This window comes from Gavia stellata, chromosome 42, assembly GCF_030936135.1.
Source record: "Gavia stellata isolate bGavSte3 chromosome 42, bGavSte3.hap2, whole genome shotgun sequence".
NCBI lineage: Eukaryota > Metazoa > Chordata > Aves > Gaviiformes > Gaviidae > Gavia > Gavia stellata.
In genome coordinates, this window is record NC_082635.1 from 320,433 (window position 1) to 382,337 (window position 61,905).

At 52.2% G+C, this 61,905-nt stretch overlaps 2 protein-coding genes across 2 annotated transcripts; one reads left to right on the forward strand and one right to left on the reverse strand.

Moving 5' to 3' along the window:
* Positions 1 to 21,333: 21,333 nt before the first annotated feature.
* Positions 21,334 to 33,699, forward strand: LOC104260568 (leucine-rich repeat and fibronectin type III domain-containing protein 1-like protein). The gene is made up of 2 exons (XM_059833208.1): positions 21,334 to 22,709; positions 33,189 to 33,699. The coding sequence occupies exons 1-2, from the start codon at positions 21,334 to 21,336 to the stop codon at positions 33,697 to 33,699; spliced, it is 1,887 nt and encodes a 628-aa protein (XP_059689191.1).
* A 14,010-nt stretch (positions 33,700 to 47,709) lies between these two features.
* Positions 47,710 to 60,628, reverse strand: PPP1R13L (protein phosphatase 1 regulatory subunit 13 like). The gene is made up of 13 exons (XM_059833201.1): positions 60,560 to 60,628; positions 60,350 to 60,468; positions 60,036 to 60,246; positions 59,849 to 59,944; positions 58,488 to 58,586; positions 56,302 to 56,399; positions 56,014 to 56,185; positions 54,738 to 55,168; positions 53,613 to 53,750; positions 52,616 to 52,782; positions 51,452 to 51,618; positions 48,837 to 49,036; positions 47,710 to 47,824 (listed from the first exon to the last, which is right to left on the reverse strand). The coding sequence occupies exons 1-13, from the start codon at positions 60,612 to 60,614 to the stop codon at positions 47,786 to 47,788; spliced, it is 1,992 nt and encodes a 663-aa protein (XP_059689184.1). The 5' UTR covers positions 60,615 to 60,628; the 3' UTR covers positions 47,710 to 47,785.
* Between the last annotated feature and the right edge of the window lie 1,277 nt (positions 60,629 to 61,905).

Here is a 61,905-nt window from a genome sequence, read left to right on the forward strand (position 1 = left end):
AACCTTGCAGTGAACGCACATTACCGGTAAAACTCTAAACCAAAGCAAGAGATGAAGGGCACAAAATCCTCGATGCTAAGCTGTTGCAGGAGGCTGTCTGCAGCATTTTTAGGGTGGAAATTCCCTCTTTTCTTCTCAGGACTGGTTTGGTTGTCTGGACACCTCCTCCCCAAGAAAACAGAAAGGACCAATGCAATCACGTATTTCACCGAACCCTGGAATTGCTGCAGGACCTGACCCCGCAGCCCACAGGGGTTGGGTTGGGTTGGCAATTGCTTCCTGCTTTTGGACAACCTCACCTTACAGTTTTTGGCTTATTAATAGACTGTAGATGTCTAGAACCAAGATTTCCACCAGCCCTGTCCCATAACGATGAAGTAGTGGAGTTTTTCTTAATGTTTCTGGCACATCTGTGTTCTCCTGGAGAAGACTTTATTTCTCTAGTAGCATAAAACTAACAAAATCACTTACTGAATTGCTAGAGTTATATGCAAAACAAGATGAGGCAGCAGGAAAACCACTTCCAGGGTCCGTAAATAAAGTGAATCTCTCTTGCTGTGTTGTAATATGGTAAATGGCTCTGTCTGCCGGTGGCAAGCTGGAGGTTTTGTTGCCTGCAACACGCACTAAAATCTCATTGCTTGGGGTATCTCTTAGTACTGATTTTAGAAGCAGCACTCAGCAAGCATCGAATTATTAATCCAACTAGTAAGTTCAGAGTTTATAACTCTTAGGGCATTTTTTTATGTCACCCTACCAAGACACATGATGTGCAAATAAATAAAGCAGAGGGATGAGCTCTGGTTTTTTTGGATAACTTCAAGGGGAGCAGGAAGGAAGAAAAACTGGAAAGGTGGGAAAGAAACAGGGAAACTGTTGCATGCTGTGAATAGTCCCCAAATCCGAGTCACCGTTCACACCATCAGGTCCAGGTGTGACTACAGCCGCTCACCTGTGCTGAGCGCTTGACACGCAAGGGGAAGGAGAAGGGACAGGCTCGTTTGCACAGAATTGCAGCTAAATGAGGAAATTCCCATCTTGAGGGCCATTGCTTCATGAGAAACCAACTCTGCAGAAATAGCGAGTACGATTTAATTCCTGTTAAATAGGTGTGGCATTTTAACTAGGCCAGTACTCCTGAATTTTAGGGATTTTTCGTCCAGTTTTGCTGCTGAACAGAATGTACTGCTTCCGCATGGTACCTGGCGGGATGCTGAATCTCGGACCAGAGAGACTCCAACGTTTCTCAGGTGCTCAATTTGATGGATTCTTGAGGGAAATGTCCATGTACTGCTTAGATTGAAATATAGTCAATATAATGTGGTTTTGTACAGGCAGGATAAATAATATAATTCCTGCTAATGGGAATGGGACCTGTTAATAGCCTGGCATTTGGAGCTGGTTTATGAGCACTGAGGTGCCTGGTGTGGTAGATCTATATTAATTTTATTTCCTTAGCTTTCTCCTTGGGCACCTGGGGTACGTTACCTTGTTTTATGCAGTGAATCATAGAATAATTTGGGTTGGAGGGGACTTTTCAAGGTCATCTAGTCCAACCCCCCTGCCATAAGCAAGGACATCTTCAACTAGATGAGGTTGCTCAGAGCCCCGTCCAGCCTGACCTTGAATGTTTCCAGGGATGTGGGGCATCTACCACCGCTCTGGGCAACCTCTTCCAGTGTTTCACCATCCTTATAGTAAAAGAACTTCTTCCTTATATCTAGTCTGGATGTTTCAGCCTGTGTTGCTCTGTCTGCAACTTTTAATTCCTGGAGAAAACTGGTCTCTTAACGACTTTTGGCTGATTTAGAAAAGCTTCTGTGAAGATTGTGTTGAGATTGGCTGCCCTTTCTAGTTTGCCATACCACTCAGTATTCAATCCTTGCAGCTGCTGCCTCTGCTGCGATATTGTCACTCCTAATGCTTCTGATAAAGTGCAATTCTGGAAGAGAACATAACCTCTTAATTTCAGGATGGATGGCCACTTCGGGATGTCCACAACGCTGCGCTGTGAATCTGAATGGAGAATCCGTTACCTCGAGGACTCCGTACTGAAATGAACTGCTAACGAAAGTGCAGGAGATTCCCAAAAAGCAGCACAGAGTGGTACAGGTTTGACGCTCAAAGGTCACTTTGAAGGAAGAACAGCTTGAGCCTTCCCCTTTTCCACCTGGGTAGGGGCCCTTTTGTATTTCATTAAGGCATCAGATACTATGTTCTTGTATTCGGTCACCCACACAAGTTAAAATAACAGTCAAATCCCCCTTAAAAAAACGGTGGCCAAGCTTCCATTGGTTTTAAACTACCATCTCTTCAGTTTCCAGAGATGGGCTTTTCAGAATTAAGCTCATGTGAAAGAAAACAATCATCTTTTAGAGCAAGAAAGCGATTTTTGGATAACAGGGCATTGACCCAAACAGCAACTGGAACACACGAAGTGCTGCAATTAGAAAAGGCAATAGTCACTACAGCCAGGATGAATAGTCCCCTAAACTAATACTGTGTTAAGGTCATCTACACCTATTTTGTTTGCCATCGGGTAATTAGATTTGATATTTTGTGTTTTAGTATTTGTTTTCTGTGCTCACAGCATGGCTTAGTTTGGCACTGCAGGTTTTCGGGAAGTTATCCGTAGGTTTTATGATTCAGAAAATGACTTTAAAAACCCTTCTGTGTTCTCTGCCAGACTTGTTGGGCAAATCTCGTCCAGCGTATGCAGGTCTCCATGGGAAATGCCACTTAGCAGTGAGCAAACGGGCATAGTTGCAAGGGCACTTTGTCAGCAGCGACATAAAGCTGTGTTATATATAGTCCTGTGTGCCTCATCTTGGATATGGATATTGTAATTCCTCAGGGAAGATGCTCCAGGATGCTGGAGGTGGATAGAAAAAAGGCTGAGGTCAACTACCGCAACCTGTGGCTGAACTACCAGGAGAAGTTCATGCATCCAGTAACTGAAAGGTGGGGTTGATATTGGGACTTTTTCCCACCTTCTATTTTTACTTGCGTTTCTGGGGGCTTTGTATGCAAAGGATTTACATGCTTCTCTCACCAAAACCTGGGAGGAGGGTGTACGTGTTAGATACCACAAAGGAATCGAATCATGAATAATTCAGTTTATTAATAGCTTACTCCAGTTTGGGATAATTAATTCACCAGAATGGGCTTAATTGTATAGATGGTTTCAACGAACCACCAGAAAAATTACTATCTCAGTACTGTTTCTGAACCATCCTGTTAAAAATCTGCCTTCCTACAGAATTTGGAGTGTCCTACAGAGCGTTAATGAAAGAGGAAAAGTTTATGCATGCTTCGTGATTCTGGTCAGATATGGTACCTGCAGGTCACATATTCCATCGGTGAGTAAAATATATCTACGAGTTTCAGACTGGCAGTTGTTGCAGAAGTACTGTGTAGATCTTCAGACTCTCATTTCGAAGCAAGATGGATCAAGGAGAAATGAATTAAATGAGAGAAAAAGATAGCAAAGGGTTCATTAGGCTTATTCCCAAATGAGTGCCCTGCAATTCACTGCACTTGGCTTTTTTTAACTTGCTGCCCTTGCTACTCTTCTGACCCTTTGGGACCGTGTGTTGCTTCAATTCCTGGTTCTTTCTCCAGTTAAATCTCAGCAATTGTGCATTTGTTCATCACTTCTAATGCATTTCATATTTCTGCTCTGCAGAGAGGGTTAGGAGTGGTTTTAGGGAAGGAACGTGGCCTCCAAGACCACAGAGCATTGAAGATTAATTCATCAGTTGCTTTTTTGTTAGCCAAAACTCTTGAGAACATTTAGGCAATTTAGTTACAGATGTGTGAAAAAGCTTAAAGTTTTGAGGTCACCAAGGTAAGTACGGTGTTGGACGTGCTTTAATTTCTAATATCTGCTAAACTAGAGTCATCTGGAAGAGCATAACAAAATTTTACATTAATACAGTAAAAAGGGGCTGGAGTTTTCCGATTGTTATCTCACAGCAGTGAGCAGCTTGGATTTCCATAATGCTTTTCATAAAGTGGAACATCTTGTAGCGTTTTGCGAAGCATTTAATTACCGGTAATGCTGACGCTGCACTTCTCTGGCCATACCATTTAAAGGCAGTATCAGAAACAACGATATTCTCTATGTTTTAAGTAGTAACATTTGGAAAACTTTCAGCTTTCAAGAGCAAACCTAAGCTCTGGGAAGGTCAAAAAATCCCAGAGACATCTGCGGTTGAGTTCAACCATACCCTTGTGTTCCTCAGCCTGCAGAAGCTCTTTTAATTAGGGGAGGAAGGTTATGACGAAGTATGCTTTTAACAGCCAGTCTCTGAAGTGCTAAAACACTTCCACAGGAAAGGGGTTTGTTGTGTGGGTTTTTTCCTTTTATGCTTTCCAGTGTTATGATTAAGAAAGTGGTAGAGTAAATATGGCAGTTAGTTCGCGCTCCAAAAAACACAAAGCGTTGTGCTTTAAAGCCTGCTTCCATGGAAAGGAGAAACCTTTAATTCCGCATTGAGATTATAGAATCGTCAGAGAATCATAGAATAGTTTGGGTTGGAAGGGACCTTTAAAGGTCATCTAGTCCAACACCCCTCAGCAGGGAAATCTTCAACTAGACCAGGTTGCTCGGAGCCCCGTCCAACCTGACCTGGAATATTTCCAGGGATGGGGCATCGACCACCTCTCTGGGCAACCTGTGCCAGGGTTTCACCACCCTCATCATAAAAATTTTATTCCTTATATCTAGCCTGAATCTCATCTTTTTTAGCTTAAAACCATCACACCTTGTCCTATCGCAACAGGTCCTGCTAAAAAGTCTCTCCCCATCTTTTTCATAAGCCCCCTTTATTGAAAGGACGCAATAAGGTCTCCCCGGATCATTCTCTTCTCCAGGCTGAACAACCCCGACTCTCTCAGCCTGTCCTCACAGGGCAGATGTTCCATCCCTCAGGTCATTTTTGTAGCCCTCCTCTGGACCTGCTCCAACAGGTCCATGTCTTTCCTGTGCTGAGATCTTGCTCATCTCTGTACAAAATATAGTCAAGAGAGGTTGACCATCTCCCTGAAGAAGGCAGAGGGACTGAGCAGAGGGTCCTGCTTGTCTTAATTCAGTGGGTGGTAAGATGTGGTGTGCTGCCATCGGGTACGTGACGGTGCCAAAAGCAGTGCGGAGAGGTTTCCTACAATGGATGAGGGCTTGAAGATGAAAACCAACACCTGTCAGGAATGGTTCAGGCGTAGTTCATCCTTCCCATGCATAAAATGAGACCTTGTCAGTGAAATAAAATATTTATGGGGAAAGGGAGAGAATTTATGCTGCTATACGGCTCTCACGGTATTTGTACTTAAGGGCTGAGAGGTATGACATACCCGCTGTGTGTTATAGTGGGGGGGCAAAAAAGTGTTTCCCAACGAATGCCCGTTCTGTGAGTGTGGGAATTGTGCTAAATAATGATGCCTGTGGAGCTGGACTCCCTTTTGCTTGCCCGATGCTGGAGAGAAAATACAGCTTTCTGGTGCTTGTGTAGTCTTTGTGTGCTGGGCAGTTCCAAATAGTCTTCCCTTTTTAATATTAATTCACGTACTGTAGAATGTTTTGGGAGAATGAGGGTGGTGAGACCCTTATTCAGTATTTATAGCGGTGCTTGCTCTTGCCCTGAAACACCAGCTCTTTTCCTCTTGGATTAGTTAAGTTCTTAGTGTTGGAAATAATTTTGTAATTTTTTTTTTCATGTTGTGGATTTTTTTGGTGGTGTTGACTGTCTGTTCCAATTTGACTGGAATAAGGTGTTTAAAGGAGATGACTTAGATGTACTTATTTATGCACAACATAAACAGCTTGAAGGTGTACCTGCAGCTAATTTCTAGAAGACACAGGTGGGGCATGATTATAATGTGGTGATGTTAAGTTAGAGTCACTCTCCACCTCTTTTTCTAGTCACAGGCTTGACCCCAGAAAAAGCGAAGAAATACGATGTGTTAAAAAAAATAAAAAATAAAAAAAAAACCCCATATTTGGATACAAACATTTGTAAACCGCATTCAGCCCAGCTCACTGAGCACTGATTAAACATTCACTGGAGATGCTCAGCAGTGCACTTCTCATTTCTAAAAATACTTTGTCTCCAAGCGCTGTCATTTAAGGAATTTCTCCGGTGGAAAAAAGAAATTCCTTTTAGCTACACGAGAGCTCTGCAGAAACAGCCTCTGTAGACGGTGGGTGATTAATTAACTGCTGGAAACCACCCTGTGCTTCTGCTAAGGGTCGAGATCTCTGTGTTAGAGCAAGCGTGTTTCAGTTGGTATTTCTTAGCCCTGTTCTGAAATGGAAGTCTTTTTATTTGTTTATTATTGCTCGGGTTGTAAAGACACGCTACCTCATCGTGAAGAGACTGCCATTCTCTGCTGCAGAAATCAAGATAAGCTACAAAACCGGAGTTAATTGGCCCTCGTAAATAGTCTGCCTTCGCTGATAGCTCATGCGGTGCATATTATGCATACCAGCAGCAAGAAGACATTATGCAGTTTTAAAAACCAATTCAAAATAGTTTAAGAAAAACAACAAAAAAAACCAACAAAAAAAACCCAACAAAAAGCCTAGACCGCAGACTTTGTTTTGTGCTTTTTTTTCTTAAATCCTCTCCCCCTCCCCTTGTCATTTTTAATTCTAGTAGTAAGCAAAGCTCTAGAGGCTTAGAGGCTCTTGTGGTTGGTTTGCCTCCTTAGACAACCTTTATGTTCTGCAAGATAAAGTCAGATTTAAGGCAAATACTTTCTCAGTCCTTTTTGGCTGCTCTGGAGTAAATTTTGCATTTCAGCAATTTTTTTAAAAAGTATTTATTATTACCCCCACCCCCCCCCGGTTTTTGGTGCTGTTGTAGGACTCCATCCTCGTCTTGTCGTATTTGCAGGATACAAACAAACTTACCATCTGGCAATCTCAACTCTTCTGTACATCACTCTCCACTTCAGTCCTTTTTGGAGGATTGTAAGCATTTCACAAATGAGGTGCTCTCTAGAGGCCAAGAGAAAATTGCTTTTCTAGCCAGGATTGGGTTTTGTCTCCTGTATAGCAGATGCTTGTATGATTATAGAGACTCGTCCCCTTTCTGTTGAAGGCTGCAGATCTTGCCAAATGTCTGTCCATCTGTCTTGCCAGAGCACTCGAGTCTTCATGTGTAGGAAGGCTGCAAAAAAGAAAAAAAAAAAAAAAAATCTCTCTTAATTCTGCTCTTCAACTGCAAATCCAAAATCAGTGTTGTATCTGAGGGATGCTTAGTGGTCAGGAATTAATTGTGATACAGAAGTATCGTCTCTTTTGTGGTAGAGGGGTCACTTGCACAGGACTCATATTTCAGAAAGGAAAAGAGTAGCCTTTAAGCATTGTTCGACAGATTATTGTCTAATTAAATATTGAACATTTATTTCCAAAGGGAATGGTGATAACTTTTGATGCTCAGTTTGCTACAACCTTTGAGGAGCTTGATTATTTTTTTCTTCCTCCCCCAAAAGCTTCTGAATCCTTTATCTACAAAGGTCAAAGCGACACTTAACATGCCAGTTTCTTTTATTTCCCCAGTCTGCTCTATCTTTTGTGTTCTGAATAAAAATGTCAGTCTAGATTAACTTTTGGCATCCTTTTTGTCCTTCAAAGGCGGCATATCAGCTTTTCAACATGCTTTGGCCAGTCACAAACGCAGTGTAAGCTGGAATAAAACTCATGCACACCACCACGTGGTGGTACATTAACTACCTTCTTGAAGATTTTTAGTTTGTATGGATGTCTGAAGCGTGTGTTAATTGTCTCGGTAAATTTTTCAAAGTAGTATGTCATCTCAGAATACATATCCAGCAAGCTCCATTTGGATCAAATTGCTTCTCCGCACATCTTCGCCTTCTGTAGCAGCCTTGCTACAAGAATTTTGTATCTGCAGTACAAATATGCTTCTTGAACACCATCCCAGTGATTAAGGCAAATTAGGAATGATGGTAGAGCCTGCGGAACAAGTTCCACATGTAGCATGGGCTGATTAAGAAGCAGCATACTGGATTATGAACGATCTCTACAGCTTTATGTTAATAAAGGGAAATACTCCATCGCTTCCTTGCCCAGTGCAGTTATCCAGTGAGATGCACTTAAACACAACGATCTTAAAGGGCTGGTTGATGTCAGGCTGGTTTGAGGCGAAGGGAAGAGCGGGACTGCTGGCTTGTAGGAGAACCAAAGAAGTTGCATTGTGGCAATGCCAGGACAATTGCTAGGAGCTATTTGCCGACCCTCTGCATTTTTGGGCCGTGAAGCTAAACCGTTGGGCAATCAAGGGGAAAATAAATGAGTTAGCAATTATCACATAGGCTCAGGAACACCTTCCACTTCATAAAGAGCAATTTTGGACCTTTGGGTAGGGCACAGTGAAGTGCCAGTCTTTATATCTGCCGTATATTCGTGTTTACAATGGGCTTGTTTCTTATTGCCGTGCTGATTGATCTGGCATCCCCTGACAAGTGTGCTCAGCAAGGGGTTTTTTTTCCTATAAACTTCGGATTTTGTGGCACCTGTGGCTTCCTGATTTTCTGCATTAATCGGGGAAGGCAGTAGAGAGAGATCCTGCCTCAAGCTAATAGAAGAAATTGTGAGCCAGGAGGAAAGGAACACACAGTAAGCTTTGCACAATTGTTCTGAACAATTCCAATTATAAGTCTCTCTGGAAAGTGCTTCATGCTGGGCAAGAATACATGGCTTTGTGATATGGTTCCATTACTTTGCGCAACACACGACAGAGACTGGCTTTTCTTTTTTTCTCCCAGCTCTGCTGTGGATTTCAGTCGCGGCAGAAGGTAGAGGTGATGGGGAAACACTGAATAAATCCTGAATGTTGTGCTTCAATTGCAAAAGCAGAGCCCTACCATGCGTTGCTTGCATTTTGTAGGTTGTTCTCCGTCCTGCCTTACTTGCCGTGCTATCTGTAGACAGTGGATTTTTTCTTTGTGACGGCAGTAGAGCTTGTGGGCCTCCCAAAATAAGTTTGAATTTGGGATACTGCTTTGATAAAGAAATTATTACGTGGTTTTCCTTAAACAGAAAAGGAAGGTGTTGAGTGGGACAAACTCAAGCGGCCATCTGGCTTATAGTCAAAATCTTCACTTGCCTCTGGGCTGGTCATGCCTAAGCCCCGTCCCAAAAGCGAGGTGTGCATCTGATGTTCAGAGGAACATGCTCAGCTGTTACCCGATACCCTTTGCAGCCCAGAATAGTTGTTCTCTCTAGGTCCTGCTGCCTTAGAAAAGCTCAGAGCTGTCAGAGATAAAGGCAGCTGCATGCTCTCGAGAGGTGAAACAGCAATTGAGAGGGAGAGCATGAAAGTATCGCTGCCAGTTTTCAGCAAGAGAGACTTCCCGGTGGCTAACAAAATGGCTTTCAGTGATGCATTGCAGAGATCAGCTGATAAAGCACGCTTTATTGGATTACAGAAGAGTCTTTCCATCCCAGTAGACTGATTTTTCTCAAGTATACCTCTGTCAGTGCCAGCAACGAATGAGTTCGTTCAGTATTAATGCATTTGAACAATCTGAATGTTCCCGTTAATTCCTCAAGCGCAGATGAGCAGGACTGCGGTTTAAGTGTAAAGAGTACTTTCTTTCCTTTTAAGTAAAGACATTTATTTAAAATCTTGCTAAAACAGTTTAAAGCAGCCTCCTTAATTCTTAAGCATTAAATTTTGGGCACCCACAGTGTTTTAGTGGAGGGGTAACTTGCACTGTGTAAAGATGAAAGGAATTGCATAAAGAAAAAAAAAAAAGAAATTAAAAATATATCTTGATGTTATGTTGATCTCAGCTCCCTAGTACAGAATGGGAAAGGAGGAGAGCCATTAGCTTTACGGCAATCGCACTGGCATCCATTGGTCAATGACTAATCTCCAACCGACGACTGGGAAGAAGGGAAGTTTGGGAAGAATGAAATATTTCTGTAGAAAGAGAGACATATTTTTCTGTACAACCCACTTTCTTCATATTGAACCAAAGGCGATTTTCATCTGAATATTATTCTTTTGTTAACGCACTGTCTACAAATACTATCATTTCTTTGTCAGAGTAATGACATACCTGCCTGCATACATACTGAGCATGCAATTTTATGCTTGTTAGACTTTGAATGGTGGGAACGGTGGTGGCATGGGATTTGTAATGAAATTATTGTCTGCCAGCCTTGTTATAAGTGTCATTAGCTGTCATCAATTGTAAAACATTTGGGGCTGGTTAAAGAGTGGAAACAGTAGAGTTGGTAACAGTGTTGAACATCTTCTCGTCGCAAATGCCTAATAGTAGTAGGTGGACACTTCATTACTTGGTGTTTCGCTTCATAAAAATCCCACTTTTCCCGCTTTCAGTAATGTGAGAGAGAAGAGATGATGCATAATGATTTCTTTGTAAGAAGGCAGCACCGTGACACCTAGTATCACAATCCGACGTTGATTCAACAGTGACTCAAAGCAAAGAGCGCTCCAACCTGAGTCATCCGCAGCATCTCCTACAGCCGGTCCTTCTGTTCATCTCGGTGGGTTCCCGTGCAGGCTTGGCCTGCAGACAGCGCTGTTTGGTTTGAGGTCGTAACTCACATGGGACGGACGCCGTGATGACGTTTTAAGAGGACGCTGGGAATTGCTGAGAAATGCTTTCTAAGTAGAGGCAGCGGATGGCACTGGGAGAAGTAGATGTTCTTCTCTTGACAGCAGCAATAGCAGTTTATAGTGTATGTGATGCAAAACGTGACTCTCCAGGATTTTTAATGCCACTGAAGGAGCTTGCAAGTAAGGTCAACATTTTTTTGCTCCCTGCTCAGTTCATCATAGTACGGTTTAGGGTGTCAACCTTCAACAGATTGTTCCATGCAGTTCATTGAACGTTGCAGCTGAATACATTTCCAAATAATACCAAGGCACATAACGACTGTGGTCTGGTTAGTGTGAATTAATGGTCCGTAATGATCGCAAGAATGGGAAAACCTGCAGAAGTGGTTTCAGAAAGTAGTATTGTGTGGGAAGAAATTGCTGTAGTGTGTGTGGTGGGTTTTGGTGTTTTTTGTTTAGTTTGCATTTCAACCGTGCGATGTTATCTGCAATATGAATGTTTATACGAGTAGTAAGCAAGTAAAGCCCAACTGCTGGTGTTCCTTCTGCTTTATCCCGGAGCAGCTTCCTACTGGGGACCGTGCATGTGTTGTTGTTGTACAACCGTAGCCGCACACCCGAGATTTCATTTTTCAGCCTTGTAACAGAGACGCAGTGCACAGGCACAGTGCTGCCACTTCCAATTGCGATGCTAAAGCTCTTTCCTGTGCAGGAAGTTTTATTAATTCATAAAGTTAGTAGATAATTGTGCAGAACTCTGGATTCTTCTCCACAGAGAAAACTCTGCAGTTTTCTGAGTACTTCCCAAACATTTGCCTTCCAGCTTTAAACTCAGAAGGATTTTCACAGCCCTGTTAAGAAAGCTCACGTAGCAGCTGTGCAATTGAGAGGCTGCCATTGCAGGTGGATGCCCAGCTAATGGCAACTGGGATTCTGCTCCTTGAGGCATTGGGAAAGGGCTGTGCTGTCCCTTTCCACCATCCCTTGCCAAGAGCAAACTCCTCACTCGAAGGTTTACGAATACACCTCAAACATGCGAGAGTTCGTGAATCATCACTGGAAGGGAATAACTGATAGAGGACTTAGTGCGATGAAATTGGTGCTTTTGAATGGCTTGCAGAAGGCCTAAGCGCTATCAAAATCCCACAATTAATAAGTCAGTCATTTGAGTGTGGTTTGGTGAAGGGTAAACGCATTTCTCCATTCGTTTTGTAGAGAAAGTGGGTGAGTTCTTGTGGTTTGAAGAATCGTCTCATAGTCAAAGACTGAGTAATAAATTTCTAATAGGGTTTTTTTCCCTTCCTCACATCTGACATTCTCTTGACCTCCTGCCACTGATTGTTTCCACTCTTTCATTAAGACTACTTTAAGAGAATCTGTGAGTCTTTTTAACAGCATAATAGAGCTGTCTCAACATATTTCCTCGTGCAGCATATTTTAGAAGAGTGTGTAGTGTTTTACTGGCAATACTGTGATAATTAACGTGTAGCAACCCCAAAGGAAAATGCTGCTCCAGCAGTCTTGACCGATAAGGCAAGATCATCCAAGAGGTGCCACAAAACTTAACTGCTGGGACAATTTCTTCTTGCAACCAAGACTGGAGTCGGATAAGCTTTTGCAGTGAGCTGTAGAGTACTTGGTTTTAACTCTTTGTACAAAGTTCTCCCTAGGTTTGTTTGGCTTGGAGTGCTGCATGGGGTTGTGCCTCCCCACATGCAGGACTTTGCACTTCTTCCCCTTGGTGAACTTCATGAGAACTGTCAGCCTATTTCTGCAGCCTGTTGAGATAAACAGCTAGTTGCACTGAATTCATCAACAGAAATGCCAGAATTTGCTTGAGTTCGGTAATCATCTTTCGAAATAGAGCAGATAATCTCATAAAGGGAAAAGACATAAATAAGTTTGTTAATTATTTTTTGAAAGACTACAATAGCTAATATATAAGTGCCCAGCAAATTGTCCTTGCTGATACTTTTGTGAGCGCTTTCACTGAAAAATGCACTAATATCAGACTTTGGAGCTCTGTAGACATCCCTCTGTGTCAGATCCTAGCGCGCAGAGCAATTTGCATTGCGTGCGTGGTTTGTAAACCTAAATGTGGAAGGTAATGGAAATGATCTCGGGGACGTTTCGTGCAGGTTTGGCTGAAGTGGTCATGAGGCCGTTATAATCCCTTGCAACGGTTGCACACCCCTTTTGAAAGCTGCCTTGTGATGGAAGAAAGTGGCTATCACCTCTACCTGATGCCAGCGTAAGTAGGAAATGCAAATGCAGTGCTAAGAGGTTTGTCGCAAAGTTCTTTGTCTGAGGGCTGCCACAAAGTTGAGTTGGTTGTATTTCATCCAGCTGCTTCGCGAGCATCGCTTCAGTGGAAGTCAGAAAACCCTGTCGCTTGTCTTTTTATGCAAAGCAGCAGTAATCTGGCTCTGAAGCCTGCAGGGAGATGTGCCGTCTCTCGCAGGTACGCTTATCGGGATGCCGCAGCTCCCGGCACTGCGGCACTTCGGCAGCGTGCCATTCGTAATTGGCCCCTTTTTGCTATTTTTAGCACCGGTGCCTTAGATCGCTGGCTTCTATGCAGAGTCTCGTGGTGCTTTGGGCAGTCCCTTCTCCCTCTGTGTTAACAGCAAGTGCATTATCAAAGCTTCATTTCAGGGGTTTTGCATAGGCATGCAAGTCTGCACTCCTTTTTTTTTTTTCTTTTTCTTTTTTCTCTCCAGCAGAACTGTTAACGGCTGGCTGTAGCAAGTTGTCCTTTAGCGAGGGAGCGAGCAGCAGGGAATGTGATACCTGCTTTGGCTGAATTTTGTTCTATATGGCGCAGATCTCTTTGTATCCGTTTTGCAAAGCCTTTATGAAATCCCCAGCCTAAGCCAGGGCATCCACTTCACAGACTTCCACCCGTAATGATTTAAATCATTGCAGACCCAAGGGCAGACGAGCGCAGGGGCAAAGTGCTTCTTTGTGCTTCTTTGCTAATTTTTGTGATCCCAGAAGCTTCCCCTTGGAATATGCATCCCTGTGGCTGATATTTATTTGCATGGGCTTTTCTACTTGGGAGACTGGGATGCAGCGAGGCATGAAACCCGTGGAATTGAAGGGCTGACAGTAGGCTATGGGATGGTAAGAAGCTGGCAGAGGTGGGTCAGCTCAACAGCTGAACGCGAGCGGTGGTACAGCACAGGCTGCGACAGCATCTGCCGAGCATGGTCCGCAGACAGGAATCCTGAATTCCATTAACAACGCTACCCAATGTCTCCCAGAGCATCTTCTGCAGCTAAATAGCTCTCAAATGAATTTGTCACTTTTCACAAAGGGCAGGATGCTGGAATTGGGTTTAGAAGGAGGAAAGGTCATAATTGGACCTCTTCTGCATTTTTATATCAGGCCAAACAATGAAAGGCTTAGGCGAGATGTGAAGTGGCAGACTACAGGTTGTCAGGTTGTTTGGAAAAATGTTTTAGAAGGCATCACAGTTTGTTGTGATGATAGCAAACTACATTAACTTTAGAAATTAGGACCATGCTCGCGTGACCAGATTAGGCAAGACCGCAGAGCATGCAGGGATGGTTCACTGTGTAGCCAAACACTTGATGTTAAACAACTGAGGGGCAATTAACCGTAGTGCAAATATTAACTGTCCATATCAGAATGAAGTCATGCGCGATGGAGACTTAAGACCCTTGACTCATCCTCCCACCCTCTTTACCTGGAGATGGATGTTTCATGGTACGGGGGTTAAAGTATGCCTAGAAACTATCCACAAAAGGTCTACCCAGGCCTTTCTAATAAGATGATTTCAGTTTAAGCAGCAAAAGTTCCCCTTTTCAGTGTCGTAAAGAGCCATTTGTGTTTTTTATAGTCTTGTAAAATATGTCGTCAAATTGCTTCAAGACTATCCTAAAATAAAAACTCCGACAACCTCTTTGAGGAGTTGAGAGAGTCTTAAACCTGGAGCTACAATTTTCTTCAATGGTTGGTGCGCGGTGTTTTACACAGAATACTCCTCTGCTTCCATCATGCCTCTCTTCCTAGATTTCCAGGCACTTAAAGAGCAGTATTTTTGCTTTGCTAAAAGGCCTCAACTTTTCCATCTCCTGGTAGGAATTTCTGACCAGGAGCCGTTCTCCAATACGGAGCTACAAACTTGCAGGGATTTTGCTGGCATTAATCCACCAGACCCAATGGGGCCAAGGACCTGTTCCGTCAGGGATCTTATTTGCCTTTCCTGAGTAAGACGGTGTGATCTAAACTATACAGCACTTTTCCACTGTGATCATTATGTCTTTCCCTCGAAGGAACATTTTTGAACAGTGCTGTCCTGGTCTTAATTGCGCTTGTCTGTGCATCTTAAGAAATCAAAGAATCAATGTCCAAAAAAAATGCACGTTCACCTTAAATTCACTGCCCCATCAGAATGACATGCTTTATGTATTTCCAAGAGCTTCGTTGTCAAATAGGGGATGTTAAGAGTCAGACACTCTCAGACAGTCCTTGCCCAAGTGAGAATTATAGGAAAATTCTCTGCGATTCTCACAGATTTTCAGAGGTGCCCCGGGAGGCTCTGCTCTTGTTAGCAGAGCACCGCCTGCAGCGTGAGGTTCAGATCAGCCGAAGGTGGAACTGTTTGTGCACCAAATTCCCCAGTACAAGAAGCAGCAGCCGGTGAAGCCAGCGAGATAAAACCGATATGATTTTACATGTAATAAAACACTTCACTGGGTATAACGTGCTAGGACTTGGTGGTGGGACGTGCTGCAATTCATAACAGATCTTCCAATAAAGAATGAATGCTCCTAATTGCTAATAATGGCTGTGTTTGAGTAGCCTCTGTGTAAGATATACAGCATGACTCAGAATAGCTCGTTTATCAGTGTGGTAACTCTGAAATAGCATTACCTCCAGGCTCCCTGCACCAGAAGCTGCTCCGTCCTTAAACGAAGCATCAATACATAATTCGCTCTCTGCTTTTCATCAAGTACATCTTCAGGAGACCTTGGACCATTCATCAAAACCCGCAGGAACTATTTCTGTTTCCTAATTTACATTGGTGCCCTGGTTACTGCAACCATAGATTAAATGGCTGCAGTTCAGGATTTTCTGTGAGGGGGGAAAAAAGATCAGCACGGCTTGTCATGAGCTCTTTGGCCCTTAGAGAAAGGAAAGAGATAGAGGGAGATATTCAGAGATATTCACACAATGAATCCATAGAGCATTTAACCTTTCCGTGGTAATTCCTTCTATACCTTCCTCAGTATCTGCATTGCACTAAAGTTTAGGAAATGGGACAGAAACCAGTTTTTTTGTGGGTTTTTGGTGGTTTTTTTAGGGGAGAACAAACCGAACAACAATCAAAAAAAAAAACCCAACAACAAAACAAACAAAAAAAAGGATTTTCAGGTCTGCTAATACACGTGACAGATGACCGAGTTAGGTGAGGCAAAAATGAACATGGAGATGAAAGTTATTGCTGTGCTTTTACTTCTGGTTTTCTTATCCTGCACCTCTATATTGGGGGTTGGATATGTGATTTTTGGGCATTATAAATGCACTTCCCCAGTGCCATCCACTTGAGGAGTGGCAGGCAATGACCATGCACAGGTGGATATTATTTGTGCCACCTTCCAGTGATGAAGGAAAAGGTAAATGAGTTCACTTGCGTAGTTGACATGTCAGAAAAATAATGCCAGGAAAAAGAATAAATATTCTATATTTTGTTATTTTTAATATGAAATGGTTTGGGTTTCCTATTATGCTGTGAACTAGATTTAAAAAAACCCCAAACCTACAAAAAATCCTAGCGTTAATATTAATTATGGTAATTTGGGTTCAGAGAAATGGTGGCTACCAGATTTACAGCTGATCTGCTCTGTGCCTGAGTGTGTCTAGAGGTGTACTCCCAGTGGCCTTGGAAAAGAGGAAAAAAAGGAAGGAAAATGAGCAAGATACTTATGAAACACTTATTGGAAGTATTTCTTGCTGTTACAGGTGGTGCAAGCGACACTAAATTAAGCACATTATTTATTGTTGGTAAATTAAAGACACTTTTTTCCAATATGGTGGTTAATTCTGGATCAGAAAAGGGTAATAATAAAGCCTCCCTCAAGAAAAAGCTTTTTTTTTTTTTTTTCTTCTACGGATGCAGATGGCCAGCACCTGTCTTGTGCAACGAACAGGTTGTCACGGCAGTACGACAATCAAAAAAGCTGCGTTTGGAATATGTGGGAGCACAGTCTGTTCATCTCGGCCGGACTCAGCAGTGGATAGTCTCTGCAGGAGTATCTTGTGGACCAGATTTAATTTTGTTTGTTGGAAAAGCGACGCTTGGGTGGATGAAATATCTCAGGCTGTGTTTCTGTGGGATGAGGGTGCAAGAAATAGCATATGAAATAGCTGTTTCTAATACCTAGTATCTATTTGCCACCCTCCGCGTATCAATATTTCTGTGCCGTAGGGAGCGAAGGTCTCTTTCAGAGAGACTTGAGTACGAGCAGAAGCTGATGCTGCTGCAGCTTCTGTATTTAGGGTACTGCATGAGGCCAGCACCGGGCAATTAAATGGTGTGGTTAAGAGAATAACAGATTTAGCAAGCCTTTAACAGACAGAAAGACGTGTCTATGAACAGGTAAAGATGGAGGTGATGACAGTATTAGACGTGGCATAGGTCTGGGTGTAGAATGGCTGGAGATGATGTTCTACACATGAGTCAGTAACACAATTCAGCGGAGAATGAACCAAAAACCTGGACGCAGCTACATCCCTTAACCCCCACTGCAAGATGCAGGTGAGTGCTGAATAAATGCAGGGTAAACAAGTATAGAATAGAGACCATGTACTTGAATATATTTTGCTAATAATTCCCATAAAACGAATAGCTAGGTGCATGAGGAGGAAACAGATTACGCTGAAATAAATGTGTGTTGTATTGGAGAAGGGTGCTGTTCCCTAGGCAAAGGACCATTTTTTGGAGGGTTGAATTTCATCCTTAAAGCTGATATAATATTATCTTTAGAATCATTGAATCGCTTAAGTTGGAAAAGACCTTTAAGATCATCAAGTCCAACCATCTGCATCATTATTCACACTGAAGCGTGTGCATGTTTTGCAGACTGTAAGAAATCTCAATACTGTAGTACTAATTCAAAGCTCTTGAAAATCTGTTGTATTTACAGCAAAGGCAACCTGAACTCTTTCCAACAGAACAAAGTTAACAGGCCAATAGCTGCGAATTGTTGGAATTAAATATCCCTTCCTTTAAATATCATTAAGACTACAAATGATAGCCCATGGTAACCTAGTAATGTTTTGCTGTAGGAGAAGAGCAAAAAAACCTGTCTCTCTGCACAGATCTTGAACATGACCCCCCTGTTGTAGGTCCCTTCCAACTGGAACTATTCTATTCTGTAAGTCTTTATTACTTTGGAATTAAATTACTACCTCAACCAATTTTTTTTGCGTGAAATTTAAGCTGCAGCCATGCAGATGGTAACTGAGGAAACGAGTCAATAAGCAACAGTTCAGAGAAGTTTTTTTCCCCGTGTCCTAGATCTGTGGGTAGTCTTATAAGCATGAAATATATTTCTTCTACTGCCTTCTGTTGAGGTGGTGTGGATTAAACTGTCTTTAAAAATACTACTGTATTATCACGCAATCAGGTATGTTCCTGATGCAGTTTTTAGGCGATAGTGCCAAATCTGCTTTTAACAAGAATCCACGGCAATAGCGGTAATTCACTTACAAGCAGCTTTTCTTTACGAGTCACAATTTCCCTGTGACTGTTATATAGTTTGTAAGAGTAATTGCACTATGTTCATTGTTCGCTGTAAAATCATTAATTTTAGTGCCGTGGTTTCACATTAGTAACATTTAATTATTTTTTAACAGAATAATGGTTTAAGTGAGGTGGTTTTGTACTGATTTCTTAAAGCCCAGATGGCAGTTAATCCATTAAAATTGCATTAATATTTGCTAATGACAAAACAAGGGAATTACAATATTGCAGAGCAGCCTATTTTTGGATAATTGCACATCCGTTAATCATTCGTACCTAGCAGGAGTGAAAAGAAGCAGCCATTAGAGGCAAGAAGGGTTCGGAGCGCAGGATGGAGTGACAGTAGAAATGGGCTTCTTAAAAAAGCAAGTATTTGAAAGAGAAAGCTTGTCATGCGCTATATAAAATATCATAAAAGTTGTTGAGAAAAAATGATCAGGAAGCAAGACATTACTAAGAGGATGCTTCTTAGAAAAAACTTTAAGTATACAGTGAACTAACTTTGTGCAAATTCTGTTGTAGGATTTGTTTTACTGTAACTCAGTTGTTCTTAACAGAAAATTTATCATTTTCTACATAGAACTGACTCGAATATAAAAAGAGATGTTCAGAATTGGAATTTGAAACCAGCACTGAAAACCAGACAGGCAAAGGCTACTGTTTGTAGAGCTACAGCTGAGGTGTGAAAAATGTGGAGTTATTCACAGTTCATAGGTTAATGCGGGTGGGAAGGAGCCTCAGAGGGTCTGTAGTCCTATCTCCTGCTGAACGCAGGGTCAGCTCTGGGATCAGGGCTCTGCCATCACCGCATCCCAGAATGGAGGTCCCGCAACCTTTCTGGACAACCTGCTTCACGGTCCTCGCATTGAAAAGGGTTTTTCCTTGTGTCCAGCTTGAACCTCAATTGTATTAATTTCTGCCCCTTGTCTTTTGATCTCCCATCACGAACTGCTGTGAAAAGCCTGGCTCCATCTCCCTGATAAACTCCTTGGAGGTACGAGAAGGTTCCTGCTACGGGTTGTCCCTGAAGCCTTCTCTTCTCCAGGCTGATTAAGCCCTGTCCTCTCAGCCTCTTGTACTGTATGTGCTCTAACCATTCAGAGGTTTTGGAGAGGGTTTGGTGGATTGGTTTATCTCTTTTATTTATTTTTTACAAAATATTTTGCAGAGACTTGGTCAGCATTGCATACAACTAAAGATTAATCTCTCATAAGAGAATGTGTAAAATTGGTTAAAAGGTAAGCACATGGTTTATACTGAGTTTGGTGCTCTCTGACTTGAAGTAATAATACTGTAGAAGTCATGGGTTGATTTTAATAACTTCTTTGCCCTCTAAGGAGCTTTAAATTTGATCTAACCCAACTAATTTCCAGACTCTGCAACTGTGATACTTTAATTCTGTATCTTAAAGATCTGTTGCCCTGTAAAGGAGCTCTAGCTCATGGAAATCATTAAAGTAAAACAAAACAAAACAACATAAAAACCCTCCAAAAAAACCCCAAGCCCACAAACAAACATACCGTAAGAATCTGCTGACTTATAGCAAACTGTGCTCTTGTAATCAAAGGCTTCGGTAGTCTCTTTTACAGACAGCTGACTCAGCAGATTATGCGGCTGTCCCCACCTTTGTGCTAAACTGAGGACCACGTCTTGTGTTGCGCTGCTTGTTCTCAAAGGCAGTTGTTGATTATTTTTACACTGCATTTACCCACTATGTGAAGGAACCGTCATGTGGAACTAACTTTAATCAGCTGCGATCTCCAGGGTGCTGAAGCTTATATGTGAAGTAAAACTACGTGTGCTTATTTGCAAAAAGACCGCTATCCTTCTTTTGGAGTAGGATTCGCCAGCTGGAGTTTGGATTTGGGTTGTACCAGGACACTCGCATGAAACACATAGCTTGAGTCCTTTACGTTGCAGATTGGGAGTTTTAGCCTTCATGGTTGCTTGAGTCACCACACTTAATGTTTAGCAATTTTCCAGCCAGCTGGAGGTAAAGTAGAAACGAAAATCTACCCTTAGTATAGCAGGCAAGCACTTCAGATACAATGGGAAATAACTTGGCATACACAAGATTTCACAGAGATAATTTCATTGACCAAACCCATGTGCAATTACAAAATTTATTTTTCTAAAGCTGCTACCTGTGCTGCACAGAAAAAAATAGATACCTGTTTCTCTGATTGAACACAGCCTTGCTTTTCAGAAATGCCTTTGAAGGTATTTCTCCTTCTTATTTGCTGTAGAAGTTTTAGACCCCTGTGACCTCCTGGGGAAAAAACCCCTTGTCCTTAAAACGTGCATTTCTGCAAAGAGCTCACTGCTTGGTACAGGTAAGACTGAGGAGGGGCACAGATGAGCTTGGGGGGTAAGACAAAAATGTTGTAATGGTGAGGAGAGCATAATCACAAAGTAACGAAGTGATATGCAGGTTGAAATGAGGCTCTAGCCCCAGCAGTCGGATGTGCGTAGAGAGAGTTACGTAGATGGTACTTTTAACCTAAAAAGTCTTGTATATTTATTTGCTTTTTCTCCTCACATTCCTCTCACCAAGTATCAGCTTCACATCTTGCGTTATTCCACCTATTAAAGTACAACTGTCAACACTGTTGGTTGTGAAGAGCTGCTAGTAGGTAGATAACCCTGTTAGCGCATCCCAGAGCAGCAGTAGCGATGGACTGTTGCCGCACAGTCAATCTTAAGCGTTGCTGTCAGGAGGAGAGCGGAGCCAAACTAGCACAGAACTAGAAGCTCTTAGCTCTAAAAACATCCGAGTTAATATTAGCAGTTCATTTCATTATTGTCTCGAAAGGTGTTTCCAGTTTGCACAGGTGGACTTGTAATGAAAACTGCAGTGTAAACCTATTTCTAATGCCCACTTAAAATACATTTACATGGATTTCTTCTTTTTTTTTTTTTTTCCCCTTTAGGTCTGTTATTTTTCTTACGATGGAAAGGCTGGTTGTCTATCTACTGGTTATTAGCACAGCTGTGAAGGCCATGATGTGTCCCAAAAGATGCATGTGTCAAAACCTGTCTCCATCCTTCACAATTCTCTGTACGAAGACGGGGCTTCTCTTTGTGCCCCCCAGTATTGACAGGAGAACAGCAGAACTAAGGTTAATGGATAACTTTATCACTACGCTTAGGAGAAAAGATTTTGCAAACATGACTAATCTAATTCATTTGACACTCTCGAGGAATACAATAAGTCAAATCATGCCTTACGCATTTTTTGATCTTAAAGGCCTTCACGCCTTACACTTGGATAGTAATAGACTGACTTACATCAACGAAGATCATTTCAAAGGTTTAATTAACCTTCGGCATTTAATACTCAGTAACAATCAATTAAACTATATCTCTCCTGGGTCACTGGATGACTTTATCGAAACAATCGAAGACCTGGATCTGTCCTACAACAATCTCGTTAACGTTCCTTGGGAAACAATTGCCAAACTTTCTAATGTCAATACGGTCAGTTTGGATCATAATCTCATTGAGTTTGTGCCAGAGGGAATCTTCTCAAACCTTCACAAACTTGCCCGTCTAGACATGACCTCCAACAAGTTGAAAAAGATCCCTCCCGATCCTTTGTTTTCCAGAATACCCGTGTACGCCAAGTCTAAAGGATCTCCGCTGTCGTCCCTGGTGCTTAGCTTCGGAGGGAATCCTTTGCACTGCAACTGCGAACTCGTGTGGCTGAGACGCCTCACCAGAGAAGACGATCTAGAAACCTGCGCCTCTCCACCAGAACTGATGGGCAAATACTTTTGGTCTATTAAAGAGGAGGAATTTGTCTGTGAGCCCCCAATGATAACGCACCGAACCCCAAAACTAACAGTGACAGAAGGCCAAAGCGTCTCTTTGAAGTGTAAAGCTGTTGGCGATCCAGATCCCTATGTTCGCTGGATCTCACCCGATGGGAAGCTGGTCTCTAACACATCTAGGACGATTTCTTATGAGAATGGTACTCTGGATATTTTGGTTACTTCTTTGACTGACAAGGGCACGTTTACCTGCATAGCGTCAAATGCTGCGGGAGAGTCGACGGCTCCAGTCGAACTCCTCGTTACCCCGTACCCTAACCTTGCTAACAGCACCAACTGCGATAAAGACGCAGAGCCTGGCCCCTCAGATATTCTCATATCTGCTAAATCAAGCTTTCCAAATGAAACGAAGGCTCAGCAAGAGAAGGTGGTCGTGGTTGCTGAGCTGACATCGTCCTCTGCTCTTATCCAGTGGCCTTCTCAGCATCACCTCCCTGGGATTCGAATGTACCAGATTCAGTATAACAGTTCTGCTGACGACATACTAGTGTACAGGTAATGCTGCTCGCATACCCATGCTCAAAACTCTGTGAAGTAGGTAGTGGAAGTAAGAAAAAAGGATAGCATAGTTTGACATATTCCGTGTAATGAGTGCTATCTTGCAAGCAGTAACTGTAAATGACGGGATGAGGAGAAAACGTCTGCCTTAGACTTTGCTCGTTAAACTCCCGTTGTTGAGTTACACTATTAAAACTAATAATACATCTGCTTCTGTGCTGCCTCTTGAGTATTTCTAAACTCTTTACAGACATAATTAAGTTTCATAGTCCAGTTTAATGGACCAAGTGAAGCTGATGAGCAATATCTTAGTTGTTAACATTTCAGGAAATTGAGATGGAGATTTTAGTTACCTTTTATGCTGATTAAGTGTAATTATTTTACTTAAAAATATGGAGAAGAGAGAAAAAAATCAAGATGCCCAAAGTTGTGAGATGCCCAAAGCAACATTCTGCCTATATGGATATGACCTTACCATGTTAGGCCAAACCTTCAGCCTGTATTAGTCGCTGCGTGCTTCCTTTTCTCCACTTTTGTGGTGTCATGAAACTCACTGGTATGAATTGGACACTGCACAGGAAGTTTTAGGTTATGTATTTTGTGTGGATTTCATATTGGTCCACTGGGGTTTATTTGGTAAAATTTGCTTGGGAATAACTATTTGATATTAAGTCTTAGTGGGCAGTGTGCAGATTAAGTTTATAGCCGTACCCCCGTGCAGGGGTCATTGAGTTTCTGATTATCTGCCTTTCTGTTTATAGGCTTTACGCCTTTCTCTTTACAGGCTTTTGTTTGTGATTAACTGGGGGTGGAAGGGATAGGGAGGGGTAGAATGACTTTAAAATGGGAGCTAGCATTTGATTCGGATTTAATGTTTCATAGTTGTGCGCTTCATAAGGATGATAATTTCTTTAAACTGAGTGATAATGATTCTTCTAATGTAATGCCACTGGTTGCACTAAAGTTTGGAGTGGAGTAAGCGAAAGGAGAATGACATCTAATAGCTTCAGAAATAGACCTGAAAGTTTGGGTTCAAAAATACTGCTTTAGCAAGCAGTCCCCTAAGGAAAGGAATGTAGGATAGTTGTTCCACTGGGATTCCTATTTCAAATACCTACCATTGCAAGCAAATTCTTGTAAAAAAACGGAACGGTGTATGAAAATTGCGCGAAGTCCTTGAAATAGACGTTTCACTTTACAGTCACTTGGGATTTTCAGAAGTCTCATGTTAAAATGCCCATCGCCAGAGTCTCTTTGAGGAAGGATGCCATTCATCCTCCCGTTGTCACGGCTACGAGCTAGAAAGGAAGCAGGAGGACTCGGTGAGGGTAAGCAAGGGTCTCTTAAGAGGGGGTGGGCGGATGCCTTGTTGGTATCTGACAAGGATGGTGAGGAGCTGGCTGGAAGATGAAGCCTCATTTACTTGTCAGCTGTGAGAACATTTGTGACATTGCTGTTTGAAAGAACCACAAAGTTGCGAAATGAAGGGAAATGTGAAGCAGAGATGTCTCGATAGCTGTGACTGGGGTTTCTAAAGGGATTTTATTCAGTTCTCCCACTAGAAAGTAAAGTGAAGCAAGCAAAGTGAGAAGGAGGTAGAGCCAGTGGGTGCATCGCAGGCACAGCCAGTAGTGTAAGAGAGTTGTTTAATGGGATTTTTCATCCTTTGTCATAACAGCTGGTGAGCTGAGTTGGCAGCCTTCTTACAATTGCAGCAATTCATTCTCGATGAGTTTAAAACTTCCAGACTTCCCAAAGACTGTAAAAATAAATGAGTGACTCAAGTGGTAGCTTGTTAATAAATCTGTAGAGTTGAATACTGCTGCCGCTGAATGGCCTTGTCCCTAAAGAAGAAATGGGGAAGAATACTATGTTTCCATGCCCCTTTCTCGGCCCAGATGCCTGTTAACCAAGAGGCTCGGGTTGGTAACAAACCCATAAAATACTTGATGCTTCAAATTACAGAGCAGCAATTTCAAATAATACAATGTAATAGACTGTAGTATAATGGGCTTCTCAAAGACGAAAATTCGTGTGTTCTCGTTCAGTTCCCACAGTGAGTAATCATCAAATATAGATTCTTAAAGGAAGTTTTGTGCTGAAGTGAGAGGAATGATAATTGGGCAGCAATTCTGCATTTGCAGTTATCTGAACAACTGCTACTTCAAGTTACGCTCTAAACATCCGAGTGTTTTCAGTTGAGTGCATTAATGCACAAAGCACAACTGGAGAAACAGGAGTCCCCAGATTTGTTTGCTGATCCTTTGCATGGTCAGGACCTGTCTCACACCCTCTGTTTCTGGTAAGGTATATAAACATCTGTTTCACGGAGTCAGTCTGTTGACATATGAAGATGTAAATAGATGTGTAGTAGCATCCAGTAGCACCCAGCAGTGGCAGCGCTTCAGTCCTGCCAAAGGAGTTTTACAGAAGGTGGAAAGCTTCCTTCTACCTAGAGCATGCTGCGTAATTTATTTCTGGCAGGTGATAGCTCGCTGCCTGGAAAAAGTATTAAGCGGTGCAGGATGCATCAGAAACCTGTCGCTTCTGTCAAGTTGAGCGTTACCACGGGAAAAGCAGTTGCTATGGCAACTTTGCTTTATCTCGAGAATTTAAGTTGCTCCTTTGACTCCTTTATTTTTCCTCACCTTTCCATTTCCTTCTCCCTCTGAGTAGGTATTTGTGGATAAGTGCGTGTGCGTGTTCATCTGTGCCCGTGCTAGGGGCCTATGGAAGTAAAGGGAGGGAGATGATATTCTTCCCAATTTTCCCTTTAGACTGTGACCAAATTACCCATTCATGTATGTAAGAATAATGTACGCGCCCTGCACATGGTTACGCCGCCTGTGCACACTTGCACATAAATGTACCATAATTGCTCCTTGTTGTTCCCACTTTGGGAGATTCACAACACATAGCCACACAGCGTTTTTCCCGGCGGTGAATACGGAAAGGAAAATAGGAGTTGTGCTTCTGACTCCGCTGGTTATTGTGTTGTCTCAGGTGAGTCACTTAACTCCTCTCTTTCTGTGAAATGGAAACTATCGCTCTGACCTATCTCCTGGGACAGGGGTTAGCAAAACTGAAGGCAGACATTAGTTGCGGAGAAAGAAAATTGCATCAGAGTGAAGCATCTGGCAAGATGAGTAGCAGCAATCCAGAATCAGTAAATTAAGGTGCAGGTAGCAATTTGCGGAAAGCATCAATATTGAAAGTAAGAGCCTTGTTTGTTTTCAGAAGAAAGGTCGGAAACTGTTGTTGTACAGCCATGTATACAGTGAATCAAGAATCGTAATAGCCACTTTGTGCAGCTTTTCCTTCTCTGAGATATAAATGGAGCTGTATTCTTTAAACAGCTTACAGTCTTGATGCTGATTACAGTTCCTGTGCAATTTGGACTTCACGATGCTATAATTTTAGTTTAACTGTCGTTGCTCAAGTCTCCTCAGGTTTCTAGTGCTAGTCGTGGGGAAGAGATATCAGCAGAACTGACCTTTCGATACTCCAATAGTAGTGATGAATACTATACAAGCTTTAGAAAGCAATAACTAATCTGGGAGAGAAACCATGCTAGCATTTATTTTTTTTGCTGCTTTGTCATGATGTGTGTACGTGTTTGTGTGTACGTCTAGATGAAAATGCACCTCTTTTTTATGCTGATATGGTTCATATGTATCTTTATGAAAATTACTCCCTGCATTAGGTTATGGGATAAAAGGCTCACCTCCACAAGACCCTGGGCCTCCTTTCTCTTGTAGCCTCCCTCAGTGTGCAAGAGAGAAGTGGGGGCAGCAAGCGATGCTCAAAATCCCCTGAAGGGAACTGCAAGTGCTCCTATTTTGTCTGCCAGTGCTTCCTCAAATGGCCAGCAAACTAAAAAAAACGTGATTCTGTGTTTCTGAGCTAGGCTGGATAAACTTCAATTTGTACCGCAGTTGATATAAGCAGTAGATTACTAATGCTTCATAATGATCTGATTGATGTCCTACTCAATTAGAAGCTGGATCTCATAACATCAAAGGCAATAGTCTCCTAAGCATTGAATTTAATCTTTCATAGCTAGTGATCATCTAACTTTAATTAGCTGCAACTACATGCTATAAATTAGAAGATGAGTATTTAATAGTGATGCTTCTCTATAGATAATTGAGAGACTATATATTGCATAAAACTGCTGATAATATGTCCGTGTTTTCTCTGTTGAGAGAAAAACTTAGAAATTGAGAGGCAGACCGCTTTTAATACGGAGTACAAAGTACCCTTGTTTAAAGGGCAGAGCTGTCACTCTTGGGGAAAAGGTGATATATTGCCAGATCAATATAGCAATGATTACATCTGTTGCATGAAAAGCAGTTGGAATCAGCCACACTACGTCTGCTCAAAAATTCTTAAATTAGTTCAACGCAGTGCAACGGAAAGCCTCAGGACCATGCTAGATTTCAAACAGTGAAGTTTGAAAGAGGTTTTATATAGCTCCTCATCAGTCAGGAACGTGCCACAAGACTTGGTGTTTCCTTTCTGTGTGCCCTTGACACTCCGGACCTTGCACGTGCACTGTGAGGATGGAATCAGGTTTGCAGGTAGTGCAACATGCCTCTCAACCGGTGGAGTTGCCGTGTGTGCGTGCAGTAACTCCAGCGGTTTTGGAGTACGTCGGGATTACTGTGGTTATCCAGCAGGTCTGCACACGAGCGGTGGCTGTTTGTCTGGACTTGAGGAAATCTTGGGCAAATGGTCATATTTGCATTTCTTCACCTAGCCAGCAGACTTTCCTCAAAAAAAGAGGACATACCAGTGGAAGTCCAGAAATACGGGAACCATCTGACACCTGCAAATACAGCGGGTCACATGATTTGTCACTCTTGGGCTTTAATTTCGGTAGCTTTTTTCCTTATCTTTCAGCATAGCAGTTGTCATGACAGTTTCCAGGCTTCTTCAGGGAATTTCTCCTCGGAAACCTCTTCTTCAGGTTTCCCTTTATGGGGAAAAGCCTTACTTTCTCATAGTTAACTGGGTACTGAGTTAATTGGGATTGCCCTTACAAAGCTGGAACCCTCAAACCACAGAGGTCACTTCTCCATTGTCGTTCCCCGCCTTCCCACACCCTCATGATTGTTGTTAACGAAGCTGCCCAGTGTAACCTCTCACTTTGGCACCGATTGCTGCTGGAGCTTCATCACGGTTTATGAAAATAAGACCTTGCAGATGCAAATGATGGATGGTAGTTGTTGCAGTATGGAGAGATCATTCAAACATGAAATATCACTGTCTTGTTTCCCAAACATTTAAGATGCTGTGCTTTTTTTGGAAGAGGAAAACATCCCTGTTTCCTTTGGTACTGTTGATGCAGAAGTATGCTTTTTTTTAAATAGTATGAATAAGAATCAATTGCTGTCATTGCTTCTATTGAAAATTTTGGCATGATTTGTGTGAAAGCTCTATAAATAAGAAACCTGCCATCAATGCTTCATAACTGTCTACATCTTCTGGTGCATGGTCATTTCATTTCCAGACTGTGGCATCAACCACGTGAAAATAATTCTTTTGAAAAATGCAGCCAGTAGCCTGGGTTCAGTAACGGTCTAGGATTTTACACTGTCTTAGAATGGTCTTTGTTGGTGGTGGTTTTACCTCCACAGATGTCATAAATCATATCTGGGTGTCAGTGGGTGTTTCTGTGAAAAAAACCAGACTCTATAGTGATTGCTTTTTAATCCCTTTAATCAGCGAAGTAAACTGGGTGCTCAGGAGTTTATTAACAGAATTGGTTCAAAAAGACCTCCTGTCATCAACACCTCAAACTCCCCATCCCTTCCTTTCACCCCCACCCTTCCCCTCCCAGTTGAACAGCTGAAATGGCAGAAAAGAAATTGTTTTTCAAACCTTCGAAATCGTGGTGTTGGATTGGGGGCAGAGGGGTTGGCCAAAGTAAAAGTGATTAATTCGAGGCAGTCGGGCCACAGTATTAGATTTTCCTATGGGCAGCATCATTATCAATTAAAGTCCAAACAAAAGACTCCATCTCTATTTTGAGCTGCTCAGTTTATTTTATTGTTGTTGACAACGTTGCTAGGAAATATTTCCAATCTCACAAAACGGTGTTTTGTCAGAAGTTTTGTGAGCAGATTTCACAGTTGAGTTTTCACCAAAGGGCTTTACTTGTTACTGGCTGACTGCAGATGGCAGGGGAAACGCTGGCACAGATTATGGTTTATAGATGTTAGTGCTCCTAAACCAGTTACATGAGCACTGTTCCTTTAAATCGTTTAAAGTTACTGTTTGGCTATTGAACCCTTTGAAAGATGGTGCTTATGGGCCAACGCCAAGCACAAGCAGACTCTGTGACATTAGAGATATAAGAAAACAGGTAGCGTACTTTCAGCTACAAAAAAATGATTTGACAGAATTGTGTCTAAAAACCACAGTTTCAGCAGGTTTTATAGGTAATAGGAAGCTAGCACCTGATGAAACTCTAATGTAAAGGAAGGGTTTTTTTGAGAAAAGACTGATGGGTGGTTATTGTGAAATAACGTAACTACATTTCTTAAAGAATTAAAAAAAGGTCAAAAAGCCCCAAAAGAATAGCAAAATAAAAAGTTTTTGCATCCCCGGAGATTTGAGAATCTCTGAGCAGACATGTTTTTTGGTTTCTGTATCGCTACTGTGCAACGTCTTTCATGCAAACTAATTATTTAAATCAATGTCTTTGATTGCTGCAAGCTCTGAGTTTGAGATGGAATACTTCCACTGAGAGGGTCATAAGCTTCACCCCACTTAAGAATCACAGTGCCAGTCACTTGCATTGTCAAGGATCATACGGCATCCTGAATATGTCTCGTAAAAAATCTACAATATAGTCAACGCTGCTTAAAATATTGTGTCAAACTAAGTGTTAATGGAGGTGTTTGTTCTGAAGATGCCATTTTCTAAACTGTAGTCTGAGGGTTCTGGTAGGATGATAAAGCTTTCAGACGATAGATACACTTGCTCCCAATATCTACCCACATGCTTTCTGGCCTTTCCTCCAAGTCCTCGCCATTCGCCACAGCCTGGCACTAAAGACCTACCTAGTCAAGCTTGTGCTAATTTGTCAAACTGATTGAGTTTAACCACTATTCGATCATTTACAGCATTACTGAAATATAGTAAATATGGTATAGGGAAGACTATACTGCAGACGTAAACGTTCTACAGGCATAAGCGAGAAAACATGCAGAGGTTAACTACTGACATGGCTCTAGGCATATTGCCTACTCACTTGTGAGCTGTCCTTCCTCATTTGTAGAGGGTTCCTTGAAACTTCCTAAATATGCCAAAATAGCTATCTTTCCCAGGAGACATGTCTGTGAATAACTGCTTAGCCAGTGAAGAATCCTTATCTTCTACCTTATCAAGACTATAACGCTTCTCCTTATCCATGGAGCTGAAAATAGCCTTGTATTACCAGAAAAGCTGATAGAAATCAAATATATATTCGGTCTTATTCAGCATTTGTACAGGTGATTTGCACAGAAGATCGGAAAGGCCTTCATTTAGAACCTCCTCTTTTTGATGACAGTGACTATAAAAGTATTTCAGCAATAGCTGGGCACGCTGTAATGCAGCACATGCCATACATAGCTATCCATGGTAATTAGTCAAATTTCAATACCGAACTCTTCACTGAATAATCCTGACAGTAATGCAATGCAGAAAGTTGTTTGAAAGAAGAAAAGCGAGCATCAAAGGCTGCTGAATAAGGCAAATAATATGGACATTAAGCTAGAAAACAGTACTTTGCATAATTTTTGCAATTACACCTCCCTCTCACAGAGGGGCCGACTCCTTAAGACTAGAAAGATGCTGTCTGTATGCTGTTCCCTTCCTATTGCTGTTGTTTAGTTGGTCTTCTAAACGGTGCCTTCTTCTGCGGAGGCAATTATCTATGACATCCCTTAATTTTTTGCGTATTTGTGCCCTGAGGTTTGGTGACAGTTTTGTTGATGTCAAGCAATTTTAGACTTCGTGCTACGTAGTTGCCAGCAGTATTCTTCTGGGAGGCATGTCTGATTTCAAAGCCTTTTAGTGTTGAAAGCAGGCAACTAAATTCTCTGTCTTCTCAGTCTCACCCCTTTGTACGACAAGCAAGAATCTCCTGCTTAGTTTTGGTGTAACTTGGTGTTTGAACTGAGGGAGGAATGCAGTCCAATCTGAGCCATGGTGTTCTCTTGTCGTTTTTGGCCACTGTGAAATGTGGCTGAACAGAAGACTGAAAAGTTGATTAGATATTAGTCTGATAACTGGTAACGGTATATGTTTTAGGACGGTGAATGTCAAGGCACAGAGCAAACTGAGTGGTGCTCTGCGGAGCATGAGCCACACCTGCCAGCTGAGCACTGAGGGCCACGTTCACGTGGAGAGTGTGGAAGAATCACCGTCTGCACAATACCAAAAGTTGTACCTGGAAAAGCCAAGGATCGGTGAATTGCTTTCTGGGGTCCCGGTCCAGCGAGACACACAACCTTGGTGTTTTCTTTGACGCGGTGTCACGTTATATAATGACATCGCTGAATGAAATTTGTGGAAGAAAGAAAAAAAGCAAGGAGCACGACATACTTTGAGGATTCAGTGGTCAGCTGGTATAGGAGATGTATAACTGTAAAGCAACAATCACGACAAAACGCTTGTTCCATAAAGTAATGCTTGCATGGCAGGGAAGGGATGAGTGTGTTGTTAATGCTTGCAGCTGGGAGACCTCATTCTGCATTGCCTGCACCCTGAATGAATAACGGTGGCCATGAGGAACTTCAAGGGCTTGTTCTGCTGGTCTGCAGCGGTTGTAAGCTTTGCACGTTTCCTCCTACGTTAATGTTGGACTAAATTTCTCATTATGTACACGCTAGGAGTTGTTAATGTCGTTTGGATGTCTGAATTTGACGAATCTTTATGTCGTTTTCTCTCAAACCCTGTTTTTCCTGCAGTAAAAATCTCGTTAGCCTTAAAAGGCAGCACGTGGCCAGATTCTGTGGAGGTCGTGAAGCTGCTGTTATAAACTAGGACCGGGGCAAAGGTTATGAGTTGCGGTTTGGGAAATTCAAATTGGACATTAGGGGAAAAACACCTACTCGGAGGGTAGTTTAGGGCTGGAATGGTGCCTGGAGAGCTCATGGAAGGTTTTTCAAGTTGTTGGCTAGGCAGAAGTGTGGTTGACCTGACCTACTGTTTGTGATAGTACTGCTCTGCGTGGGAAGCTGGGGTAGAGATCTCTGGGGGTCTCCTCCTTTAGTGTTTCTATGAATCTGTGATGGTGCGTGTACATCGACAAGGGAGTGGTTTTATTTTTTTCATAGTCACGGAAATTCAGTTGTTATAACTGAAGCGGTAGCAGCCATGTGTGTGGAGAATGTTCTTTTGAAGGTGCAGCTCTTCTCTCTTTCCAGCCTCAGCACTGTATGGTCCGTAGTCCCACGGATGACTACTTGGAAAAGACTGTATGACAAGTGGTTAGTCTTCTCCAGCACCACCTTTGTGGCCGGGAGAAGGCCATGCTCCTGCCCACTATAAATAGATGTAGTTTCACTGACTCCTCTGCAACAGCACTACTTTACTCCAGTGAGGAATATCTGAGCCAAACATATGGAGAGCTGGTCTGCAATGGGATATTGCGATTCGTATGGTCATGACCGGGGTCTGTGGGAATTTGTAACGTAGCATATAGTTTTTCTTTTGGGATCCTTCTCATTTGTCAGTTTAGGACCGATGCTACTTTGCGGTAAAGGAGTATTTGGAATTGACATTAAACAATCTCAATGTCAGGGGTGCATCAAGGTAAGGAAGTCAGTATGTACTGTTATTGGGCTACAGAAGACACCACTTAGTTGCCAGCGCATACACTTTGCTCTCATTGTTCTTACCGGTCACCTGATTACGAGACACTGAGCATCCCAGAGCTGTTAGAAGATGGAAATAAGGTTAATCTGTGGATCAAAGGTTTGCATCTGCCTTTTTTCCTTGAACTTCAAAATGTGCTTCCCGTGGATGTAGAATTACTAAAATACATTTTGAAGTGCTTAATTTTATTCTTTTCTGCCATTTAAGTCCTTAAGTCTGCTCCTTCAGTTATGTTTTTTGAAAGGCTGACCGTATTCCATTCTGCGTAGGGCATGTTATGCCCTTTTATGCTGAAACTGTGGAAATTTAAGATAACGCAGATCAAAACAATGGATCAAGTGGGACTTCTCCTCTGGCCATTGGTAAGCGTGTGCACTCTAGTCCGTGTTTGTTTGAAACGGCCAAGGTAAAGACACTGTCGTTGCTAAAATCTGTATCTTCCATCCCTACCGAGTAACCTAGGGAATGCTAGCTTTTTGCTGCTTGTTCCGGTTGCCATGTGCATCTTCTGCTCTGTTAGTTTCCTTACAGTGGCACTGATAGTCGTAAGAGTTCTCCTTAGGCTCGGTCAACTTGGATGCTTACGGTACTCATTTTCTCTTCCAGGATGATTCCAGCTGCTAGTAAATCCTTCTTCTTGACTGATCTGGTTGCAGGACGTGAGTACGACCTCTGTGTTCTTGCTGTTTATGACGATGGATTGACATCTTTGACCGCAACCAGAGTGATCGGATGTGTGCAGTTCACAACCCAGGAAGAATACAAACAGTGTCGGTCCCTCCACGCGCAGTTTCTGGGAGGAACCATGATCATCATTATTGGGGGTATCATTGTGGCTTCAGTTCTTGTTTTCATCTTCATCCTCCTCATGAAATATAAAGTCTACAACAACCACCACAAAAATAAAACTACTAAAGTTAATAATGTCTGCTCTCAAACCAATGGAAGCCAAAGTGGCTCGATGGCTCGATCCACTTCTAAACTTGCAGAGAGGCGGGAAAGCTTGCACCAGGAATGCTCGGGCTCTTCCATCAAAGGAAAAACTGTTGTAGATTTGGATTGTGAAAAAGTGACTCCAACCAACACAACCTTTTTAACAACTGATGCGTTATCTTAATGGCCATTTGATGGAACAGGACACACCAAGGTGGTATTGCTTGAAACATTTTAATGCGAGTGGTTGTATTTTAAGCTTCACTACTATTGTCTATTTTTAAGATCAGATGGTTTAAAAAATATTTTTTTAATCTGTATACAGTTCTTGCATTCTTAACTATTTTGTTTCAATATATTAAATCTAAGTGTGTGATTTACAAGATTTTTTTACTGGTTCTTTTATAGCATACACCTCTGGTACCAAGGCAGCAGCATAGCTAAATTCTACTAGGTTTGTCTTTCGTGAAATGCACTATTTTTTCATTTGGTTACCAACCAGCAGCAAAATCGTACTCTCAGGATCCTCAGACTTCCTTTCTCACGGCAGACTCGCTTAGCAGCTTAAACTACTCATCTCTTCAAGGAATGATTTGCTATAAAAAGTTACTAGCTTCTCAATACTGAGTTATTTTTTGCCATTAGGTATCTTGTATGCATACTGCTCACAAAAGAAGTAAAATTAATAGAGGTTCCCCACAGGAAGGAAAAAAAAGGATACTCTTAAAAAAAAAGAGAAAGAAAATTGAAAGTACTTTAAGTACTTTAGCATATTCTCTCAATTATTCAGTGGCACAGAAATACGAACTGGTATTGTTTGCCTTGTAACAGCTGTTATCTGTTGAGACTGTGCCTTTGAGAAACCTCCTCTTGTTCTCGGTACTCAGATTTACCTTTGGGCAGGAAGACCTGGTTTTGTTCTTTCTAAACTGTAGAACTTCACAAACCGGTTGAAATTAGATGTGTTTCACTGTGCACGTTTTTGCTATGCTGAAAACCACGCCGTAGTCTCCCCCTCTGAAAGCGTACTGCTGAAGGTATTTTTTTTCTTTTTTTATTGATAAATTTGTTGCTTGAGGACCCACAGATTAAAGCTTCCGTGTCCTGAGGCACATTGCACTATCTCACTGTGACACGGCATCTTCAGATGGCTTTTGTATCAGTCTCTTATTTCTGTAATGCTGCATGAAGTGTAATGTAAGTGGCTGACAGATGAATGATGCGAATGTGTCTGGTCAAGTCATTTTAACGCACCATATTGAATAATGAAATGTTCCTTTTCTTCCAAGGGATACTGTCAGATCAAGATGGGCCCAAAGTTTAGGTTTTGAAGTAACTTTTACGAAGCCTACGAGGAGCTGGTGACCTCAACTAAGCAAAATGTCCCCTCTGCCATCCTCATTGGTTGGTGATTTTTTGTGTGTGGCTTTGATACTTGGCTTCAAAAGCAAAACAGGCGAAAACATGAATACCTTTTATTTATTAAACCTCAAGAAATGGAATGTGAAAGCAATTGACAGGAGAGGCTTGCAAGCTGAGTGACTGGCTTGTGTCTTTTAAGGTGACTGTGTCACAACTTAGCAATTAACAGAAAGAAAAGTATTTTTCCTAAGCTTGTCCCTTTAACAGGCTCAAAATATTTCTTCTCTTTGGATATGAAAGAATGGACCAAGAAAAGTTACCTGGCAGACAGCCCAAAGCTGTTTAACTACACAGCAATTAAGTATTGTATTTTAATAGAGTTAATCTTATTAACTGCCGAGGCGTTTTTTGATGTTTCTGTGATGCAGAGATTTGCTGAGGCCTCTGTTCTGTTTTGATTCTCAAACATAAATGGAGGAAAAAAGTAATTTGAGGGATTCTGTTATCAGGTATATTTGTGACAGTGAGGTAAGCCTATGCAGCTACATTCATGTTAGTTTTCTTAAAAAAAAAAAAAAAAAAAAGCTGTATGTGCAACTGTGCAAATGGGTGCTTCTTGATATGTAGATGATGGTGACGGTGCCTGTGCTTTCCAGGATTTTTCTCTGGCTTCTGTTTGCCTTCCAGGGACGCCGACTCATCACTGGCACTCCTAAGGTGCAACCACCTGAACCTGCCTATGGTCACTGATTTGAAATGCTCTTGTAATCCCCACCTCTTCCAGAGAGCAAATTCATTCATCTTTGGCCAGACACAAAAGTCAATGCTGGAATTTGAACATGGTTTTCTTAATTACTGCAGCCTGATTGCTATGAGTATCATGAGTGGCTCAACCCACCTGTACATTAAATCTGTTTATTGGTAATATCCTGCCATTTTCTGCCAGTAGCAATTTCTGTCATGCCTTTTGATTTGGTTCCTACTTGTTAAATATGAAAATGCCGCATTGCTGAGCAGCATCAGGTGGGGTTCAGGGACTGTAGCTGCAAATGCTCTATTCTGACGCTTCATAGCGTGTATGTACCTGACATGGGTATCATAGCAGCCTAGCCTACCTCTTTTGTTGGCCCTTGGACCACAGGCAGAGACGGCATGTTAGTCCATTCTGTAACTGCTGTTCTGTCTTGTTCGCAGGTTGTCCATCTTATCGTTATGGGAAGAGTGTCAAAGCAGCGCGAGCCGTGCTAGCATCATCCTTGCCTGCACGCAATAGCAGGGACAACCTAGATGTCAGCATTTCTGCCTTAGAAATGGAGTGGGGGTTTGGTGCGTTTCTCCAGGTTATTTTAAGAGGTTGAGGTTATTGGAGAAGACCTCTTAACTCCTGATGTCTCTGTAACAGAAGCATAAAAATGTGGAAAGCAGCAGAAAGCTGCTTGTGAAGCAATCACTCCTTCAGAAAGATTATGACGGGAAAAAATGGGGGAATTGCCCCAAAAGAATGTCATAACCAGTGCTGCAAAGGACAACCTTACGTGGGAGGGGGGGAGATGGCGGAGCAGTAGCTGACGGGGGAGGACACAGTGAAGGCCATGCTCCTTCTCACCGGCCCTCATTCCTGCTGCCTCCCCTCCCTGTTGTCTTTCGGAGCATTGGCCTCTCCTGGTGAACGCGTCTGAAGCCTGGAGGAACCTCGCTCTTCTGCAGGAGACCAGGGCCTGACCCTCAGGGCCTGCTGTACCTGGGCCGCTTTTGTGGTGGAGGAACGCCGCTCTCCACAGCAGACAACAGCCCGTCCCTCGCTCTGTGCTCCAGGACTGCCATCTTCCCCCGTGAGGAGGCCGGCGCCACCAGTGCGGCTTCTGGGCTTGTCAGGGCAGCAGGGGTGTGAGGGGGGGGGCGGGAAATGGCGGGCGTTGTCCGACAGGCGCTGTGGCGCGGAGCTCTCTGCTGCCGCTGTCACCCGCCACAGGCAGAGCGCATGCGCACTGCGGCCGCCGCGCTCCCTCAAGGAGCCCAGCGCCGCCGCCCGCCACCCTACGCAGGCAGAGCGCATGCGCACTGCGCCGCCGCGCTCCCTCAGGAAGCCCAGCCCCGCCGCCCGCCACCCTCCGCAGGCAGAGCGCATGCGCACTGCGCCGCCGCGCTCCCTCAGGAAGCCCAGCCCCGCCGCCCGCCACCCGCCGCAGGCAGAGCGCATGCGCACTGCGCCGCCGCGCTCCCTCAGGGAGCCCAGCGCCGCCGCCCGCCACCCGCCGCAGGCCGAGCGCATGCGCACTGCACTGCGCGGGAACTCCAGCGCACTGCTGCCATCGCTGAGCGCATGCGCGCTCGGGCCTGCGCGGCGCAGCCGCCGCGGCTGCCTGCTGCCGCTGGGCCATGGCCCTGTGGTACCGCCGGGGCGGAGGAGGCCTGGGCCGGTGTGGGCGGGCTGTGCCCCGGCCTCTGCGGGGGCTTCGGGGTGAAGCGGGGAGGATGGCAGCCAGCAGGATACAAGGCTGCAGTCCTGGGCACGCCGGGGGCTGTAGTCTTCCAGCACGGCACTGCTGGGCCTCCTTGCACCCTCCCTTTGAGCCTCAGGAACCGTTCCTCGGCCCTCACTGTGCACAAAAGCCCACCGTTGGCCTTTACGGGGGCCCAGTGGTGGGCTCTGGGGCACACACCAACCACAGGGCTCCACCATTTGCCCTGTAGCTGTCTTAGGAATGCTCTAGTCCACCCAGGACCACCCAGAGGCCTTCATTACACCCCAGACACCTCTGCAGGACCTCTAGCACCCTAAGAAACCCCACTAGACTGGGGGCCGGGCCCCCTAGACTCTACAATACCACTTTAGACCCCTCAGCATTCCTCCATCGGTGTTTGTTATGCCCCGGAGCCTTCTGCTGCTCATCTAGCCATCTTAAGACCCCTCTAGTCCCCCAAGGAGCCCTTCTGCGGCAATCATGGTGACCGAGGCACTCTGTTTGTCCTCTAGTCCCTCCAGGAACCCTGCAGTTGCCCTCTAGCCCCCTTAGCACCTCTGTACTCTGCTTGGAAACCCTCCTGAGTCCTTCATGGGGCGGGGAAGTGGCAATGCAACAGTGGCAGATGCTGGGGCCTCGCTGGGAAGCCCAGAGACCATGGGGTGGCCAGAGCTGGAACAACCCTTTTTGTGCCCTTTCCTCGCTGTGTGGCAGATACACATCTGAAGGACAACGTGTGTTTCGGCTTTATTAAACATGAGCCATCTTCCTGAGAAGAGCTGCACCTCTGCCTGGCTTAGCAGCACCAGCAGCACAGTGCTCGCAGGGTGCATCTTGATCTCAGCTGCATCGTTGGAGGGCTCAGGATGAGGATGGTCTGAGCTGCCAGGGAACGGATGGAGAGTTCGCTGTCTTTCTCCAAGGTCCCAAGGGCTGTGACAGAGAGAAACAGAGGCAAGATGACCCCCTGTGTCTGCAGAGAGCCCCAGGCATCCCCTCCTGACCACGCCAGCCCCACCTACCTCTTTCCCTGGCCAGGAGAGAGCTGCTGCCCAGGAATGCCCCAAATGGCCCTGACATGTTCCCCTGCCCCTGAAGTGTTGCCCTGGAGCAGGGCAAGGCATGGCAGCACCTTGCCCAGGCTCTGTCCCCTGCCCCACCAGCCCCGGCCAACACCGCAGTGCCCCTACTCACCGCTGCAGATCTCAGACAGCTTCTCCCTGCTTTGGTCCCTCAGGGGCCGCGCGGCAAGCCCTAGGCACAGAGCTTCGTCAGACCTCCCGCTCCCCAGCATGCTCCCAGCAGCACAGCGCCCTCCTCCCCCTCATCAGGGCCGACCCCAGGGAAGAGCAGTAGCCGAGGGGTTGGGACTGAGCAAGGTGGCCACCAAGCCCACCTGCATGGGCAGGGCTGGGAGAAGGAGGCCAAGGCCCTGCATGGGGCAGCCCCAGGGCTGCTCCTTGCTGCCGGTGCAGCGGCGGGGACTGGGGCCAGGCTGCCAAAAGAGGGACCCCGGGGGCTGTGGCTCACCAATGAACCTGAGGGCTGCCTCTCGCAAGGTGGCCTGAGCATCCTCCAGGTATGGCAGGCTCTGCTTCAAGTATTCTTCAGCCCTGCTCCTGTCCTGCACCAGCTGGAGAGAGCACAAGGGTATGGGCATGTCACAGAGCCTCCCCAGTTGGCCGGACCAGCCCCTTCTCCCAGCACCCACCCTTGCTGAGACCCCTCTCTCCCGCTGGGTGCAGGGAGGGGAGAAGGGCGGGGAGAAGAGCCCTTGGGGGCTCCGTTCTTGAGGACAGGGAAGAAGGAAGCAGCTCCAGGCTGTGGGCTCCGGGCTGGAGCAGGGCAGGCGAGGCACAGCTGCACAGCCCACAGCCCAGACACGGGGGCAGCCCTCATCCAGCCTGGGCCCTGGGGCTTGTCCTCACCAAGCACTCTCCAATCCTCCATATCTGCTGTGTCTGCACCAGGTGTTTGAGCTCTTTCCACTTGAGGAGCTCTGCTGCAGCAAGGAGGGCTTCCCCGGAGGCCTGCAGAACGGCAGAAGCAGGGAGATGGCACCACAACCAGGGGAAGGACACTTGGCGTGACTCTCCTCTTGGCTTTGTTCCTGGGGTGATCCCGCCCTTAGGAAGCCGGGACATGCCCTGGCCCAAGCGTCTGGGGGTCTCTTCCCTGCATCACTGCTTAGCTTTGAAACCTGTACCTTGGCCACGCTCTGCGTTTCATCGCTCATGCGAAAGAACAGCGGGACCAGGCTCATTCGCACTTTCTTCTTCATCTGTCTCTTGTTTCTCCCCACCACAGTCTTCATCAGGTCTCTGAAGAGGCTGATGGAGACCTCTCTCAGCTCACTGTTCTCCTGGTAGGGAGAAGCACAGTAGGACTTCAGCAACAGTAGCTCTCTGCCCGCGGTGAGCAGAAGCGTTGGCATGGCTGATGTGAGGGGAGATGCTCCAGGGTCGGATTCTGCACACTGGCGTTGTGGGCCACATCTGCAGCCGCAGCTGAATGGCCCCAGGCTCGTGAAAGAGATTTCCTTCAGGCAGTGCCTGCGCCTGCAAGTGCTCTCCCAGCCACCCAGCATCCCCCACCCGCTGCACCAGCTGTGTTAGGGAAGAGCTCCCCACAGCCAGGCTGAGGAGGAGGCTGGCTGGTCCTTGGCAATGCCTCTGGGGCACGCACCACTGGCTCAGCCTCAGCCCCTCGCCACGGCGTCTGGGGAGAACATGTGGTCTCGCCCTGCAGCGCAGCTGGGGGAGCCCTCGGGACTCTGAGAGCAGCTGTCGGAGAAGCTGGACTGGGCTGCAGAACCCAGAAGCCATCCCAGGAGAGCCCGGGGGAGAAAGGAGAGAAGACTCTGCTCCGAGGGCTGCTCGCAGGGCTGGGCTGAAGGGCAGCTGTCCTTGCCCGGTGCCCATCTGTGGGGCTCAGGCTCCCACATCAGCCCTTACCTTGTCAAAGAAGGGCAGGAGCTTCTCTGCCAGCTGCACAGCGATGGGGCTGGCCTCCTTCATGTTCAGGTGACCCATCACGTTTTGGAAGACCACCAGGGCCTTCATCTTGATATATTCATTGTCACCCTGCAGGACCTCCATCATGCCTGGCAGGAGGACCTGCATTCTTCTTGCCTGTATGAAAGACAGAGTTTCCTTCTTGTGAAACGGTCCATGCCTAGAAAGCTCCCCAGGCAGACACCAGGCCCCACCGTGGCAGGGAGGGCGTTTGGAGCACTCACCCCACTGCCTGACTCCCAGCCAAGGCCAGGCCACCACCTTACCCACTGCCCCAGCCCCCAGCTGCCCACATGGCTCCCCTTGATGATGCCCTGCTCACCATCTCGGCTCTCTTCGACAGCGTGATGAGGCCCCTGAGCACCAGGGAGAGCATCATCAGGCTCGGATGCCTCAGAAACCTCCAGGCTTTGTACGTTGGAGCAAAATCCTCATCTTCCAAATCACTGCAGGCCAGCAGCTGAAAGAAACCCAGCAGTGAGCGACCGGCAGAGCTGGCGGGGCTCCCCGCACCGTGCAGCTCCCGGTTCCCATCGGCAGCTGAGGACAAGGGCACCGGAGCTTTTTCTGGTAACTCACAGCCAAGCGAAGCATGCAGGTATCTTCTTGGTAAGTGCAGAAGAGGCTCTTCTGCCAGTCCTGGAGTTGGCTGAACAGCTCCTTCAAAATGCTGTCCAAAGACTGGGGCACGGAGAACATCACCTCCCACATGACCATGCCAACGCTGCAAGCCAGAGCGCTCTGTCAGCCTTGGCCACAGCAGCGTGGCGCGGCTCAGCCCCGCATAACGCAGCGCCCGGCAGGCAGAGAGTCTCCGGGCCCCTCTCCCCACAGGGAGCAAGCCCTCAAGGCTGTCAGGGCCAGTACCTGTCTCCTGGTGGAGCGATCTTCAACAGCGTCATGACTACCTCCCCAGGGTACTTGTTAACCATCAGGAGAAGCAGTGACTCCACGCTCTGCCGGGATGACTCCGTGTTGATGGATGACAGGTTTTTGTGGATGCAGCTCGTGATCTGTGGCACCTGGAGGGGATGCGGGTGAGGATGGTGCTGCCACTGGAGTGCAGCCATTTCCTCAGCTGCCCTTCCCATCCCTCTCTGCTGCCTTGAGGTGGCATCAGGTGCCCAAGACACCTGGGTTTGGGAAGGAGGGATGGAGAGGGAGGGAGAACAAGGCCTGACAGGGCTGAAGGGCAGGGCAGTCCAGCCACAGGCCACTTACATCCGCCAGCCAGAAGTCAGGGTTTCTCGTGACCACATCCAGCAAGTTTCTTGCCGCCTGCTTGTCAAAGACGCTGGAGTCTCTCATCGCCTCGATGGCCACAAGGACGATGTCTGTCCCCTCAGAAGGCTGGAGGTATTTTGCAAAGGCCTGTGGGAGGAAGGCAGGGAGCGAAGCCATGTCACACCGAGTGCCCTGATGGTGCTGCTTCCCTGGGCAGCGCCAGCAGCCCTGGCCAGAGGTGCCCGGCAGTGCTGGTGGCAGTGCCCGCAGGAAAGCTGGCAGCAGGGACTGCTGGCAGTCCCTGCAGGGGGAGGATGAGAAGAGAGGGCCCCCAGGGTGCAGGAGGAGGGTTGGGTGTGCTCATGGGCACGGTGTGCTGGCCCTACAGAGAAGCAGGGCTTGCTGGTGGCCGGGAGGGCTGGAGCTGCTGCTGGGACGGTGGAGTGCAGCCCCCGCATTGTCCCTGTTTGGGGACAGCGGGAACCCTCTCACCAGGGACCGTGAGGCCACACCAGCCCCGCTGATTCTGCCTGCCTTTGCTCACACAAGTGGCCGGCTGATGCCACGGACAAGAGTCCCAGCAAGGGGGGAGCTCATTACCTGGGTAACGTGCCTGGTGTTGGGCAAAGAGCACAAGGAGGTGGTCTCCGCTTCCCAATCCCCTGGGAGCTGTGCATTATCCTCTCGCAGTGTCATGCCTAAAGAGTGGGGCAAACACAGATGAGTTGCTAAGACGCAGCAGCTTTGCCAGCAAGCTTACCAGGAAGACAAGCAGATGTATCGGGTGATGGAGGGATGCAGCCCACCACAGCTTCTCTTACAGCTTTGCTGGCGGTAGAATACGACGAGGGAACAAAGAGCATCCAAAGCCACATGGCTGGTCTCTCCTTCCTTGAATGACATGAGCAGGAGGAGATGTCCTAGCAGCTGTCCGAGGATTGGGATCTGGATCTCTCCGTAGGAGGCACATCTGTCCTCATGTTGACCGGCCTGGGCAAGGGAGGCAGAACAGCAGAAGGGCTGAGGGCAGGAACCTGGGGCCAAAGCCCTGAAGCCCCGAGTGTGCCCAGGGCTGGATGCAGGTGGGTCAGAGCTTTGCAGGGCCCTGCGGACCCCGTCCCCCAAAGCAGCCAGCTGGGCAGCAGCCCCGTGCAGGCAGAGCTGGGCCTGGGCTCGCACCATGCTCTTTGGGCAGTCCCGTCTGACACAGGACTTCTGCCAGAGCTGGCTCCTGGCAGAGAGGGGGCTGGGGAGAGAAGCCCATGGGAGACGGAGGGACCAAGAGCCCCGCTTCAGCACAGAGGCTGGCAGAGCGCCCAAACCTGTGCCCAGGCTTGCCTTGCAGGCACCTCTGAGCTGCCGGCTGCACCGGTGTGCAGGGAATGGAAGATGGTCTGGCTGGCGGGTGCTGGGTCCTTACCTTCAGCGAGGGATAGTTGGCCAGCAAATGGCTCAGCGTCCTAATCCTCCCGACGGCCCTCTTTCGCACAACTGCTCTCTCAGAGATGGTGAAAGTCAAGAGCATCTGGGGAGAGAGAAGGTGCTGGTGTGCCCTGGGAGCAGAGACGTGCTCCAGCAGAAGCAGCGCTGCTCAGCTCCTGGGCTGGACTCGCAGAGTCCATCGAGGCTTCCTCTGATCTCGAGCCAAGCCTGTAGTGGGGTTCCTGCCCCTAGGGTCCCTCGCAGGCTTGGGACAAAAGTCCCAGGCCAGCCCTATGGCCAGGCAGGTGGGCAGATGCCACCCTCTGCAGCCACTGTGCTCCAGAAGAGCCTGGCGGGCAGCCCTTGGTTACCCGAGGGAGGTGGGCAGCCTCCCTGCAGTGTGCTGCCTCTGCATGGCACTGCCCTGGGGACCATCCACTCAAGAGTGGGCAACCCCTTCCCTCCAGGGCGAGGAACAGCCCCACTCTTGGCACATGTCAGACCTGCAAGATAATCTGCAGCTCCTCGCTGACTCTGGAGGCATGAAAGCTGAGCACCAACTTCTCCAGCATGGTGTCCATGGCGTTCACGGTCTGCAAGGAGGACAAAGTGTTGTGGCAGTGATTCTGCTGTCCCTCCCATGCCCAGGAGACTGATCTGAACTCCCAGCGCCGAGGGAGGACTCCCGCACTGCCTCGCCGTGCCTGGGAGAGAGCCAGGGGCAGACAATCTGCTGCGGGCAGGGCAGCCTGCGGCACTAGACATGGCCAGGGCCGTGGGAAGAGCACAAAGGGGTGAGGGTGGGAAAGCAAAGCCGAGACCCTGCCCTGCCTTGGATCTCTGCTCCTAGCGAGACACGGGGTGGCCAGGGAGCAGCCCAGAGGGACTGGGGGCTCCTGTAGCTCACCCAGCGCTTACCTGAACGTAGAGTTGAGTGCCTACGCCCTGCATGTCCTCTTTTGAAGGAAGCGAGAAGACACTCGAGAAGCAGGCTTGTAGGAGGCTTTTCTCTTTGCCCTCCAGCACTGCCTCCACTGAGCTGCAAAGAGGGAGAGGGGCCAGTCGGACACTGGTGTCCCAGTGTCACCACAACAACACAGCGTCCCGTCCTGCGTGTCCCAGTGTCACCCCAGCACCCCAGGGAGAAGTGCCTCGAGGCCTCGGGCAGGTGGACATGGACCTCTGGGGAAGGGGTCCCCAGAAGGGATGGGCAGGTACCTCAATTCGGCGATGGCAAGCATGGCTTTCTGCCGCACCGCCGTGCACAGTTGGTCCTTGGGCTCCTCTTCCAGCAGCACCTGCAGAGCACAGCCGGGATGGGACCTGGCAGCTGCCAGCAGCCAGTGCCACCAGACCCCCGCCCAGCCCAAGTGCTGTCCTCAGAGGGGGCCTTGCCCCCTTCCACAGAGCGTCCCCTCACCTGGATATTCTCTGCCAGCTCATATCTGTGGCAGAAGTCATCTAGGCCCTGGGACAAGCCCTGGTGCCTGGCGGTTCTGCACAGGTTGCAGATGCACTTAAGGAACTTAATCTTCTGGCTCTCCTCCTGGCAGCCGGGTGACAGAGGGACAAACAGGGAGCGTGAGAGGGGGGACACACACGGCCAGTGGGACCCGAGCACTGGGGGTGCAGTGCCGTGCGGGACAGCTGGGAGAAGCAGCTCTGCCCAGGCAGCACACTGCCAGCAGCCTGGCAGCAGGCAGCAGAGCCCCTGTCAGCAGCCGCCGGCACAGCCGCGTTCGAAATGTCCGCGGTTACCTTTTCTGGGCTGCTGAGAAAGGCCAGGATGAAGTCCACGCTTTCGTCTTCCTCTTCATACACAGGTAACCAGCTGGCATCTAATAAAGGAGGAGAGCAGGGAGGGCTGTAGAGAGGGTCTGGTGGCAGGAAAGAGCAGAGGAAGGAGCTCTGCCTTCCGTCCGGCCCGTGCCCGCTCCCCTGGCACAGGCTTCCCATGCATGTCAGGGCTGGAGGGTGCCCGGCAGGCAGGCTGCGATGCTGGAGCACAGTGTGGCGGGGAAAGCCCCCAGTGCCCCCAGCTGAGGAACTCGCTTGCAGACGGGCAGGAAAGGTCCCCGTCCCACAGCATTGCTGCCTCCTGCCAGCCCAGCTGCCTCTCGCTGCCTGTGCCCTGGAGCAGGAGCTGGGTCCCCTGCCAGCCCTGAGCAGCCCTGTCATTCAGGCAGTGTCGTGCCCCCCACCCGCGGGCGTCGAGCAGGGTGTGCTCGCTGGCCCCAGCCCTGCCCAGACCCCCAGGGTCCCTCACTCACCGATCTGCAGTGGCAGGACCGTGCAGAGCACCTGGGGCTCCGGTGGAGAGCTGCTCTCCTGGGGAGCCCCGTTCTCCTGCCAGGCCAGCGTGGGGCAGCTGGGGGCACTCTGCGCCATCCTGCAGGACGGAGGAAAGGGGTAGGGGCAGGGAAGGGGGAAGCTTCGGCAAAGGGCCTTGGTGCCGCGCGGCTGCCGGGGGCGTCGGGTAGAGACGCGGGCAGTGCTCGGGGGCTCCTCGACAGCTCTGTGCTCCTGCCCTGTCCCGTCACCGTCCTGCCGGACACTGCGGGCTGGGGGCCACAGCCATGCCGACCACATGCAGCGCAGTGGGGTGTCACAAAGGGAGGTCACAAAGGGCCCCACTGTCACCTCTGCGTGCACATCCTGGACATACCATATAGGGCAATGCCAACCCCACCTCATGGCGGTGCGCACGGGACAGGACATAACATTTAAGGCAATACTCGCCCAGCTTGATGACACGGGCCATGTTTGGCAGTGGCAGTGGCTTAGTGGGGCTTGCACAGCCTCGAGGCCTTTTCTTCTTCCCTCACTGCCCCCAGCGAGTGGGCTGAGGAGGGCAAGAAGTCGGGAGAGGACTCGGCCGAGACAGCTGACCCATGCTGACCAGAGGCATAGCCCACACCGCGCGATGTCATGCTCAGCGGGAGCCGCTCGGCTGTCCCACAGGAGGAAGAGGGAACCTCTGGGGTGACGGGGTTTGTCTCCCTGAGCCAGGGCTACGCCTGATGGAGCCCTGCTTCGAGCAAGCAGCTGGACACCCTCCTGCCAGGGCAAGTGGTGAATGAGCTCCTCGCTTGGCTTTGCTTGCATGCATGGCTTTGCTTCACTTCTTAAACTGCCTTTATCTTGACCCACGTGTTTACCTCCCTTTTCGCCCGCCTGATTGTCTCGCCCACCCCCATGACAGAGGAGTGAGCGAGCGGCTGGCTGGGGGCTTAGCTGCTGGCTGGGGCCAGCCCACCACACAGGTCAAGGACCATTTCAGTTCCAGGAATAATATGCGACAGGCAAAGCCAAAATAAAACCCAAGACGCTTCCAGTTCATCTCCTGGCAGTGCGTAGCATTCAAGACATCACCAAGATGACGTTTCTCACAGTTTAAGTGTTTCTTTTATCGCCAGGGGTGGAGACACCTTAGCCGCCTCCTGGGGCCACCACGGGGAGGGAGGTGAAGGGAAAATTCAAATTGTCCATGCTCAGCCATGGTCATTCATGACCAAGGAGTGATTTGGCATGGAGGGCAAGAAGGCCCAACTGCGGAAGGACTTCAGGGATGCCAGGGATTGAGGGGCTCCGTGTCAGGGAGCAAAATTTCCCTTGGCGATGAGATGAGAAAGGCCACGGGGTTGTCTCGGAGCAGCGGTGTAGAGATGCCCAGGAGCCACCTTGGGCAGCGGAGCTGGCGCTGGGGGGTCAACCAAGGCTGGGCTGAGGCGCCCCATGACGATGCTCACAGCACCCCATGATGATGCTCACAGCACCCCGTGACGATGTTCACAGCACCCTATGACGATGCTCACAGCACTCCGTGATGATGTTCATAGCACCCAATGATGATGCTCACAGCACCCCATGACGATGCTCACAGCACTCTGTGACGATGCTCACAGCACCACCATGACGATGTTCACAGCATCCCGTGATGGTGCTCACAGCACCCTATGACGATGCTCACAGCACCACCGTGACAATGTTCACAGCACCCCATGACGGTGCTCGCAGCACCCCATGACAATGCTCACAGCACCCTATGACGGTGCTCACAGCACCCCATGACAATGCTCACAGCACCCCATGATGATGCTCACAGCACCCCCATGACAATGCTCACAGCACCCTATGACGGTGCTCACAGCACCCCCATGACGATGCTCACAGCACCCCATGACGATGCTCACAGCACCCCCATGACAATGCTCACAGCACCCTATGACAGTGCTCACAGCACCCCCATGACGATGCTCACAGCACCCCACGACGATGCTCACAGCACCCGATGATGACACCCATATGTGTCCCCCAGTCCCAAGTGGAGTGTCCCCACCCACCACGTAACCCCTCCGGTCCTGAGCAGGGCGTCCCCACCCATGTCCCCACCCATGTCACCCCCCCCAGTCTGATGCAGGGTGACCCCCACCTGTGTCACCCCTCCAGTCCCAAGCGGGGTGTCCCCACCCGTGTCACCCTGAGGCCCCACAGCCCCCACCCGCCCCCCCTGTGACGCAGAGGACGGAGACCACCAGGCGCAGCCGAAGGCTCTTTACTCCCCAGAGAAGCCAACACCGTGGGGTGACACCCGCTGTCACCAGCTTGAGGGGGTACATGACACCGCGGGGTGGGGGGCACCCCGGTGCCTTGCTCGGAAAGGGGGGGGACGGGATGGGGGGCAGCCGAGGAGGTGCCCGCCGGCAAAGGGGACCCATGCACCCAAGCGGCTGCGGGGGCCGGGGCCGGCTCCAGGCCCCCCCCATGTCTTCAGGGTCCCCCCTCAGACCTTCTTCCGCTGCGGCCGCACCCTGGGGAAGAGCTGGGGGAGGGTGTCAGGGGGAGGGTGTCAGGGGGAGGGTGACCCCCCAGCCCCCCAGCACGATAAGCCATGGAGGGGCCATGAGATCCACCCTCAGGGCCATGGAGGGGCTGTGGGGACCATGGGTGCTGTGGGTCCCCCCCCCTCCCCGGGGTCACGGGTGCTGTGGGTGTCCCCCTGGGGCTGTGGGGTGGTGGCCATGGGTGCTGTGGCACCCTCCTGGGGCTGCGGGTGCTGTGGTTGAGCCCCTGAGGCTGTGAGGTGGCCATGGGTGCTGTGGAACCCTCTGGGGCTGTGGGTCCCTGTCCACGGCCATGGGTGCTGTGTGGGTGCTCCCCGAGGGCTGTGGGGTGGCCATGGGTGCTGTGGGACCCCCCCCGGGGCCATGGCCACTGTGGGACCCTCTGAAGGCCATGGGTGCTGTTGGTACCCCCCCCTGGAGCTATGGAGTGGCTGTGGGTGCTGTTGGACCCACCTGGGGCCATGGGTGCTGTGGGACCCCCTGAGGGATGTGGGTGCTGTGGGTACCCCCCCTGGGGCTGTGGAGTGGCTGTGGGTGGGTGCTATGGGTACCCTCTGCGGCCATGGGTGCTGTGTGGGTGCTCCTCCAAGGCCGTGGGTGCTGTGGGAACCCCCTGGGGCGGCGGGTGCTGTGGGACACCCTGAGGGATGCGGGTGCTGTGGGACCCCCTCAGGGCCGTGGGTGCTGTGGGTACCACCCCCCGGGGCTGTGGAGTGGCTCTGGGTGCTGTGGGAACCCTCAGGGGTTGTGGGTCCCCCTCCACGGCCATGGGTGCTGTGTGGGTGCTGTGGGACCCCCCCCATGGGGCTATGGGCACTGCAGGACCCCCTGAGGGATGTGGGTGCTGTGGGTATCTCCCCTGGGGCTGTGGAGTGGCTGTGGGTGCTGTGGGACCCCCCTGGGGCCATGGGTGCTGTAGGACCCCCTGAGGGATGTGGGTGCTGTGGGACCCCCCTGGGGCCCTGGGTGCTGTGGCACCCCCCCACTCACCCCGAAATAGTTGCGGGGGACGTAGCCCTCGTGGCCGTAGAGGGACCCCCACCACCAGTCGAGCTCCTCCTGGGGCTGGCGGCGCAGGACGGTGACGGGCTCGCCCTCGCGGAAGGACAGCTCGTCCCCGAACTCGGCGCTGTAGTCCCACAGCGCGTACACCACCCCGCTGTTCAGCACCCCCATGCTCTGCTCCACCTCTGCGGGGACGGGGACGTCAGCACCCTGGGTGCCCCCAAACACCCCCACCTCCGTGGCACTGCACCCCCAGCACCCTCTTGCCCTGAACCCGCCCCCCCCCAGCACCCCGTAACCCACCCAGCACCCACATGGCACTGCACCCCTCACACCCCATCGCCCTGAGACCCCCCCAGCACCCCGTAACCCCCCCAGCACCCACATGGCACTGCACCCTTCGCACCCCATCACCCTGAGACCCCCCCAGCACCCCGTAACCCACCCAGCACCGACATGGCACTGCACCCCTCACACCCCATTGCCGAGACCCGCCCCAGCACCCCGTAACCCCCCCAGCACCCACATGGCACTGCACCCTTCTCACCCCATCGCCCTGAGACCCCCCCAGCACCCCGTAACGCACCCACATAGCACTGTACCCTTTGCACCCCATTGCCGAGACCCGCCCCAGCACCCTGTAACCCCCCCAGCACCCACATGGCACTGCACCCTTCGCACCCCATCGCCCTGAGACCCCCCCAGCACGCCGTAACCCACCCAGCACCCACATGGCACTGCACCCCTCACACCCCATTGCCGAGACCCACCCCAGCACCCCGTAACCCCCCCAGCACCCACATGGCACTGCACCCTTCGCACCCCATCGCCCTGAGACCCCCCCAGCACCCCGAACCCCCCCCAGCACCGACATGGCACTGCACCCTTCTCACCCCATCGCCCTGAGACCCCCCAGCACCCCGTAACCCACCCAGCACCCACATGGCACTGCACCCTTCTCACCCCATCGCCCTGAGACCCCCCCAGCACCCCGTAACCCCCCCAGCACCCCCATAGCACTGCACCCTGGCACCCAATTGCCCCCCAGCACCCCCATAGCACCCCGTACCCCCCCAGCACCCCCATAGCACTGCACTCCTGGCACCCCCCCTGCCCTGAACCCATACCCGGTCCTGGTATCCCCTCCCAGTATCTGTACCCTTCCCAGTATGCCTTCCCAGTATCCATATCCCCCCCATATCTCCTCTCAGTACCCCCTCCCAGTGTCCATGCCACCCAGTACCCCCTCCCAGTATCCATACCACCCCAGTACCCCTTCCCAGTACTTGTACACCCCCAGTACTCTCTCACAGTACCCCTACTTGACCAGTACCTCCTCCCAGTACCCATACCCTCCCAGTATCCCCTCCCAGTACCCACAGAACCCCAATACTCCCTCTCAGTATCCATATACCCCCAATAACCCCTCCCAGTACCCCCCTCCCAGTACCCACATCCTCCTATACTCCCTCCCCAGTACCCATATTCCCCTGATACCTGCTCCCAGTACCTATATTCCTCCTCCCAGTACCTATATCCCTTCTCCCAGTACCCATAAAACCCCAGTACCTCCCTCCCAGTACCCATAACCTGCCCAGTACCCCCTCCCAGGACCCATAGAAGCCCAGTACCACCATCCCAGTACCCATAACCTGCCCAGTACCCCCTCCCAGTACCCATATCCCCCCAATACCCTCTCCCAGTACCTATACCCCTCCTCCCAGTACCCATAGAACGCCAGTACCCCCTTCCAGTACCCATATTCCCCCAATACCCTCTCCCAGTACCTATATCCCTCCTCCCAGTACCCACAGAACCCCAGTACCTCCCTCCCAGTACTCATAACCTGCCCAGTACCCCCTCCCAGTACCCACAGAACCCCAGTACCCCCATCCCAGTACCCATAACCTGCCCAGTATCCCCTCCCAGTACCCTTATTCCCCCGAAACCCTCTCCCAGTACCCGTATTCCTACTCCCAGTACCCACAGAACCCCAGTACCTCCCTCCCAGTACTCATAACCTGCCCAGTACCCCCTCCCAGTACCCACAGAACCCCAGTACCCCCATCCCAGTACCCATAACCTGCCCCGTACCCCCTCCCAGTACCCTTATTCCCCGAAACCCTCTCCCAGTACCCGTATTCCTACTCCCAGTACCCACAGAACCCCAGTACCTCCCTCCCAGTACTCATAACCTGCCCAGTACCCCCTCCCAGTACCCACAGAACCCCAGTACCCCCCATCCCAGTACCCATAACCTGCCCAGTACCCCCTCCCAGTACCCTTATTCCCCCGAAACCCTCTCCCAGTACCCGTATTCCTACTACCCAGTACCCACAGAACCCCAGTACCTCCCTCCCAGTACTCATAACCTGCCCAGTACCCCCTCCCAGTACCCACAGAACCCCAGTACCCCCATCCCAGTACCCATAACCTGCCCAGTACCCCCTCCCAGTACCCATATTCCCCCGATACCCTCTCCCAGTACCCATATCCCTCCTCCCAGTACCATCACACCCCAGTAACCCTACCTAGTACCCGTGCCCCACCCCATTACCCATCCACTCCCAGTTCTCCCAGTGCTCCCAGTGCCCCGGTACCGGTGAGGTAGTTGTAGCAGTCGGCGTAGCCCTCCCGGTACGGGTCGCACTTCTCCACGGCCAGGCTGCCGTCGCTGGTGGTGGTGGCGAAGATGGCGGCGCCGTGGCGCACCAGGGCCACGCACACCCCCGTGTCGTTGCAGGAGGCGGCGCAGTGAAGCGGCGTCCTGGCACCGTGGGGATGGGGGGAATTTGGGGTACGGGGGCGGAGGGTGGGCACCCCTAGGACCCCACCCACCCACCCCGGTGTCCCGGGGATGAGGGACCCCCCGTGCCCGTCCCCGTCCCACCCCATCCACGGTCACCGAGGGCTGTCGGGGGGTTATTGGGGTCCCCGCTCACTGGAGGCTGACGGGGATTATTGGGGTCCCCGTCCCCAGTGGTGCCGGGTTGGGGTCCCCGTCCCCTGTCCCTGCTCAGCCGGGGTTGTTGGGGGGTGACTGGGGTGCCTGTCCCCCTCTGTCCCCATCCCCGATCACCCCAGGCTCGGAGGGGGGTTCTTGGGGTCCCCATCCCTGTTCCCCGTGGCTGTGGGGGTCCTTGGGGTGCCCGTCCCCATCCCCTCTGGCTCTGGGGGTCTGGGGGTCCCAGGTGTCCCCACTCCTCTGTGTCCCTGGGGTCCTCGGGCCCCACCCCACGTCCCACCAGCCGTGGCTGTGGGGTCCCCCGTCCCCCCAGCCCCACGTAAGTGGGTCCCCGTCCCACCAGCCGTGGCTGTGGGGTCCCCCATCCCCTCAGCCCCGTGTCAGTGGGTCCCCGTCCCACCAGCCGTGGCTGTGGGGTCCCCCGTCCCCCCAGCCCATGTCAGTGGGTCCCTGTCCCACCAGCCGTGGCTGTGGGGTCCCCCATCCCCTCAGCCCCGTGTCAGTGGGTCCCCGTCCCACCAGCCGTGGCTGTGGGGTCCCCCATCCCCTCAGCCCCATGTCAGTGGGTCCCCGTCCCACCAGCCGTGGCTGTGGGGTCCCCCGTCCCCCCAGCCCCACGTAAGTGGGTCCCCGTCCCACCAGCCGTGGCTGTGGGGTCCCCCATCCCCTCAGCCCCATGTCAGTAGGTCCCCGTCCCACCAGCCATGGCTGTGGGGTCCCCCGTCCCCCCAGCCCCATGTCAGTGGGTCCCCGTCCCCGTCCCACCAGCCGTGGCTGTGGGGTCCCCCGTCCCCCCAGCCCCATGTCAGTGGGTCCCCCGTCCCCCGTCCCACCAGCCGTGCTGTCGGGGGAGTTGACGTTGGCCCCGCTGGCGATGAGGAAGTCGACGATGCTGTAGTTGGCGCCGCAGATGGCGTTGTGCAGCGCCGTGATGCCCTCGTCATTGGGCTGGCTGGGGTCGTTCAGCTGGGGACACGCACGCCTGTCCCCACACTGCCACCCTCTGCCACCCCCACTGCCACTCCCCAGCACCCCGCTGCCACCCCCAGCCCCTGCCACCCCTGAGCACCAGGCAAATAGCTCTCCCTGCCACCCTGTCCCCAACACACTGTCCCACTGTCCCCCAGCCCTCGCCACCCCACCCCTGTCCCTGTCACCCTGTCCCCACTGTCCCCCAGCCCTCGCCACACCACCCCTGTCCCTGTCACCCTGTCCCCACTGTCCCCCAGCCCTCGCCACCCCACCCCTGTCCCTGCCACCCCGTCCCCACTGTCCCCCTGCCCTCGCCACCCCACCCCTGTCCCTGCCACCCTGTCCCCACTGTCCCCCAGCCCTCGCCACCCCACCCCTGTCCCTGCCACCCTGTCCCACTGTCCCCAGCCCTCGCCACCCACCCCTTGTCCCTGCCACCCTGTCCCCACTGTCCCCCAGCCCTCGCCACCCACCCCTTGTCCCTGTCACCCTGTCCCACTGTCCCCCAGCCCTCGCCACCCCACCCCTGTCCCTGCCACCCTGTCCCACTGTCCCCCAGCCCTCGCCACCCACCCCTTGTCCCTGCCACCCTGTCCCCACTGTCCCCCAGCCCTCGCCACCCACCCCTTGTCCCTGTCACCCTGTCCCCACTGTCCCCCAGCCCTCGCCACCCCACCCCTGTCCCTGTCACCCTGTCCCCAATGTCCCCCAGCCCTTGACACCCACCCCTTGTCCCTGCCACCCTGTCCCCACTGTCCCCCTGCCCTCGCCACCCACCCCTTCTCCCTGTCACCCTGTCCCCTGTCCCCTGTCCCCTGTCCCACCTCAGCCACCGCCTGCTGCACCACGTCCAGCTCCCCGGTCAGGGCTGCATCCAGCAGCAGCACCAGGGGGTTGAGGCGCACGCGGGCCCCGGGGCGCCTACGGGGTGAGGAGGGGTCCCGCAGGGCCGAGCGCCGTTCCTGCAGCAGCCGGGGGGTCAAGGGGAGGCCGGGGGACACCGTGGTGGCACCCGATGCTGGACGGCACCAGGGGACCCTGGGAACACTTGCCAGGGCACCCGGCGCAGTGCGGCACCCAGGTGACCTTGGGGACATCTGGGGCACCCGTTGTTGTATGGCACCTGGGGTACCTTGAGGACACCTCACGGGGCACCCAGTGCTCTATGGCACCCGGGGAACCTCGGGGACACCTCCTGGGGCACCCAATGCCATGTGGCACCTGGGGGACTTTGAGGACACTTTCTGGGACTCCCGGTACTACACAGCACCCATGCAATCCTGGGGACACCTCCCAGGGCACCCGGTGCTCTATGGCACCCAGGGGAGCTTGGGGACACCTCCCAGGGCACCCAGCACTCTATGGCACCCAGGGGACCTTGGGGACACCTCCCAGGGCACCCAACACTCTATGGCACCCAGGGGACCTTGGGGACACCTCCCAGGGCACCCAGTGCCATGTGGCACCCAGGGGACCTTGGGGACACCTCCCAGCGCACCCAGTGCCATGTGGCACCAGGGGACCTTGGGGACACCCCCCGGGGCACCCAGTGCTATGTGGCACCCGGGGGACCTTGGGGACACCTCCCGGGGCACCCAGTGCCATGTGGCACCCAGGGGACCTTGGGGACACCTCCCGGGGCACCCAGTGCCATGTGGCACCCAGGGGACCTTGGGGACACCTCCCAGGGCACCCAGCACTCTATGGCACCCAGGGGACCTTGGGGACACCTCCCAGGGCACCCAGCTCTCTTTGGCACCCAAGGGACTTTGGGGTCACCTCCCAGGGCACCCAGTGCCATGTGGCACCCAGGGAACTTTGAGGGCACCGCGTGGCACCTCGGGGGTTCCAAGGGACACCAGGCACCGCATGGCACCCTGGGGGGCTCCAAGGGACACCCGGCACCGCGTGGCACCTCGGGGACAGCAGCCACTTACCGGGGCGGGTGCGGGGCTGCTGGGGGACTGCGGCGGTGGGCTGTGGCGGGGTGGCCGAGCCTCGGGGGCCGCCGGAGTAGGGGGTGGCAGGTCGGGCGAGGCACCGGCGTCACCGGGGACCGGGGGCTCGTCGCGGCGGGGCGGGCGATGCAGGAGGCGGGTGATGAGCTGCTGGTACTGGCGGGTGCGGGTGGGTGGCAGCGCCGGCCCTGGGCACTGCTCCATGGAGCCACGGCGCTTGAGGGGCCGTGGCATCTCGGCCAGCACCCGCGCCACCTCCTCGAACTCGGGGACCCGCTGGGCCTCGGGGGGCAGGAGGGGCTGCAGCCGTGTGGGGCTGAGCGGCCTCTCCAGCCCCTCTGTCTCCCCACCCTGCAGCAGCCGCTCCAGCTCCGGCTCTCCCTCCGGCGGGACGGTCTCGGGGGGCACGGGGCGCCCGGATCCTGCCAGGGGGCTGGGGTCAGGGTGCTCCACCGCCTGAGCACCATGACCCCCTGCTCCGGGCGGCCAGCACACCAGAGCCCCACGGACCCCCCACCCCCGGGTGGGTCATCACGCCGGAGCCCCACGGACCCCCCGCCCCGGGTGGGTCATCACGCCGGAGCCCCACGGACCCCCCGCCCCGAGTGGGTCAGCACGCCGGAGCCCCACGGACCCCCCGCCCCGAGTGGGTCAGCACGCCGGAGCCCCACGGACCCCCCGCCCCGGGTGGGTCAGCACGCCGGAGCCCCACGGACCCCCCGCCCCGGGTGGGTCATCACGCCGGAGCCCCACGGACCCCCCGCCCCGGGTGGGTCATCACGCCGGAGCCCCACGGACCCCCCGCCCCGGGTGGGTCATCACGCCGGAGCCCCACAGATGCCCCACCCCAAGTGGGTCAGCATACCTGAGCCCCACGGACCCCCCGCCCTGGGTGGGTCATCACGCCGGAGCCCCACGGACCCCCTACCCCAAGTGGGTCAGCACGCCGGAGCCCCAGGGACCCCCCGCCCCGAGTGGGTCATCATGCCGGAGCCCCACGGACCCCCCACCCCGAGTGGGTCAGCACGCCGGAGCCCCACGGACCCCCCCAATAATCCCTATGTCTCCCCACCCCACGGCCACCTCACCTTCGCCCCCGCTCAGCGCCGGGGGGGCCTGGGGCAGCGCCGGGAGCTGGGGCTGTTTTTGGGGTGCGCGGGGGACCAGCGGTAGCCCCCGGGGACCACCGACCCCCTGCTCCCAAAAAGCGTTTTGCAGTTTGAAGATCATGGAGAGGGCAAAGGTTTGTGACGGGGGGGTCGCCCACCCTGGGGGGGCACGGGGATGCGGGAGACGGGCTGCTGGGAGAAATGCCACCCGCGGGGCAGGGTGCCGGGACCCGAACGGCGAAAGGGTCCCTCCGCCCGTCGCTCGCCCGCCAATGGGGACACTTTGTAGTTTCGGGGCAGCGTGGCGCTGTGCCCCCCATAGGCGCCGTCCTGGGGGGTGAGAATAAAAAGGGGTGGGGGGGGATCGTGAGAAACAAGGCGTCGAGGAGGGAGCCGAGCCCCCGTGCCCATCTACCCCGGCGTCAGGCGCCGCTGGAAGGACTCACCTTGCCCTGTCCGCCCGCCCCGTCCAGGCTCGACTCCCTCCAGGGTGCCAGCGCCAACCCCAGGGACGGCCGCAGCCCCGGCTGCCCCTCGCCGCTGCCTGGGCGGGGGGGGGACACGCCTCAGTGCCACGCCTCAGTGCCACGCCTCAGTGCCACGCCTCAGCGCCACGCCTCAGTGCCACGCCTCAGTGCCACGCCTCGGGCCCCAGCACGCCACGCCCGGCCTGGCAGCCTCCGAACCCCCCCCTCAGCAGCCCTGGACCCCCCCCAGCACCCAAACCAACAGCCCCAGACCCCCACTGGTGCCCCCCGAGCCCCGGACCCCCCCCAGCACCCAAACCAACAGCCCCAGACCCCCACCGGTGCCCCCCCCGAGCCCTGGACCCCCCCCAGCACCCAAACCATCAGCCCCAGACCCCCACATGCTGCCCCCCAGATCCCCGGACCACCCCCAGCACCCAAACCAACAGCCCCAGACCCCCACATGCTGCCCCCCAAGCCCTGGACCCCCCCCAGCACCCAAACCAACAGCCCCAGACCCCCACCGGTGCCCCCCGATCCCCGGACCCCCCCCAGCACCCAAACCATCAGCCCCAGACCCCCACATGCTGCCCCCCGAGCCCCGGACCCCCCCCAGCACCCAAACCAACAGCCCCAGACCCCCACCGGTGCCCCCCCGAGCCCTGGACCCCCCCCAGCACCCAAACCATCAGCCCCAGACCCCCCATTGGGCCCCCCCGAGCCCCGGACCCCCCCCAGCACCCAAACCAACAGCCCCAGACCCCCACCGGTGCCCCCCCGAGCCCTGGACCCCCCCCAGCACCCAAACCATCAGCCCCAGACCCCCACATGCTGCCCCCCAAGCCCCGGACCCCCCCAGCACCCAAACCAACAGCCCCAGACCCCCACCGGTGCCCCCCGAGCCCCAGACCCCCCCCAGCACCCAAAACAACAGCCCCAGACTCCCCATTGTGCCCCCCCCGAGCCCTGGACCCCCCCCCAGCACCCAAACCAACAGCCCCAGACCCCCCCTGGTGCCCCCCAAGCCCTGGACCCCCCCTCAGCACCCAAATCAACAGCCCCAGACCCCCACTGGTGCCCCCCCGAGCCCCGGACCCCCCCCAGCACCCAAACCAACAGCCCCAGACCCCCACTGGCGCCCCCCCGAGCCCCCGGACCCCCCCCCAGCACCCAAACCAACAGCCCCAGACTCCCCATTGTGCCCCCCCGAGCCCTGGACCCCCCCCAGCACCCAAACCAACAGCCCCAGACCCCCACTGGTGCCCCCCCGAGCCCCGGACCCCCCCCAGCACCCAAACCAACAGCCCCAGACCCCCACTGGCGCCCCCCGAGCCCCAGACCCCCCCCAGCACCCAAATCAACAGCCCCAGACTCCCCATTGTGCCCCCCCGAGCCTGGACCCCCCCAGCACCCAAACCAACAGCCCCAGACCCCCACTGGTGCCCCCGAAGCCCCGGACCCCCCCCAGCACCCAAATCAACAGCCCCAGACCCCCACTGGTGCCCCCCGAGCCCCGGACCCCCCCCAGCACCCAAACCATCAGCCCCAGACCCCCACTGGCGCCCCCCGAGCCCTGGACCCCCCCCAGCACCCAAACCATCAGCCCCAGACCCCCCATTGTGCCCCCCGAGCCCTGGACCCCCCCAGCACCCAAACCAACAGCCCCAGACCCCCACCAGTGCCCCCCCGAGCCCCGGACCCCCCCCAGCACCCAAACCATCAGCCCCAGACCCCCACCGGTGCCCCCCCGAGCCCTGGACCCCCCCAGCACCCAAACCATCAGCCCCAGACCCCCACATGCTGCCCCCCAAGCCCTGGACCCCCCCCAGCACCCAAAACAACAGCCCCAGACCCCCACCGGTGCCCCCCCGAGCCCTGGACCCCCCCCAGCACCCAAACCAACAGCCCCAGACCCCCACCGGTGCCCCCCGATCCCCGGACCCCCCCCCAGCACGCAAACCAACAGCCCCAGACCCCCCCTGGTGCCCCCAAGCCCTGGACCCCCCCAGCACCCAAACCATCAGCCCCAGACCCCCCATTGTGCCCCCCCGAGCCCTGGACCCCCCCCAGCACCCAAACCATCAGCCCCCAGACCCCCACATGCTGCCCCCCAAGCCCTGGCCCCCCAGCCCCCCGTGTGCCCCCCAAGCCCCCCCCCAGCTCACGGTCGTAGCCCCCCAAGCCGGGGGGTTTCTTCTCATAGGCCACGTCCAGGTCGGACTCGTTCCAGCTCTTCTGGGGCCGCCGCTTGATCATGAGGTCATCTGGGGGGGGACAGGGACGGGGACTTGAGGGGACCCCCCCTCGGCGTGACCCAGACACCCCCCCCACACCCAGGCCCTCAGCTGGGGCACCCCGGGGTGGGGCGGGAGCACCCGGTGACAGGGACGCCCTGGGATGGGGACAGGAGTGCCCTGGCACGACTTGGGGACACCCCGAGACGGGGAACACCTCATGATGGGGTCCCCCTGGGATGGGGACACCCTGGGATGGGGACAGGAGTGCCCTGGCACGACTTGGGGACACCCCGAGACGGGGAACACCCCACGATGGTGTCCCCCTGGGATGGGGACACCTTGGGATGGGGACAGGAGCGCCCCGGCACAGCTTGGGGACACCCCGAGATGGAGGATACCCCATGATGGGGTCCCCCTGGACAGGGACACCCTGGGATGGGGACACCCTGGGATGGGGACCGGAGCGCCCTGGCACGACTTGGGGACACCCCGAGATGGGGAACACCCCACGATGGGGTCCCCCTGGGATGGGGACACCCTGGGATGGGGACACCCTGGGATGGGGACAGGAGCACAGCTTGGGGACACCCCAAGATGGGAGATACCCCACGATGGGGTCCCCCTGGGACAGGGACACCCTGGGATGGGGACCGGAGCGCCCTGGCACGACTTGGGGACACCCCGAGATGGGGAACACCCCATGATGGGGTCCCCCTGGGATGGGGACACCCTGGGATGGGGACAGGAGCACAGCTTGGGGACACCCTGAGATGGGTGATACCTCATGATGGGGTTCCCCTGGGACGGGGACACACTGGGATGGGGACAGGAGCACAGCTTGGGGACACCCCGACATGGGGGATGCCCCATGATGGGGTCACCCCAGGACAGGGACAGCCCAGGGTGGGTTGGGACACCCCAAGATAGATTGGGGACACCCAGCTGGCTCGGGGACACCCCAAGACGGGGGATACCCCATGATGGGGTCCCCCTGGGACGGGGACACCCTGGGGTGGGTTGGGGACACCCCAAGATAGATTGGGGACACCCGGCTGGCTCGGGGATACCCCATGATGGGGTCCCCCTGGGATGGGGACACCCTGGGGTGGGTTGGGGACACCCCAAGATAGATTGGGGACACCCGGCCGGTTTGGGGACACCCCGGGATGGAGCGGTCTCTCATGGTGAGACTTCCCGAAGAGAGACAGGAGCACCCCAGGACGGGGACACCAGGACCCGCGCCCCCCGGGGACTGTCCCCACCGCGTCCCCTCGCCGCGGTGGCCTTACCCTGCGCCCGGAAGGTGACGGTGGGGCTGCTGACGGAGGGGTACAGCCCGTGCATCTCGTAGGGTGGGGGCGCGGGGGGCCGGGCGAGGGCGCCCGCTCGGGGAAGAACACGGACCCCTCGCCCGACCGCGGGGACCCCCCCGAGCCCCAGGAACTCGTAGGGGCGATGGGGACGCGGGGAGGGGGCTCGGCCCCCCGGGCTGGGGAGCGTCAACCCCTCGTAGGGAACCGCCAAGACCTTGGGTCGGGGCGAGGGGGCCCGATCCTCCCCCGGGAGATAATGGGGGGTCCGGGGGGGAACCGGGGCGCCCCAACGCGTCTCCGGGCAGCTCGGGGGTCTCCGGTGCCAGGCTCCTCCGGCCGAGGGGCGAGCGGGTCCGGCTGGGGCTGTACGGCTCCTGGGGGCACACGGGTTGGATATGGGGTGATGGTGGGGGGGGGGAGCGCAAACACAATGGGGTGGCCCCCCCAAGTGTGTGTCCCCCCACTTCCAAACCCAACCTTGGGGGGTCCGGGACCGTCGGTCCAGAGGGATTCGAGTTGTCGGGAGAGTTCGTCCACTTTGGCCACCGCCGTGTCCAGTTCCACTTGTTTCAGGTCCATGTGTTGCATGGCCAGCGCTGGGGGGGGGGGGTTGCAAGGTGGGGGGGGGTCAGGCTGCACCCCAAAAGGGTGTCGGGGACCCCCACCCACCCACCGCCCCCTACTCACACTGGAAGGTGAGATCCAACAGGTCCTGGGCACCGCGCAGCCGCTCGCTCGCCATCCTGTCACCTCCTGGGGTGGGGGGGGGCGATGGGTGACCTTGGGTGGGAGATGGGGGGGTGGGGGGGAATGGGTGGGGACCCCCCCACTCCACCACGTGGGCACCCCGCCCTGCGCCCCAATCCCTTGGGAACGCGGGGAGCGGGGACGTGTCGCGACCCGTTCGCCTTTCGGGGATGATCATCATAATAATAATTAGCGGTAATTAATCCATCGAGAAAAACGGGGCCCCACCCGCCGCCCCCCCCCACCCCGGGGCCTTGGGTGGGGTGGGTGCACCCCCCACCCCCTCCGCTAGAAGTGGGGTGTCAGGAACACCCCCCCTTTTCCATTGGGGTCACCCAACGTGGGGGGGCAGCCCCACTTCCATCCTGCCCCCCACGGAGCGGGGACCCCCCCCCCGGACCCACCCGCTGTGGGTGCCCCAGCGCCAGGTGGGTTTTGGGGTGTCGGGGGGGGCACCCTGTGTTCCCCACGCCTGGGGACAGCGGAGAGGGGTTTGGGGGACCCCCCACCCTGCACCCCGGCCCCACCCAAGCGGCCCCACCCGGTCCTCGCCCCCGGGGAGACGGGGACAGGTCCCGGCTCGCCCCGGGTCGGGCGGCGAGACGGGAGCGGAGCTGGGAAAGAACGCAGGCGTCCGGGCACCCAAGGGTGCTCCCCTCCCCGCACCCAGCACCCTGAACCGGACCTAGCACCCGAGGGTGCTCCCCATCCTGAGCACCCCGAGCCAGACCCCAATGTTCAGGCACCCAAGGGTGCCCCCCAAAGCACCCAACACCCCGAATCTGACCCAGGCGTCTGAGCACCCAAGGGTGCTCCCCAACGCCCTCAGCACCCCAAATCAGACCCAGGCACCCAAGGGTGCTCCCCAACGCCCTCAGCACCCCAAATCAGACCCAGGCACCCAAGGGTGCTCCCCAACCCCCTCAGCACCCTAAATCCAACCCAGGCACCCAAGGGTGCTCCCCAACCCCCTCAGCACCCCAAATCAGACCCAGGCACCCAAGGGTGCTCCCCAACCTCCTCAGCACACCAAATCAGACCCAGGCACCCAAGGGTGCTCCCCAAACCCCCCAGCACCCTAAATCCAACCCAGGCACCCAAGGGTGCTCCCAACCCCCTCAGCACCCCAAATCAGACCAGGCACCCAAGGGTGCTCCCCAACGCCCTCAGCACCCCAAATCAGACCCAGGCACCCAAGGGTGCTCCCCAAGCCCCCCCAGCACCCCGAATCAGACCCAGGCACCCAAGGGTGCTCCCCAAGCCCCTCAGCACCCTAAATCCAACCA

Coding starts and splice junctions, on each gene's coding strand:
- PPP1R13L (XM_059833201.1), bottom strand. CDS start 60,614: ATGGCGAGCGAGCGGCTGCGCGGTGCCCAGGACCTGTTGGATCTCACC. Junction 59,945..60,035: donor TCCCCAGCCCGGGGGGCCGA/GCCCCCTCCCCG, acceptor TTCTTCCCCGAG/CGGGCGCCCTCGCCCGGCCC. Junction 56,400..58,487: donor CGGCTTGGGGGGCTACGACC/GTGAGCTGGGGG, acceptor CCCCCCGCCCAG/GCAGCGGCGAGGGGCAGCCG.
- LOC104260568 (XM_059833208.1), top strand. CDS start 21,334: ATGGAAAGGCTGGTTGTCTATCTACTGGTTATTAGCACAGCTGTGAAG. Junction 22,710..33,188: donor GACGACATACTAGTGTACAG/GTAATGCTGCTC, acceptor TTTCTCTTCCAG/GATGATTCCAGCTGCTAGTA.